General features: G+C 33.2%; 6 protein-coding genes and 1 pseudogene across 6 annotated transcripts in view; 3 read left to right on the forward strand and 4 right to left on the reverse strand.

The window, feature by feature from the left end:
- Window positions 1-1839, reverse strand: part of LOC110621818 (lysosomal Pro-X carboxypeptidase) — a 3774-nt gene extending 1935 nt beyond the window's left edge. The window contains exons 1-6 of the mRNA XM_021766125.2: window positions 1363-1839; window positions 1071-1260; window positions 823-956; window positions 546-658; window positions 336-459; window positions 24-179 (exon numbers count right to left, since the gene is read on the reverse strand). Of these exons, the coding sequence (XP_021621817.1) occupies window positions 24-179; window positions 336-459; window positions 546-658; window positions 823-956; window positions 1071-1260; window positions 1363-1752 (1107 nt within the window). The 5' untranslated portion in view covers window positions 1753-1839. The remainder of the gene's footprint in view (window positions 1-23; window positions 180-335; window positions 460-545; window positions 659-822; window positions 957-1070; window positions 1261-1362) is intronic.
- Window positions 1840-4758: 2919 nt separating this feature from the next.
- LOC110621816 (uncharacterized protein At5g41620) lies at window positions 4759-8322 on the forward strand. Its single transcript, XM_021766124.2, has 4 exons — window positions 4759-5077; window positions 5225-5759; window positions 6380-6502; window positions 6673-8322. Exons 2-4 carry the CDS (start codon window positions 5274-5276, stop codon window positions 8068-8070), a joined length of 2007 nt encoding a protein of 668 aa, XP_021621816.1. The 5' UTR covers window positions 4759-5077; window positions 5225-5273; the 3' UTR covers window positions 8071-8322.
- Window positions 8323-8537: 215 nt separating this feature from the next.
- Window positions 8538-11057, reverse strand: LOC110620907 (IAA-amino acid hydrolase ILR1-like 3). Its single transcript, XM_021764856.2, has 4 exons — window positions 10662-11057; window positions 9593-9934; window positions 9288-9416; window positions 8538-8996 (listed from the first exon to the last, which is right to left on the reverse strand). The coding sequence occupies exons 1-4, from the start codon at window positions 11019-11021 to the stop codon at window positions 8619-8621; spliced, it is 1209 nt and encodes a 402-aa protein (XP_021620548.1). The 5' UTR covers window positions 11022-11057; the 3' UTR covers window positions 8538-8618.
- Window positions 11058-16820: 5763 nt separating this feature from the next.
- LOC110620115 (tropinone reductase-like 1) lies at window positions 16821-18098 on the reverse strand. The gene is made up of 2 exons (XM_021763699.2): window positions 17937-18098; window positions 16821-17782 (listed from the first exon to the last, which is right to left on the reverse strand). The coding sequence occupies exons 1-2, from the start codon at window positions 17984-17986 to the stop codon at window positions 16918-16920; spliced, it is 915 nt and encodes a 304-aa protein (XP_021619391.1). The 5' UTR covers window positions 17987-18098; the 3' UTR covers window positions 16821-16917.
- Window positions 18099-25755: 7657 nt separating this feature from the next.
- LOC110620908 lies at window positions 25756-26485 on the reverse strand (annotated as a pseudogene).
- Window positions 26486-34071: 7586 nt separating this feature from the next.
- On the forward strand, window positions 34072-35428 carry LOC110620730 (secoisolariciresinol dehydrogenase). Its single transcript, XM_021764559.2, has 2 exons — window positions 34072-34323; window positions 34421-35428. Exons 1-2 carry the CDS (start codon window positions 34286-34288, stop codon window positions 35205-35207), a joined length of 825 nt encoding a protein of 274 aa, XP_021620251.1. The 5' UTR covers window positions 34072-34285; the 3' UTR covers window positions 35208-35428.
- Window positions 35429-55701: 20273 nt separating this feature from the next.
- LOC110621716 (secoisolariciresinol dehydrogenase) lies at window positions 55702-57265 on the forward strand. The gene is made up of 2 exons (XM_021766003.2): window positions 55702-56171; window positions 56282-57265. Exons 1-2 carry the CDS (start codon window positions 56131-56133, stop codon window positions 57078-57080), a joined length of 840 nt encoding a protein of 279 aa, XP_021621695.1. The 5' UTR covers window positions 55702-56130; the 3' UTR covers window positions 57081-57265.
- Window positions 57266-60948: the final 3683 nt, after the last annotated feature.

The following is a 60948-nucleotide window of genomic DNA, read 5'->3' on the forward strand; positions in this document are numbered from 1 at the left end:
GATTTATTTAATTTAGCAAGTACCTGCCAAGACCATCCACCAAGGCCATGGGGATCGGAATCATCGTCAAGATCAAAACACGTGGCCGTTCCAGTGTAGTTATAGTACACACTAGCCGCACCATACAACTTCGCTAATGTATCATTTCCAGTCGTTGGATCATCGATCGCCTTGCACATCTATTTTGCAGAGCCAAGCCGAAGCAAAATCCAAAACGATGAGTTTCTCAATACTTTGCTTAATGACCATTCTACCCTCCAGTCACAAACTCCCCCACCCCCCCCAAAAAAAAAAACTTCATTAAACTAATAGTTAATTAATTAATTAATTAAAACCTGTTTCACTGGATAAGCTGGCATGGGATTTAAAAAATTGGAAGGGGTTGGATAATCTGTCATGGCTGTGTAGACCCACGCAGTTGATAGCCAACCCACCAATGCTCCTCCACTAATATAATTCCTGTAATAAAATAAACCAATTAATTAATTAATTAATTATTGTATTGGAAATATCAAAATTATTTAAAATTAATCACATGCTCTTACTTGCATATTTTAAAAGACTTTCTTAGTCTTTTAAGTCCTCCCTTTTGACTTGCTACATCTTCAATTTGTTGCCATGATCCTTTTATCACTTTGTAGCAATTCTCACTCTCGCTCTATTCTCCATTTTTACATGCAAAATAATTAATAAATTACTCAAATTCTTAGGCAAAGTGTGACTTGTCATGGCTAATATCTTTTAGCATGGACAAAAGTTGTAAATACGAAATTCATATGTCAACTTCATAGAGAGAGAAAGACAGAGAGAGTGAGAGAGTACTCTAAAATCTTGAGTGATAATTCTGCTGAAGCTATATGGAGAAGTCAAGTTCACAAAGCCAAGAATTGGCGCAGAAGATGCCAAGGCTCCTATGGTAACATGAGGATATTTCAGCCTGAACCAAGCAGCCAGCACTGCAAAACCAATAAAATATCTCATAATTTTTTTAAAAAATGATTAATTCCATAAACTTCCCATCTCAAGAATCATCAAGTTCAATAGCATTAGAAAAAAGAAAGAAGCCATACTTCCTCCATAGGAGCCTCCAAAAACCACCACAGGAGACTCAGTTGCAGACAAATTGTTCTTAAGATCAGTGATGAGAGTTGCATAATCTGCCAGGGCCTGAGTTGAACTCAGGTAGCCAAGAGTACTTCCATTGCTATAAGCAACATCTTTATTACCTCCAAAAGGTACAGATTTTCCATAAAACCTATGCTAAAAATTCACATTAATCAACTAATCAGCAGCCAACATGGATAAGAAATCAAGAACTAATCAAACCATGGAGAGATTCTGAATTCAAGATTTGATACATACCTCTATAAAAACAATAAGGGCTTTGAAGAGAGGAGCATTGTCATACATGAATCCTGTGTTTTGAGCAAACCATTCAATGTCTCCTTCATTTCCTGTGTACAAGAAGATTGGAGAATTCTTCTCTGGGCCTCCCCAGAATGTGTCATTGATCAAATATCTCTGCTGAAATGTCTGGTAACTCTGAGGATTGAAATTGAAGTGGTCAAGTATTTGAGTGAAGAACTTTTCTTCGTAAAACCCTTTTGGGGAAGAAACAGAGACCTGATTCTCTGCCTGAAACTGAACGATTGGACTTGGGAATCTTGCTGGGAAGAAATGGGCAGAAGAGATACAAAAAAATAGTGCAGAGCATAGAGGAAGTAGCCAGAGAGATAAAGACACAGTGCCCATTTTATGTGAGAGAAAGAGAGAAGAATGAGATTCTTAAAAAGAAAATCAATAGCTTGTATGAATCGCAAATAACCGTAGAGTTTCGGCAATTGGTCAGAATACAGACAAGTTGTTTTGACCATTGACTTCTCTTCTTCCTCAATTAGTTCATCGTCTTTTACATGATGTCTACTCAAGCATGATATTGATTGATTTTACTCTCTTTTTAAAATATCTTTTAGAGCAAATTATTCTCTACATTCGATATATTCGATATATGTATTTTTTTATTCACAAGAGATAGACTTACACGAATTTGAGACCTAATATATAGTTTTATAGAGATGTATAATTTTCTCAATTTAAATTTAATTTAGATACACATATATAAGATATATTTGGTGCTTATATATATGGAAATGTTTATTTACTATAATTTATATTATATTTATTGATAAAAAAATATTTAAAATAGCACCGATAAATTTGGAGGAATTTAAAATTTTTTAATCATGATCATTTAAAATTATATTAAAATATTAATATAGGATGTTAATTAGTATACTTACATGGTAGAGGTGTTAACTTTAATAAAATAATTTAATGGTAGGGAATAAATAAATTTATGTTTATAATTTATTAATTATAAATTTTTATTAAAAGTAAAATTGTTAGAATGCGAAATGTTTATTCATTTATCTGAAATATGATAAAATAGAAGAAAAATTATACTATAAATTTAGAGTGCCACATGGTATGATAAACAAATACTTCTAACTATTGAAATTACAACATGTCAATAAAGATAACCCAGTGAATTATTAGGTATTTTTTTAATTGATTAATTCAATGTACTTTTTTAATAGTAATAATAATAATAATAATAATAATAATAATAATAATAATAATAATTATTATTATTATTATTATTATTATTATTATTATGTGTTTTTTATTTTATGGTTAGCAATATCACGTTATTTATATTTTATGGGAGCACTGAATAATTTTTAATGAAAAATAATTAAAAAATAGTAAACATATATATATATTTTATTTTATTAGATATTTTCACATCAATTTAAAAATAAAATAAGGTAAAAATGTGTGGAAACTATACTTTTATTTAAAAATTATATGTATTACTATACAAATAATAAAAAAAGAAAAAAATTACTAAGTTCATGTTTATGTCAAAATTATTTAATTAAAATATTTTTATATTTTATAAAATTAAGTTTTTTTTAAATTGTTACTAAATTAATAAATTTAAGAGTTATTGATAAAAAAAGTTATTTCTTTTTTATTTTTACAATTTTACTCTATTTTTTTATGATTTACTAATTAAATTCTATATTTTTATACTTATCTCAATTACATTCTACTGTTAAATTTTTTATTAGAAATTAATAGAATTATCATGTAATCTGACAAGTTATTACCATATCACTTTGTTACGTCAATTGATTATAATTTAAAAGGTAAAGGTTTAATTGATAAATTTTTAAAATTTAGGACATAATTGTAAATTTTTTAAAGATTAAATTTTTTAGTTATTTCTTTTAATATTAAAATTCATAATATTAAAAAAATAATTTGCATTATTATTATTATTATAAATTTCTTAATTTTATCAATCAATTTATTTTAATTTAATTTAAATTAATTTATATTTTAATATTTTTTAAATTTATACCAATTATTATAATAATTAAAAAAAATATATATAATCAATAATATATATTAATTATATTTTATAAATATGATATAACCGAAAAATAAAAATGTATTGTAAATAGTCAACCGATGTTCAGATTAGTATATTAAAAGATAGGGAATATAATGAATTGTTTAAAATTTAATGTTAAATATAAAATTAATTTAAAATTATATTTTGTATAATTTATTTTTAAAATATAAAATAATTATAATTATTTTTAATATATTTTTTAAAATAATACTTTCTTTACTTTTAACTATATCGTTAATTATATATTTTTTAAATTATAATAATAATTAATATGGCTTAATTTAAAATTAAATTAAAATAAAATTAATATATTAAATCATCAATAGAATTAATAAATTTATAATAATATTAAAAATTATCAAAAATAATAAAAAATTTAACCTTATAAAATTTATAATTTCACTTTAAATTTTAAAAATTTATCAATTAAATTTTAACTTTTTACGTTGTAATTAATTTATTCTGAATTTCATTCATATAGTAGAATAATGTTAATTTTTTTAAGTTGTAATTCTGAATTTTGTTAGTAGAATAATACGGTAATAACGTAATAATTTCATTAATTTTTAATGTAAAATTTAATGATAAAATATAATTAAAATAAATATATAAATGTAAAATTTAATTGGTGAATTATAAAAGAGTATGGTAAAATTATAAAAATAAAAAAATAAAAAAATAAAAAATTTTCATTAAGTCTGGCTTTAATTATCAACTAAATAATATAAATATAATTAAAATTAAAGAATTAAATAATATATAAATTTAAAGCGACTAATGATTTCAATTTATTTTTACAAAATGCATGCAATTTTTAATGAAATAATTTTAAAATAAAATAAATTAATAAATTTCCTAAAAATCTAGAAATTTGGTGATAATTCTCCAAATACACAATGCTAATTTTATGAAAAAGTATATTATTTGTTTTCCACTTTAACCAAATATATTTTCTTTTTACACTTTTTTTTATCTATTTAAACAAATAAATAATAATAATAATAAATCTTTATCACCTTTTATTTCCTTTCTCTCTAAAATATTTCCAAGTACAGCGTAAAAGAAAATCCTCAAAATATTCTAATTTCTTTTCGCTGGATTTTCTTATTTAACGTTTGTCCTAATGGGAATCAATGGGCCCATGCATCCAAATCAGATTTCGTACACTAACAAGCAGCCCACCGATATCAACCCACAGTACACGATTGGCTTACAAAGAGACCACTGCGAACAGATATTAACCACGTTTGAAGGCATATGTAGATTTGTTTGCACCAGATAATTACTCTCCTCCCCCGCACTTTTACAACACAGGGTGCTAGCCTACAGTCTGTACTCTGTACCCATCAAAATCGGAAGCTGAAGCTAGCAGTAGAAGGGTCGCAGCAGTAGTGCAGCCATCGAAATCCTAGAAAAAGAAGAGAAAAAGCTCACAAATCTCTTTAGGGTTCTCTTCGAAATCTATCTCTCATTATCATTCTCTCTGCCTTTCACATTTCCCAATTCTACTCTCTCAAAACCACTCCTACCCCATCTCCCCTCAGTTTCAATTTTTTTTTCTCGTTGTTAAATCCATGGAGCCATGAATCATTAACAGTAAGCTATTGCTTGTTTTCTGTTTTAGTTCCTTGGAAATTTTTGTGGGTTTTCTTTGAAGTCAATAATCTGCTTTAAAAATTTGAGCTTTAGTTTATTTACCAAGTGGAAGTGTGAGTTTTGATTGATTGATTTTTTCTTTGACAGCTTGGTGAGATCTAACGTGGGAAGCTTGACGGGTAATAGAAATTTTATAATGCCAAGGCAAAGTCGGGCCGCCATGGAAGAATTGCTTCCTGGAAAAATCAGAAAACGTGGGTGTTCCTCTTCAGCGTCTTCGTCGTCTTCGATTATTCAGAATTACAGATTTAAGAGAGCGATTTTGGTAGGGAAGAGAGGCGGATCCAGTACGCCCGTGCCCACGTGGAAGCTGATGGGGACGGCGAGGACCCCATCGTCAGCATTGCGGGCAATGGACTCTCCTAAGTGCGTTCTCTCGCAAAACGGCGTTGTCAAGGGGAAGCTGCAGCATCAGCAGGCAGCGGTAGTTTCGGCCAGGAAGTTGGCGGCGACGCTGTGGGAGATGAATGAGATGCCGTCTCCTAAAATGAAGGAGACGATGGGGTCGGAGGAGAGGAGGTTAAGGAAGGAAGCAAGAGCCAGAGAGAGGGCGACCAGGTCTGTCCGTTCGGGTTCTTTGCCTCCTCATTTGTCTGATCCATCTCATAGTCCTATCTCCGAGGTGGGGCTTATTATTTTTCGTGGATTTTGTTTTGTTATTCTTTGGTATGAGTTTTGGAATCTTATGCCATTTGTTAGTTTGGTTCTATGAGATGAGTAGCAGCAGTTGTGTTTGATTTGTTATGATGGGTTACTTGAGAAGCTTTAAGTTTTTCTCAGAAAGAAAAATGAAGAAATGGAGAAAATGAAGAAAAGTTTAAAGATCATGTTAATAGTTTCTTTATTGATCGATGTTCCTTTAGCAACAGGACAATGATTGAAGCTCTTTAAACTCTTCAACTTGAACAAATGAATTGTTATTTTGATTGGGGATCAATATTTTAAAGGCCAAATATGGATATGCAATATATGATTTGCTGTTGAATACCAACTCTGCAATTTGAAAACCTTCTACTTTGGAGTTTTGTTCATGGATTGAGCTTTGATACGTTTCACATATGATTCATTACTGTCGTAATGTAGCGCAACCACAGTGAAGAATTAATCTTGGATATGGAGGTGCCAAGTTGACGATATTGTATCTAAGCTTAGACCAAATTGGTTATCATTTTTTCTTTGGGAGAAATTCATGAATCTAAATTGGTTGTTTTCTGTTTGTTAATTGATATAATTATTTTGTAGAGGATGGAGCGATCAGGAACTGGCAGTCGCCATGGAAGAGCATCGTCAATTTCTCAAAGGCTTAGGCTTACAGACCACAATGTTGCAGCATTTGATTCTATTAGCAATGCCAGTTTAATGGAGGTACGTGAGACTGATAATGCGAGTTTTGTGGAGGTTTTAAAATGGCTCTTTGATATGAAATTTTCCCAGTTTTTGCTTGTGGCACATCATTTTCCTTTTAATCTCATGTTCATTTTGCATTTGAAAGCACAATATGCGTGATATCTGTTTTGTTTTCTTTCATGATACAGGTTGAGATGAGATCTCGAGCCCAAACTCCTGCTGGATCTACTGCTGGAGCTAAGAATCGTTTGAAGGATGTCAGTAATGCCTTGATCACTTCTAAAGAACTCTTAAAGATTATCAATCGTGTGTGGGGTAATGAAGATCGGACTTCCTCAAGCATGTCTCTTATCTCAGCCCTACATGCTGAGCTTGAGAGGGCTCGCCTGCAGGTTAATCTTCTTATCCAAGAACAGCGCTCAGACCAGAGTGATATAAACTATTTAATGAAGCGCTTTGCTGAAGAAAAGGAAGCATGGAAAAACAAGGAGCAGAAGGTGGTTGAAGCTGCTATTGAGTCCATTGCTGGAGAACTTGATGTAGAGAAAAAGTTGAGGAGACGGCTGGAGAGCTTGAACAAGAAGCTTGGTAAGGAACTAGCTGAGATGAAGTCTTCTCTGTTGAAGGCAATGAAAGAACTTGAGAACGAGAAGAGAGCAAGAGTTGTAATGGAGCAAGTATGTGATGAATTAGCCAGGGATATTGGTGAAGATAAAGCAGAAGTTGAAGAACTGAAGAAAGAATCAGCAAAACTTTGCGCAGAGGTTGAGAAGGAAAGGGAGATGATGCAGTTGGCTGATGTGTTGCGTGAGGAGAGAGTCCAAATGAAACTTTCAGAAGCTAAATATCAACTTGAAGAGAAGAATGCAGCTGTAGACAAACTGAGGAGTCAACTTGAAGCCTTCTTAGGACCAAAAAGAATCAAAGAAAAACATCGCGGTGCTTATCACGCGAATGATGAAGAGATTGCAGCTTACTTGAACAAAGCTCGTTCTGTTTCCCATCAGAATGAAGTGAATGAGGATGATGGTGAAGTAGATGATGGGATAGAATGTGAAGAAGACTCGGGTGATAGCGATCTTCACTCGATAGAACTGAACATGGACAACAGTAATGAAAAATACAAATGGACACATCCTTCTGGAATTCCTTGTGATTTGAGAAATGCAATCAAAGGGGAAGAATCCAAAGGGAGGAAGTCTACCTCCAGCAAAGTACCTAGGAGAAGTACTTTGGAAAGAAGCTTATCGGATGGAGTTGAATGGAGCACACAAAATGATAGGCTTTCAATTACAGGGGATGGAAGAGACTTGGAGGAATTCTCTGAACTTGAGAGGCATCTCGAAGGGAAAAGCTGCGCACAAGAAACGCATGGCTATCAAACGGTGAAGGGGTTCAGGGACTACAAGTTATCAAGTTCTAGAATAGATTCTGCTAGAGGTTATGCGAATCCTACGCCGAAAATAGGGCAGCGGACTCTTCGAGATCCTGGCAGCGCAGCACAAGAGAGACCTCCTACAGCTCCAGGACATGCTTCAAAATCAAGACATAGTGAGGACCTTATTGGAAGAAAATCAAAATGGTGAGCATAGCAAGAGGCTTAGTGCAAGAAAAACCAAGCAGTGTGAAGTAGTGATTTTGTTAATCAATGCTCTGCTTGCCATTTGAGAGCTACTCAAGCCGCAGCAATCGCTGCATGATCGTTTGTGTTATAGGGTAAATCGAAAAGAAGAAAAAAAAAGTAGTGATTATTCAGCCAAGTTTCTCATGTACAAAAACATTCTGGCACAATTGAGCTTTTAACATGCTGGAAGCATTTAATATATATGCTTGTGATATGTGGTCTTCTTCTTAAACTCTTCACTTTATTTGATTTGATTAATTGCAACCAGGAATTCCATTGCCATTATCTTGTGTCCAGAATTTCCCGTAGCCATAAAAGCTGATCCAAGTTGCAAAACACGTTCTGTGCATCAAAATTGCCTAAATATGACCAGGCATGTTTCGTCGTCTGGTGATTGTATCACTAGGGGCGACAATTTTAGACAAGATGTGAAAATAAACGACAATAGAAATGCATTGGATTTTTATTTTTCTAGTCACACAAGGGGTGAGTGAACATAAGAAGCAGGTCCTAGTGTGTCTCAACAGCACTGTTATCCAAGTAAGAAATGGCAACTGCAGCATGGAGAGCAGCTCCAATAGGAAGGACTTCCTCATCGAGAAAAAAAAATGGTGTATGCAGTCTCTTAAATGATTTTTCATTTTTATTTTGTACGCCGATTTGAAAAAATGCAGCTTTCATCTTCTGTGCATAAAAGCTGAAATCCTCTGCCGCCATAATGGGGGCTGCAACTTGCACGTTGGATTCACCAAGCAAAGCTTCCCCAACTTGCTTGGCATGTTCATACATAGCTTCATCATTTACTGTGGCTGGATATGGCCTCATTGTTTCTTCCATGAAGTCTACTGAAGCACTGCATTGATGAACAGCTGCTTGATTCTCCACAACCTGTTATTAGTAAATAAAACATGAAAATTTTAATTTATTACTCAAGAATTTACAAGGCTTCTGTCATCAACAATCATGAATTTCTATAGACTTCGCAGGCTCTCACGGAATAGTTTAATGGGAGAAATTTATGTTCAATGCAGGTGATTTTATGTTAACCTTTCAATCTTCAAGTTGCATACTGACACCAACTTGAGCATCATCTAAATCACATTTTCATATTCAACAAGCATTACGTTCATGCTATAGATTAGATAATTTCTTCGTCTATAATCCTTATATCGTAGTTACCTCCTTTATTCTTTGTTGAAGATAGGATAGACCTTCAGTTGTTATGCTCCGAATTGTACCTCCAAATCTCACTTTCTCTGGGATTACATTCCCAGCTTGGCCTGCCTCAATAAATCCCAGTGAGAGTACCTACATGAACATTAGAAATTGTAAAGTTTACTTTTAGGCATATATCTACTGCACTGAGTTTCAACACCACAAGCTGGTCCAATTTTTGCTTATTCTTAGCAAAAAATGCATCTCTAAAACCAGTTGCAGCAAAGTCATATGTTCTTCTTGCGTTAGAGATGGGAAATGGAAATCACCCTGGCCTCAAGAGGATCTGTCTCTCGAGAAATTAATTGTTGAAGTGCGAGGATGGCGAAGGATGTAGCAAGAACAGGATCTCTCGTATCTTGAGGTAGTGCAGCATGTCCTCCCTTCCCTTTAATAACAGCTAAGAATCTTGCAGAACCAGCAGCCAATGTACCAGGTCTAGAAGCAATTGAACCAACAGGCAATTCTGGTTCAACATGGAGTCCAAAAATGGCTTGGAACTTATCAAGAGCTCCTTCTTTCAACATATGGTAAGCGCCACCACCACCTTCTTCCGCAGGTTGGAAGACAAGCTTGACAGACCCTTCAGAATTGATATCAGAAAATGCAATCAATCAGGAGACGCAAGAAAAAAAATATAAATCCACTCCCAAGACGTGAGATGGGATGACATAGATATTTTCTCTCTTAGCTAGCAGTCTCGTTTTTTAGTCCTGAATATGTAGGGCCTTGAAAACTTCAGAGCGAGCGCTTTGCCCCTTTAATGAATATGCTCAGCGTGAATCTGGATTAGTCGAACAATCCAGATTAGTAGAGCCAATTAGCTTCGAATATGCTATATACCACACACACACAAAAAAAAAAAGAATATAAATCCTTAATTCAGGGATGCTTGTGTAATTGTGCATATGTAAACCTTTAAATTATCCTTCCTGCTTTGAAGTAACTTTGCTGCTCCAAGCAGCATTGCTCCCATCAAAATTCAAATAAAATTAGTTAAAACAGGGTGTTCAAAGATTTCAGACATCTAAAGTTCTATACTTTTCTTTTTTTATTTTTTTTACAACTCCTATACCTATGAATTAAAATTCATTGCCCCAATATTGTTAGTTAACCTCACATCAAATATTTGAATTTCTCTTCCATACCCACAGGAATCTAGCAACATTTGAACTCTAGTTAGAATAACGGTAACTTTTAATTTAAAACGCTAATTATCTCATCTTACATAGCAGAGTTACAAAATTTAAAAACAAAAAATGGAAGCAAATCACATGCCTCTCGTGATAAACTATTTGACTTGCACAGAAAATAATAGAGAGTAACAAAACAACCAACCTGAATAGGAAGGGCGTCCATGTCTGCTCTAAGACCGAACCATGTCTCCAACCCTGACCCAACTGAACCCACCCCTCCAGTCTTCGCTATAGGCCAAATGTACTTAATTCCAAGTGAGTCAAGCTCCGATCTTATGACTTCACTCGTGTTGTATTCTTCAAAAGCCAGCTCTGGGTACTCATGAATTCTCCTCCTAACCCTTTTTAGCCAATTGAAAAACTCGGGCTCTCTCGCCGACTCCAGCAGCTCTCGAGTTACATAACTCAGCTTCGTTTCCGAACCACTCGCCAGGGCTGATAGGAGGATAAAGTAGGAAAGGCATGTGAATGGAATGACAAAGGGAAATAGAGTTTTTTCCATTTTGATTGCTCTTTTGGGTCTGTATCAAGTGTGAACTAAGAATGTGCAAGTCAATAATTGTAGGTGGGGAATTTTACTATTTAATTTTTATATTAAAAAATAATTTATTATTTAATTTTTTTATTTTAAAAAATTTATTAGAATATTTATAATATTTTAAAAAAATTTATTAATTTAATAATTAAATATTATAAAAAATTTTAAAATATTTTAAATATAAAAAGATTAATTAATAAATTTTTATAAATTTGAAAAATGAACTAATATATTTTTTTAATTATAAAAATTAAATAGTTAAAATTAATAAAATAATTAATTAATAATTTTTTAAAGTTTAAGACTTGTAATATATTTTTTAAAATTAAAAAATTATAAAAATTTAATGATAACGTTTCTTTTAAAATAAGATCGAAAAAGTATAATATATCTGTCGGATTGACTTATTAAAAATAAGTTGATAAAAATTATAATACGGAAAAAATAATAAATTTTAAATTATTAATTAGGCGCAATTTAAATATTGTAAAACAACATTAATTTTATCATTCTCGTGAACATAAACAATCGGGTGTTTTAGAGACGGGTCCAGCGGTTCAGCCCGTTTGGGCCTTAGAAAAATACAGATCCAGCTGATTTTGTTAAAAATAATAAAAATTAAATTTATTTAATATAAAAAAATTTAATTAAATTCTATTATATTTAAATTAATTTCAAATAGATAAATTTTTATTTTAAAAGAATTTATTCTAAACAAGGGCTCAGCCTTCCAGATTTAGAAAACGAATCCCTGAACTAATACCTTGTAAGCCTAAAATTATGTATGATTTTTAAAAATTCTGAATTAAAATGAAGAGTTATACTAAATCATACTAAAACTAAAAAAAAATCGATATTATAGAAATTAATCATAATAAATTTATTTAATTATTTAATTTTAATTTTTTATAAAAAATTATATTATAAAATCGATTTTATAAAATAACCACATGTTTTAATTTAATTATTAAAAATTTCTAATAATGTAATTCAAATAATTTAATTAGTTAACTATAATTTACTATATCTAAATATGTTATATATATTTATTTCAGTAATAAATGTATTAATTTTTAACTTATAGCATCTTTTAATTAAAATTATGTAATTAATAATTATATATAAAATGAGATAATATTCTTACCATTCAATGATATATTTTAATATTAATATTATTATTATTTCGATTTTAGTTTTTTTGAAATGGTATTTCGATTTTAATTATTTAGTATTTTAAAATAAATATTAAAATATTGTAATTTTATTTATAAAAAAGATTTAATTGAAATTAAAGTTAAAATTAAATTAAAAAAACTAAAATAAAAATTAAAATTCTATTAAAATTTAATTTCAAATATAATTCTTAAAAATTAAATAACTGAATATTTAATTTTAATTTTAATTTTAATTTTTAATAAAAAATCGTATCATAATTAAAATCAAACAATTTTAATATATGATAATATAATTATAATTATAATAACTTTATTTAAATTTCAACATAATAAATATATAATTATTATACATGTAATGATTGTGTGAAATAATTTGTCGGTAGCCACGTGTCTGTCATTGCAATCAAGGCAAAGGGGCCTGTTTCAGGGAAGTTTTGTGATCTTGGTGGCCTCGTATGTGAAATGTGGCTTAACTTGAAGAAAATGGACCAGAACGTGTCCTCCTTCGTGTCTCTGAATTTATTTTTTCTTTAGTCCATGGCCCATTGGTTAATTCATTCTATATAGAAAAGATGGCCCAAGGCACCAATGATAAAATGGACCATGTAAATTTATTATTTTTCCGTTTCCAAATATTTAATTTAATATATTTATTTTTAATATTTTTATTTAAATGAACATTTTTTTTAACTTAAAAATATCAATTTTTTTTATAAAAGTATTTTTTTAACTTAAAATTATTTATTTATTTAAATTATTATTTTAAAAATCATATGAAAGGCATATGCGAGAAAAATTAATAAAACATGGATAAAGGCAAAACAAAAGGGAGAAGAAAGATTATAAAGTATAAAAACTTATTAAAATTAATAAAATAAGTAATAACATAAAAAGACTACAAAATTTATTAAAAAACATCTATAATCAATATAATAAGGATAATTTTGATACGGATTAATAAAATATAAAGTTAGTTGTCAATGATATATTTGTTTTTGATGAGGGTCGGGTTTCAGAAACTCGGACCTTGACAAAATTTATACTAAAAATATTGGGTCTAAATTCAATTAGGGTTTAATGTGCGGTTCTAAGTGTTGTATAAGATTAGGGTCAATTTGGACAAATCGGACTGGACGTGTATCTGCCTTTAAGACCTTTACCCCGGATACTCATTACTTCTCATAGTTAAACAGACTCCATAATATTCGAGATCGTGTTTAGGTGGTGCAGGGAGAATTAATAGCTGCCTGATGAGAGAGCAAAGGATGTCGTACGTCTGTGCGTACTATCAGCGTAATTGTGGCAGAAAATGAGCTCGCAGATCAACTAACGAAGCACAAAGGGCATCATGAGCAACTTGAAGGCCTTGGTGGAAGCCTGAAGCGAACATGCGGAGGCCTTCCTATATATCCTCTCCCTTAGCTCTTTGGAGTCCTATTACTCTTACGGCCGCACTTCATAAGCCTATTGAACCCTGTCTTCTGCAGCCCTAGCATCCCTCAGCAAGGAAGCACATCTCTTCTCCAGGGCATAAATTTTTTGGTGGAGTTGTTGCTGCTGAAGTCAAGACTCCTCCGACGCTGAATTCATGCCTTTCAGGTCGTCGATATACTTTTGAGCTTCTACTGAAGGACAGTAGCACGGGCCAGGGCCTTGTCGCATTGAGCCCAGGCCTCATCACGCTGACAGCAAGTCTCCTCTAGAGCAGACAACTGCATGAGGGCTTCATCTAGTTGAGATTCCATCACAGAAACCTACTGGGACGATCTAGCAATCGCCTCTTGTAGCTCCCCGAACTGCTTAGTGAGGTCTTCAATTTGTCCCTTGAACTTGATAATGTGCCCACATGTCTCACCTATAGCAATCAGATTTTCATCTAGGTGTACCTCCTCAATACGCCGATACATTAAGCTCTGGAGATATCAATTTCAGGCATCAATCTCCATGAACATGCCAAAGAACTGCCACCAAAAAGAAAAAATAAAGTTGAAAAAACTAGAAACTCAAAAACACTATTAAGAAGGACAAACAACTTACCATGAGGAACATCTCCCTCAGGCTATCCCTAAGAGCCTCTAGGGAACGCAAGCTGAAGATCGCCTGTTGTTTGGTGGCGCAGGCCAGATAGTTGACAAGGGCTAGAAAGCGGGGGTCAGAAGCATCTGGGACCCCTCAAACATCCTACCACACAGCATCTCGGCCATGGAGGGTGGCATCAACTTAGCAGTTATCTCGGCAGCGTTCAGTAGCTCATTGTCCGAGGTAAAAGACAAGTTCTCCACCACCTTTTCCTCCTTATCAATGGGAGGAGAAGGGGTTGTTCCTAACAGTTCTGAAGTCCTGGCACGTTTAGCAGCTATGCCCTTGATAGTAATGGCACCCACAGCTCTGATAGAAGGGACGTCTAAGGGTGCAAACCTGGTACCCTCCTCTGAGCTACTATTTGTCGACTCGCTAACCACGATGAGCTCCTTGGGGACCAACATCCTGGAGGCTGCAAAACGAAAATCCCCCAACACTGGCACCAAAGCCAAAGAAGGTGCGAGGGTATGAATAGAGCAGCAAGCTGATCATGCGGGAGTTGCAGCCTAAAAAACCTTTCGATTCACATTAGCGACAGACTTGTTGGCCTTGAAAGCGGCCAAAGTCTCCTTCATGCTCGCCCTAGATAAAGTAAAATTCTTAGGGAGTTTGATGGTATCTATTGGCACGCCGGAAGGTAAATTTGGTCTACTAGGGTTAACCTAAAAAAGTCATTACAGTCCTGAGGGATCTCCCTCCAGAAGAGGTCAATGTCCCAGTTGATTCTCGAACTTTCCTTCAGCTCGATGGCAACAAATTGTTTTGCCCAATCCTTGATATAATCTTTATACCCCCTAAATATTGACAACCCAGCTTGGAGGCCAAAATAATAGAACCCGTAATTAGATTTGACCAAATGGAAGAAGGTATAGAATAACTCGAGGGAAGGGGCAAAACTCTAGCACAAGCAAATAGATTCAAAACAACACATAAACAAGATGGAGTTAGGAGATAACATTGGAGGGGTCACTTTAAAGTGACTGAAGACCTTGATGAAAAAAGGGGTAAACAGAAAGGTAATGCCAAACTCGTGTTGTTTTACAAAAAAGACCAAATTACGCTTTTGTTGAGCATCTAGCCTACAAGCGGTGGGTTAAGGAGAACTATTCATTCATTAAGCAAGAAAGCCCTAATTTTGAAGATTGTGGTATCAGCAGAGTCGCGGAAAAAATAGTGAGAGAAAGAAGAAGTGACAGAAGACACCAAACCAATCACCTCAGGAATCCTAGTAGAAGTCATAAGAGGAGCAAGATGTACCTCAGATTGGGAAATCAGGGATTACAGAGAAGAGAAAAGGCAATACAACAAAAGTAGCATAAGAGAAAAGGCAATACAACAAAAGGCAAAGAAGAGACATTTTGACAAAACTCTCCTAGAGCCGCGTGATAATAATTGGGATCTCGAAATTTACCACTCATAAATAATGAAATAATTAATGAGTAGGTAAAAGTACATTTGATGACGGTTGGGCTCCAAATGCCCGAGCCTTAGCAAAGCCTATGCTAGAAAGACTAGGTCTAAGTTCAATTAGAGCCTAATGCGTGGGTCTAAGCCTCGTATAGGATTAGGGCTAGTTTGGACAAATCGGGTTGGACATGGATCTGTCTTTAGGATTCTTTTCCGAATACCCATTACTCCTCATGGTTAAATAAACTATGTAACGCCCAGGATCGTGTTTAGGTGGCACAGAGAGAATTAAATAGTCGTCTGACGAAAAAGAAAAGAATATTGGACGTCCGTACGTACTATCAACTTGATTATGGCAGAAGAATATGAGTACGAGACGATGATTATATATTACTAAAGAATAATAAAAAAAAAGAATAAAAGAATATGTGAGGAATTTAGAAATCAAGCTCGTAAAAGTATACTCTAAGCTCAAATCTATTTTTGGATCTCAGGCAGCAGAAATAATAAATTAATTTTTAAAAAAATTGCATGATGTTTTATAAATATAAACTTTTTTATTTACCTCAAGTTATATATATATATATATATTTCGACAAACAGTTAGATGGCGTTTTCGTCCCATCCCACTGATGTTAAATTTGGGGCTAAGCCCACCTGCCAGCCTGGAGGACCGTTGTCGTTGTACTTCGGGCACTCGAGATATTGCATATAAATGTTTGAAAAGAAGTCCAAATGTTTAAATAGATTCTCATCAAATAAAATATTTTTTTAAAGAGTTATTGTAATTTTATTTTTTTAATTTTTATCTTAATTCAAATATTAAATTTTTAATATTTTAAATTAAAAATAATATTATATTATATAACTTAATTTAACAAAAATATTGAATTAGTCATTTAGTCCTTAACCAAAATATAGAATTCAACCGTACTTATTTTTATAATTATTTCAACAATTTTTTTTTAAAATAGATATTTGAAATATGAAAATAAAATATTACATCTCTCAAATTTACTTAAATTAGGAGAGTTTATTTTAACAAACTTTTATCATTTTTATTTAATTGTTTTTGACAGAATAGAAAACAGGCAGAAAATTGCATTAAGAATTAGAAAATTAAAGCTTATTGAATCTCCAGCAAAGCAACAGAAACATTTTTGAACAGTTGAATTTAAAAAAAAAAAAATTACATATCACAAATTGGATCGGAGCATAACTTTCGGTTCACTTTCAGTTTCAGTTTCAGTTTCAGTTTCAATTTCAGTTTCTTCTTCGGGGTTGAAAAACTTCATCATGGTAGGATTCACAGAACTGAACCCTCCATCAACCAAAAGATTAAGTCCACTCACATAATTAGCTTCATCACTGGCCAGATACAGCGCAGCCTTCGCCACTCCATCTGCCCTGAGAATCTGCCCTTTGAGATTCCCAATTTCACTCAGTGCTTGCTCTGCAACAGCTAGTTCATCTTCTCCCAAAACTGTTCCTCCAATGGCGGTCACCACTCCAAAAGGTGAAACACAGTTCACTCTTATCCCATGTTTCCCTAATTCAGCAGCCAGATTCTTCACCAGCCCCCATATCCCATGTTTTGTTACGGCATAAGCATGAGTTGAAAGCCCTCCAATTGCTGTACAAGCACTTGATGTGAACAATATGCAGCCATGGCGCTGAGGAACCATCACTCTCGCTGCATGTTTAGCTCCGAGGAAAGCACCGACCAAGTTGACGCTGATTAGCCGATCCAGCTCTGGTTTTGTTGTGTCCAAAATGCTCCCAAAAGGGCGATCTATGATTCCGGCGTTGTTGAACATTACATCGAGCTTACCATATTTGGCGACAGTGGTGTCCACAAGCTTGCTGATTTCATCTTCGTTTCTAACATCGCAGTGGAAGTAGAAAACGTTTTTACCACCAAGCTTATTGACGATGTCTCGGCCTAGGTTGTCTTGGATGTCTGCAATCACAACCTTGGCTCCATTTTCATGAAAAAGTTGAACTGTAGTTGCTCCGATGCCGCTTGCTCCACCGGTTATAATTGCCACTTTCCCTGCTAACCTGAAATTGGGACGCCAAAACAAAAAGTGAAACAAGTAGAGAAAAAGTTTCACCACCAGTGAATCCTTGTAATTATTACTCATACGGATACAACTTTATCAAAACTCTGTGATAAAAGAACAAACAAGAGAATGGAAAAAAACATTTTGGTTACCTTTGATAAGGATAGGGGGCTACTTGGGATTTCACATTCATCTTTTCCATGAAAATATATCAGAAATTTCTAAGAAGCAAAGAGAAATTGGAGGTTTCGCCTCCTCCTTTTGTGCTTCCTTCTTAGTCTTGTGTTCTGGGATTTATAGAAGAGCAGAAGTAAAAGAAGTTAATGTAGGTAGTTGATATGCAAAATTCTTACCTGTATCTATAAATATTCAACTAATTGTAAGCCGTCAGTATAACGAGTCTTACCATGATTTTAACATGTAGACATGAAATGTTTTAATTGATTGAATATGTACAGATGTGAAATTTTTTTTTTTTTTATCTTCTCTCTCCTCCCTCTCCCTTTCTAGTTTTCTATATTAGTAAACTTGTCAAACTATGAAGCCAAGCAGGATACTGTTAAAGGGTAGTTAGTTAGATTTACTGAACTGTCCATTTGACGATTTTTTTTTCTCAATTTAAGTGTCTATTTATAAGAATATAAAAAAATATTAATGTAATTTTATCAATTTTTATTTTAAAATACGCATATATTAAAATAATATTTATAATATTGTGTTGTTAATAAATAACAGTAATTTTTAGACTATAATATTAATATAAAAATTATATCATAATATATTAATAAATTGATATTTAAATTTTAAAATAAAAATAAATAAACTTATAAAATATTTTTTAATTAATAATTATATTTTATTTATTACATAAATATTTTTTTCGACATTTACTTAAATTGAATTATAAATTTTAAAATAAAAATAAATAAAATCACATACTATTTTTTTATAAAATTAAAATATTTTTATAAAAATAATTTTAAATGTCAATACAATTAATAAATTGTATAATTTTCAACCTTTCATATACGGATATCTTAGAAAATATTAGCCCAATTAATTTATTCTAATCATTACTTAATTCTAATAAATTTAGTAAAAGGGACACTTATTAAAAAATAGAGGGTGTAATTAGTTAGATGTGTATCATGAGTAATTTAAGCTCTGTTTCTTTCAAAAAATTATTTTCTAATATTTTTAGATATTCAAAAAATTTAGTTGATTAAAAATATTTTTTATCAAATAAAAAATTAAATCACTTTTAAAAAAAGTCAATTTTTGAAGAAAAAAATTATTTTTCATATTTTAAAATCTTATTAAAATTTATATATATAAATTTGTGTATATATTATATTTTTTAAATTAAAATTTAATAATAAAAAATTATTTTTTAAAAAATATTGTTTAAATATAAATTATTTTTACAAATAAACGAGGTTTAGTGTACTTATATAAAAATGTTAGCCTCGTTTGTCAACGAGAATTGCATTTTCTCTAAGTTCATGCACTTCTTGTGACACAAATTATCAATATTATTGTTACAGGCAACATTAAATTTCACTATGGTAAACAGATCAGAACGGTGATATAGAGTTTTAATTCTTCCAATCTCGAACTAAATCTCTTTATTTTAACTAGAAGTAATTAGAATCAAAATTAATTTATTTTTTTAATAAAAAAAAATTATTTATATGAAAAATATAAAATTTTATACTATTTTATAATTAAATTTAAAATTTTAAAATATAAACAAAGCTTAATTTTTTAAAAAGACTTTAAATAAGTTAAAATGATCATGGCTAAGAACTTATTTAGCCTTCAAAATTTAATAATAATAATTTTATATAAAGAAAACCTTTATCTAACTAAAATAAAGGAAATCTTTATTGTATATATATAATAATGTTTTACTAAGATAAAATATTACAATTTTCAACAAAACCAAATTTATTTCCTTAAATTTCTAGATAAGCTCGGGTGGACTGATCATGAAATAAATTTTTAATAAATACAATATTCATTTTTTATTAATAAATTAATATAGAGAGAATTGTAGAAATAGGAGATTTAGCCAAATTAAGAGTTATTTTATTATAATTTAATATAATTAATTGTTTTTTAATTATAAAAACTTCAAATGATAAATAAAAGTGGACGGAAAAAATAAAATTTTTAATATGTGAAAAAAGAAGGTTGAAATTATAAGCATAAAGGAAGATGACATTAAAGTTTTTTTCCCTCTATTATCCCATAGAACTGAAAAATACAAATGGAATTAAATAGAAGAAAAAAAAAATCAATTTGGTTATTTCGAATTTGAATATGGATTGTGTATGGTTTAATTTGATTATTTTAGTTAAATTAATTTTTATTAAAATAAATTTTTTATAAATAATTCATAAAAGTTAATTTTTGAAATAAGTTTAAATCTGCTGATATTTTTATAAATTCCACGTAACCATGAAAAAAAAATCATATTTAATCATGTTCTATGATCAATAACTCATTTGCACACTAAATATATGGGTATTGTATCATTACCCAATAGCATTTAATGTGGGTGCCAACAAGGCTGGTGATAGTTGGAGAATAAAGGAGCGAAAATGACTTGCTTTATCCTATTTGACCCGAACAATTTGATCCGATTTGCTACTATTATTTGTAATTTAATTATATAATTTTAAAATAAACACAGATTAAGAAAAATTTCAACAACTTAAGTAATTTTTAAAAAAAAAAAAAAAAAAAAAAAACTCTGATTTCGACTGGACAAGTTTCCGAATCTTGACAAAATCCAATACAATTAATACCATGAGGCCGCTAGATCTACATTTATTAAATCCAAATTATGACTATATAAAGAATTTTTAAAAAAATGCTTAATATTATATGATGTCACTAATAATTTGTACTCTCATTTGCTAATTTTAATTGATTTTCAATACAATGTGACTAAATTGATTAAAATGAATTTAAATGTATAATTTCTTCAATTGGATTAATAATTCAATGATTAAAAGTTTAAAACTAAATATTAAATATTAAACTTTAAAAGAATTTTATTGAAACACATTGTTTCTGCTTTTCTAAATGAAATTTAAATTTCCTTTGTGTAAAGTTATCAATGAATTTTCTTTTATTTTAGAAGACAAATGTATTTTTAAATTAATAGCTGAGAGCACTAATTTAAAATTGTTAAAAAAAGTAAATAATTAATAAGAAATAAAATAATAATTAATATAATAAATTTTTTTAATTAGTAGAATAAAGAGTGTAAAATATTTTTTTTTGAAATGGGTTAAAATAATTATTTAAAAAATAGTGATTACAACTGCCAACTCAAATAATAAATGCACAAGTATTTTTCAAATATGTTGAGAAATTATTCATATAAAATAAATAAATATTAATTATAATTATAATAAATACTCATAATAAATTTCTATAATAAATAGATTCTACACACATATATATATTTCTGCTGTTGACTCTTCTTCTATGAGAATCTAACATCTTCTTTGGGGACGACGTTAACAACTAGCAGTTTCTGTCATGTCTATTATTTAATAAGACATAAATTTATTTTATAATTAATAATTATTATTTTTATCCAATTAATTATTTTTTATTTTTTTAAAAAAATTATTATTTAATTTCTAAAAATTAATATTATTATTAATAAATCAATTTTAATATTTTTAAAAATTTATTAAAATATTTTTTAATCCATCAACAAAATAATTATTTCATCTATTTCGCTATTTAGAAATATAATAAAAGATCAAATTATCTTATTTTTATCTTATTTTTCATTTTTTTTTCTAGACGATGTCTTCTCTTTTTTTTTTAAATATTTTTTTTAAGAGAAAAAATTATTTCGTTGATAAAAAAAACATATTAATAAATTTGAAAAAGATAAAAATATTTTAATAAATTTTTAAAAATATAAAAACCGACTTATTAATAATAATAATATTTAGAGACTAAATAAAAAATTTTATTTGAAAATAAAATAAAATTTTAAAAATTTATCTCATTTTTTATTAAATTTCTCATATTTCTCATTAAATTTATCATATTTTTTATTTAATTTTAATAGAAAAAAAGATAAAATAATTATTTTATTGGTAAATAAAAAAAATAAAAAAATTTTAATAAATTTCTGAAAATATAAAAATTAATTTATTAATAATGATAATATTTAAAAATTAAATAGTAAATTTTCTGTTAAATATCATTATTATTGTCATACTAATTTAATTTTTATAAAGTAATAGTTATTTAACACTTTACATACTATTAATTGAACAGTATAATTAATTAAATATAAAAAATAATATTAATATAATAAATAATAGGGTGTTAATTAACAAAATTAATTATTATAAGATATTAGATTTATTTATTTTATATACATATAATTTTATATATTATTATATACATATAATTTTATTTTGTTTTCCGGTGTATTTGTGCTTTTCAGATTAGTAATATTATTTTTATAATATTAGATTAATTAATATTACTAAAATATTTAAATAATATTTGAATATAGTACATTTCTTTAATATATTATTAAGAGCATATAATATTTTTTATTTTTAAATGAAAAAACAATCATATAATTTAACTAAAACTCATGGTATTATATATATATATATATATTTATCTTAATATTTCTATTATATTGATTCCTATTATTTTTTATTATGAAATCTACATAAAAAAATACGAGAGACAAAAAGTTTAATTTATATGTAAAAAAGCAAAAAGATAGGTTAGTTTTTTTTCCCTATATATTCCAAATTATAAATTCATTTTTTCAATATAATGATTTATTTATTATATTTTTAATACACTTTTATTTAATATTTAATAGAATATATAATATAAGTGAATCACATTATTATACTATAAAATATTCGGTAAATTATCATTGCAAAATAGATTCACTGATAAAATTTTAGTAAATAAAAAATACGGTCTACTCTATCCAGATATCATAATATCTTGTTTATTATTAAAATTCACTCTTTTCTCAATAAAATGAGTTTTAATATGAAATTAGTGTTAACAAATATGGTTTAACTTATTCATTACACTTACTTATTAATCGGCGATATTCTTTATTAAATAAAAATCACATCATTGTTGGATAATTAAAAAATATTATATTTATCTCAACTTTTTTATCGTATAAAAGGAAAAAAATTACAAACACTACTCAAATTTTAAATCATGAAGTATATTCTCTTTAATTTTTAATATATTGATTTAATTGTCAGAGATGATTATGAATATCCACCGCTACGTAACTTTCTTGTATATCTGCGCAATCAAAGCATATTTTGATTTTGAATATATCATTAATTTGATCAACGCAATATAAGATATATTATAAAAAGACAATTTAACTTTATTATTTTAACTATATTAGTAATATTTTTAATTTATTTAAAAAAATAGTCGATTTATTTTTATGGCCGGGAGAGATTAATGAATTTAAAGAACTACTTATTGCTTTATTTTAAACTTTTAAAGCATTAAATAGCTATTTGTGAAAGGGCAACTCTCCAGCTAAAAGCCAAGATAGAGAAATTGAGCAATGAATGGCAGGAATTTAAGAGTGGGATCCAAATTTATGGCTGACAACAATCCAAGTAGTTAGGAGTTAGGGTAAAGGTCTTCAATTGAGAGAGATACAATAAATCGTCGATTGTTTCTAGCATTTTTTTTTTATAAATTATACATTTAAAAAAGAAAAATTAATAATCAGCAGTTGGCATTAATTTCTTGCTTTAATGAAGTTTTGTTGTCAGGATAGACTACACTTATGATGCGAAATTATTTTAGAAACTACCCAGGATATTAGACATTAATAAGACCAAGTCTACTATATACTTCATATGAAAAATGAATTTAATAATAGTTAATTCCATGGAAATTCACATCTTGTCTCGTATACAAAGATTGAATCTTTAGTCAGATTATGAACATGTTGATTAGTTAAGCTACGAAAGCAGTATGGGAAATGTAAACTTTAAAGTCCATTACTCACTGGAAGAAGTTACACATATTTAACAAAAAAATAAACTCAAATGTCATATGCGGTGTCAAATTTTGCGGGTATGCTTAGTTTTACAAGCGAGAAACAAACTACTTGAGTTTCAACTCTTGTTGCTTTCTGCGTGGAAACTGGAAACCATATGAATCTGTATACGATTGACCTTGTACAATTTTCTTTTAACAAGCAAATGACAGCCATGATGATGATGAACTTCCATTCATGTATTTTCCTTTATAAATCATATAATCTATTTATTATGTTGTATATAAATTATTTTACAAAATATTTTGGTATATAAATAAATAAAAATCAAAATCTATGTTTAATTGGTTAGAAAATTTTTCCCTATCAAACGAGGGTTCTACGTCATTCAATCTCAATCACACAATTCTTCAATACCTATCAAATTAACTCATCATCTAGATGTTTAGCTAGATATCAATATACAAATATATTCGCTCTATCTCATGGGAGATTTTTGAAAGATCTGTTTCTGGTACATTTCCAATTGCTGGATTATGTCACACCTGTTACCAGCATTCCCTTCACATCATCTGCTAACATTTCCTTAGGAACATTTGCCAACATTCTCAACTCTTCAACACATGTCCTCTCCATATTCATCCATTGACTTGGAATAATGCCTTGCCCCACAGATCCACCTATTAGGTATTATCAAAATATTTATTATTATTAATAAAATTGATATTAAATAAATATTTGTTAGAAGTAGTCTACATCTTAATAAATTAATTCGATACAAATAAAATAACAGCAGTAATTATGTCAAAACAATGTTTGCATTTATCAACTATCAATTATAAATTCCCTACTCTTTCTCCTACACAACTTGGCCTCTTTTTTCATTCGTTGTTAGGTTGGCTTTGTGTGTGGGAATGCCTCAACCAACCAGATTTTTCAGATTATAGGTCTGGTTGTTTTTTAGTATTAGATTCTAACTTAATAAAAGTTCAATTTATTTATTGTTGAAACTTAATTTTTAAATTTATTTAATAAAAGCTAGATATGAAAGGATTAAAATATAATTAAAAAAATTATTAAATAATTTGAATTAAAATTTTTTTTTTCTAAATGGTAAATGAATCTAAGAATAATTTTACTAGACTTTTATAATTCGATTTATTAAAAATCAAGAGTTTATTTATTTATAGATTTGCGATTGAATTATATATATATTTCATCGATTAAAATCATTTAATTATAAGAATAATAGTATTAAAAGTAAGGAGAGCTCGGAAAACTTTGGTAAAAAAACAGGATCAAAATCCAACCAAAACAACAAAACAAAACTTGTAACAAACACTGGAACACAGTCCCACAAACTAGGAGCATAATCAACAACATAATAATATCCAGGGCAATGAAATCTTCATTCTTGAAAGATCTTAATTATTTGGCTAAAGTTCAGGATTTCTTCTTGCTTATCACGAATTCCATGTAAATAGTCTGTCTTCACTGGAATTGGAAGGTTTCAATTCCGTATTGTAGCCACAATTACCTTGATTGGAGCTTGTCCAGTCAAGAAATATGACCCCAATTATAGCTCTAGCAATGAGGCTACATAAGAACCTGTTGAAAAAACTAGGCAAATGGACTGCTTCTTTAGGATCATTTTCATTGAATTGGTCAGCTCCTAAGCTACCATTTGCAGCTTCACACTGTTTTTTCTTATCTGGTGCAACACCTTTGCATGATGGCCTCAGTCCAACAAAATCTCAGTAAATAAAAATGATGGCATGATGAAGATAGAGAGCAGGAACAAACAAAAGAAACCAAATTCACATGAAGTTTTATAAATCTAGATTGGGTTTCAAGGGGAGACCCGCCGGCTTTGAGTTAGTTAAATGTCGCATGGTCAATTTTTCTGACAATTATTAATAAAATTTTGCTCATTAAAGTGAAAATGATGATTTATATGAAAAAAAAAAAAAGACTTGCCAAAGTTTGCTGGGACAATGTAAGTGTGAAACGAAAAACAAAAAGAAACTAGAAGTTTATTTGGGATCTCAACCATATATAAAAGCGTCTGTAATTGGAGTTATCCCTGTAACCAAACCATAAGGTGAAACACAGTTCACTCTTATACTGTATTGGCCGAGCTCTGATGCTAAGTTCCTCGCCAGACCCCAAATTCCACACTTGGCAGCTGCGTAAGAATGAGTAGAAAGTCCACCAAGTGCTGTGCATGCACTAGCAGTAAACAGTATGCAGCCATTTCGCGGTGGAACCATGACTCTAGCTGCATGCTTGGCTCCAAAAAAAGCACCCCCCAAGTTAACTTTAAGCATCCAATCTAGGTCTGATTTTTTGGTGTCTAAAATACTTCCCAGTGAACGATCCATGACTCCTGCATTATTGTACATAATGTCTAGCTTCCCATGTTTTGCTATGGTGCTGTCGATGAGATTGATCACTTCATCTTCTTCTAATACATCACAGTGGACGTAGGTGACGTGTTCTCCAAGCCTGTCTGCTATAGCTTGCCCTTGTTTATATATCTTTGATATCTACAAGGACGAGTTTGGCTCCATGTTCATTGAAAAGCTGCACCGTGGCTGCTCCGATTCCACTAGCACCACCAGTGATAATTGCCACCTTGCCTTTTAATCTGAAAATAGATCACCATATCTATATATAAACTCCCATGAAAAAATTTGAAATAATCTCATTAATAGTATTAGGTCGATTCTCTAAACCGCGAAGTCTCGAGTTTGAATTGTTCACAAGTATTAAAAAACCATCATCACTAACAGATTACGCAATCATTAATGGGTAATTAGTTACTTTTATGAGGCACAGCCTCAGGAGCCTCACCCATCTTATCGTTGTGACGCTGATTCTATACAAGGTAAAGGAATAAAACTGAGAACTTTTTTTCAAATCATGAACAAAACCAAAAATAAAAATAAAAAATTATATTTTTTCAAAAATATTTTCAGAATCAAAATATTTTAAATTTTTACTATAAGGTTGGACAATAAAACTGTCGAGCAATACATGTTAAATATCAAATATATGCCAACTTAAAAAAAAAAAAATTAGACCATATTCATTACTTTTTAAAAAAATTTTGACACTCATTTAAAATTGTGTTCACTTGATCTAAACGAATTTGACTAAAATTAGCTTTATAATATTTTGTGAATATGAATAACTTAATTATCAGACAATATTTATTCAAAAGGCTCACAAGATATTATTTATAAAAAAATTAAAAATAATTTTTTTTAAGAATATATAAAAATAATTAATAATTAAAATTATTATTAAAAATTGATAAATATTTTATTTTAAGATTATTTTTACTTTTAAATGAATATAAATATGAAAAAAAAATTTAAATAAATAATTATTTAAAAAAAATTACATAAAATTGTTATAATTAAATTGTGAGTTAAAAAAAATTAGAATTTTAATGATAGTAGAACATCGTATTCATGAGAATTTTAAAAGGTAAATCTATTGAAAAATATAAAAAAAATGTATAAAAATTATATATTTTAGATTTTATTTGTTTCATAGAAAATATTTTTAGTTAAATATTTTCTGTATTCTTTTAGCATCCGAAACATTTAAAAAAATTAGTTAACGAATATTTTAACTATTTTAAAAAATTTTTAAGAGAATTTATTCTTTTCATATTTGTATTCATTTAATTTAAAAAATAAATAATTTTAATTATACTATTCTCTTTAAAAAATATATCTAGCTGATTTCTGTAATTTTTTTTAATCAGGAATTAGAAATTGATTGGGGGAGTAAAACTTGAAACTTCTCAGATTTACTCAAATACACTTACCATCAGACTAAATCTGTGAGTACAACTAATTTTTATAATTAAATGATTACGTTCAACATTTTAAATATCAAAATTATGGACTATATTATTCAACACGTGAATTTTCATGATTTTACTAATTCAAAATATCTGAATTTGAAAATATTTTTAAGGTAAACATAATTTTTAATTCTTTTATTTTGTGCATAATTTGGAAAAACAGCTGGAAAACTAGAGGCTTGACTTAGTAGAATTGTGCTTTTCTCGTCAATGGCATTGGAATTTATAGGATTCAGATTGCACCATTTGCAAATATTTTCTTTTAATTAATTTGTTGGCCAATGGTGACAAATGAAAAGGAAAGAATGACATTTTCCTGGACCTGATAAAAAAAAAAAAAAAAAACATTGTCGTTTCACACCGGCCATTGTAGGCTTTTGCCAGGTTGTGCACCGAGTCAAGGTGTGTATACATTACTTAGAATTTAAAGACCTAAGTACTATGTCAAAAAAGTCAGAAAAAAGCATTTTTGAAACTCCCATTTTCATCATTTAACACGAAAGTCCAAGATTTAGCGTAAGAAAGTTGGACAAAACCACGTCGGTTAATGTAATTACGTACCAGCAAGTTTTAACTTCCTTAATTGGTAGCATTTCATCGAATATAAAAGAAAAAAAGTTTGCATAAGATAGATTTACAAGAAAACTATGTTAACCAGAAGATCAGCAAATTGAATATTTCTTTATAAATCTTTTGCTTGAGCAAGATAATTTAGCATCCCTGACTTACAACATCTGAAAAAAAGAGTAATTTTGTCGTCGTTTCATGCTTCTCATAAGGGTCCGTAATATTTTTTTTATTATAATACTTATTTAAATAGAATATTTTCAAACAACTAAAAAAGCTCTATACCAAACAAGAGTGTTGGAGATGTAGAGGAAATATACTGATAATTTGATTCTTGGTCACAGTAGCAGTAGATAGGAGGATTGAAATAGGCAACATTAGGGTGAGCGTATTCGGTTCAAACTGAAAAAATCGATCGAACTGAATCGATTTAAAATTTTAGTTCGGTTTTTTATACATTTCGATTCGATTTAGTTTTTAATTTCAGAAATTTCTGTTATTTTAGTTCGGTTCGGTTTTAATCAGAAAAAAACCGAAAAAACCGAACCGAACCGATTAGTGATAATAATATGTTTTTTCAATAATATAGAGAAATTAAATCATATTAAGATTAAAATATTTTAATTAAATTTTAAAATATTAAAAATAAAGGGTAAAAAATAAAAAAATTATTAAAAATCGAAACCGATCAAACCGAACCGAATCGAACCGAATCAGATCGGTTCGGTTCGATTCGGTTTCTGACCAAAATCGATTCGGTTCGGTTTTTATAAATACTAAAATTTCGGTTTTCGGTTTAATTGGTTCGGTTCGATTCAAAACCGAACCGACCAAATGCTCACCCCTGCTCATGTGGACCTGATTTGGGCAAAAGTAATAAGCCCAAACATTTGAGGTGGACCAAATATAAGCTTAGGCAATAAAATCCGAGCCCCCGTCCATGTATGTAAACGAGTCTACCTTTTTAAATCAAGAGTTGAAAGTTTGTTTCCCACGACATAGAGTAGAGTATGATTTTTTTTTTAATAAAATTTTTATAAAATAAAATCTTTTATGACTTTTAAATTTTTAAAATAAACAGAAGTTTAAGAGATAGTATCACTTAGTGCTGTTTAGTCAAATAAAAATTTGAGTATTTTTAAAATTTCAACCGAATTGATTTTGATTAAAAATCAAATCGAATCGAATCGATCTAATTCGGTTTAATTCAATTCGGTTTGATCGGTTTTGATTTTTAATAAATTTTTTATTTTTTACACTTTATTTTTAATATTTTTAAATTTAATTAAAATATTTTAATTTTAATATGATCTAATCTCTTTATATTATTGAAAATAATATATTATTACCACTAATCGATTCGCTTTAATTTTTTTTTATCAAAATCGAATCAAATCAAAATAAATAAAATTTTTAAAATTAAAAACTGAATCGAATCGAATTAAAATAAATAAAAAATCGAATCAAATTTTTAAATAAATTTAGTTTGATCAGTTTTTTCGATTTGAACTGAATATTGCTCGCTTTATATACTAAGACATTGGTTAGAATACATCCAAATTTTGGATTTTACTCTGAACTCCACACTTTTATCCATTACCTTCTCATATATATAAAAAAAGAAAATAGACACTAATGGGATATACATAAAAATCATTTTAACTTAAAAACTTGGCTAATACTTGAATACTTAATTCATTTTAATTCAATTTAATTTATTTTAAAAATCCTTAAATTCATTCAAAACTCACTTCAAAGTAAATTCTCTGCTCTAATCTCCACTAAAAAAAAATATTTCATTGAAAATAAACGAGGCTAAAATTTAAAAGCTTGAAAATAAACGAGGCTAAAATAAACGAGGCTAAAGAAGTTTTCAATTTTTTAAAACAATTCATTTAAAAGATTAAATAAATTTTTATCACATTGTTTTTACCTTTAAAAATAAAATTTTATAAATTAATTTTTCTATACTGCAGAATTTAAATTAAAAACTACTATAATTTTAATAATACTCTTTATTAAAATATAAATATATACCTTCGCACCCATTAACCACTGATATAAAAGTTCGAAAAATCAGTCTACGAAATAGGCTCTCAAAGGAATCTCAATTCAAAACCTATACTAACAATAAGAATACATGTCAACTCATCTTTCAACATCAATTTTTTTAAAAAAATTAATATATATTTTGAATTTAAATCATTAAATTTATCTCAAAATTACAATAACTTTAATAAAGTTTTTGGTGGTATAAAAGTTCACACCGCAACCATCTAAGAAATTTCGAATCAACATAAACTAAAAAGTCAAATTTGTTACATTTTAAATAAAAAATTGAATTTTTTTTTTTAATTGTTGGTGGTGGAAGGCTCAAAGTCAAGATGAAAGGAAATGCATTAAATTGGATAGGTACGGGTACCCGCTTGATGACTTGCCGGGTATGAGTAAATTCCCGGCCCTTGACAGGCAATTGCAACACGATACGTGTGAGTATTATATATATATATATATTTTTTTAAAATTTATCTTAAATTTGTTTGAAATTCAAATATAATCGAAATTTATATATTTTAATTAACTATCTTGCACAAAATATATCACATACAAAAATATCATATTATAAATTAAATATTAAATTGAAATTGGCTAATCAAAAAAATTTTAAAAAAGAAAAAAAGTAGGATCGAAGCTTAAATTAGAAAAGTAATAATTTTAAAAATAATTTCAGTATTAATATATAATTAAATTGGTCAATCAAAATATATTTTTGAATATTTTGAGTGATTAAAGACTTGTGTTTTTTTTGTTATCATATTAAAATAGCATTTAAAATTTATATAAAGCATATTACAGAATACTGAGAGGATGAGAGATTTCAACTTGAAATGGTCAAAATTAAATATGATACTTTTAGTCACCAAATTACGAAACAGCCGGCAAGACTTTTGCATCCGAACAGCAAACAAGTGCCAAAACTGGGAACAGAAATGCTGTTATTGGATGTTAGTTGGAGGATTTGCAGAGTCAAACTCCTCTTCAGTCTGCTGCAGATTATTGGCTTCTATACTTACTTTCCTTCAAAATAGAAATGTGTGTCCTTTATTTAAATTTCTTTTAAAAATAATTCAAAAACACATTAATACATTCATATATTTTAAAATCTTTTATAAATTAGCCTTTCTTTACGGAAATAAGGAATAATTGTAATTTTAAAATCTTCCAAACTAACTAATTCTAATTTTAGAATTATATAGTATATAATATTAGTTTTAAAATTATAATATTGGATTGAGCGAATCTCTTTTTCGTCACCTAAAAATTTTGAATTCAAATTTTGAATATAAATCACCTTTTAAAATTTAAGAAAGAGTGATTCCTAATTTTAGATTAATCAAAATAGTAAATTTTAAATATCGAATAATTTATAAAAAAAATAATTATATATTATCATTATAAATAATAATTAAATTTACTATTTATTTAAAAGTAAATTTCACTAACTTAATGAATTAAATGATAATCTTTCCTTGCCGATAAAAAACATATTTAGTAATTTTCTAAATATATCTTAATTGGTTTACATGAATTTAATATATATATATGTTAATATTGAATTAATATTAATTTACATCGATCAAGTGTTCATATACACTTTTAAATTTTAAAAATATTTTATATTCATAATTTAAATTTAAGACTATTGATTAATAAAAAAAAAATTATATTATCCCATTCCTCCGATTAATTGTTGATTAATTTTTAAAGTAATAATGAAAAAGAAAGCATAAAGTATATTGCATTATGTAATATTAAATATAATAATTTTTATAAATCACATCAGAAAACGGTTGGAGTTGATGCAGAAGAAGGAGTCTGCTTTTATTTCCCACTGACAAAGATTAGAAATCCTTCACCAAGACAGAACATTACAACAGTTCAAGAGATAATGGTACTGTGTCAGATCTTTGAGAGTCAAATCAATTATCAATATATAGAGTTGATGATTAATATTGTTGAACCACAATATTTATACTCTATCCAACCGTGAAGGTGGCTTTAATGTGATATCTTATTAAAAATAATTCATTAAATAATTATTTCTTATGTGTTAAAATTTTTTAAAAAATATTATTTAATTTTATAATATGAAAAAATTTACTAAAATTTTTTAGTTAATTTTTTAATTTTTATATTAATTTTAATTGTTAAATATTGTAAAAAAATTTAAAATATTTTTAATATGAAAAAACTAATTAATAGATTTTTAAAAAAATTTAAAAAATCAATTAATAAATTCAAAGCTCTCAAAACTACATAATAAAATAATTAATAAATATATTTTTTAAAATTAAAAAATTAATTAGTTAATTTTTTTAAGTAGTAATTTTCTTTAAAATTTATATAAACCCTACCTACAATAAGATACAAAGCATATAATTTCTCCAAATTCAGAACTTGGCATGCTTAATTAATTTTCTACTATATGTTTAAACTTCTTTATGAATTGGAATTTTTCTAAATAATTTTAATAATATATTGTAATTAAATATAATATGCACTTTGCAGTAACTCGAATATTAATGTCAGATAATATTATTGTTAAATAATTAAAAAAAAATCTTTTAACATATATTTAATAGAGATTATTTTTAAGTATGCTAAAATATTTTTGATATATTTTAAGAAGCAGATTCTTAATATTATTGAATTATAAATCAAAGATGCCTTATATCAGTGTTTTTTTAAAAATAAAAATTTAAGATTGAAAGAATAAAATATGAAATCTCTCAAATATATTAAGATATATTTATTATCAAATTAAATCTATAATTAAAACTGTGAATACGTTTATGTCGGTATTATGTAAAACTAAATTAAAAATTAAATTTAAATTTAACTCCTTATTACAAATCCAACTCAATCAAATTTTTATTATATTGAATTTTAAATAACTCATGATTTAGTTCGATTCACTTACTCCGTCCGCAAATAATCCACATTAATTTAGCTTTCCCAGTTGGAAATAACAGTAAACTGCCATAAAGCAAAACAGTAAGTTCAAATCAATATTTTGAAGCTTTCTTTTCTCATATTCTCTTTTCTCTTTACTTTTTTTTTTTTCAAAGGTAAGATATGTCAGGAACGATTTCTATTTGTAATGCAAACTAATTAAAAATTACATTCCAATACTAAAGTGCATGCATATAGTTTGACAAGCCATATATAGAGATTAATATGCAACTAAGAAATGCTAATAATAATTTGGAAATTGAAAAATAAATTACAATTTCAAAAAGAAAATGACTTATAATTTGATACAAATTAAAAATAAAATCTATTCTTTGTAGAATGAAGGATGTACTTTATAGTATGAAATATTGTAACTTTTAATATACTTTATTTTACAATTTTGTAAAATATATCTTATTTTTAATTCCACTCTTAATTACTATATAAACTTTTTAGTGGTAGATAATTAATATGAAGAGGTTACTAAAATTGGAGTAATTATGAGAGATAAAGCGTAATTTAGTCAAACTAAACAGTAATTTATCATAATTTAATTAAATAATTTAATTATTTCTTAATTATTGCGTAAAAACCTTAAATAATCAATAATAGCGTAGGCTGGGTATACCATTTATGGGGCTAGCAAAGAATGTCTTTAAATTTCCCATCAACACTCAATATTAGCAAATCAACTTATCTTGTGGCTATTTCATTAATAATAATATGGATCAAAAGTAGATTTCAAATCGGTGGATAGAAGAAAATCAATCCTATATTTACAATTAAATAATTAAAGGCCGGCTTTAAAAAAAATATTGAAATTTTTGTCAAAATTTCACGTGCAGTTAAAGGCTCTTTGAACACGAAAACTTCTTATCCCAGAGACAATTCTGATACCAATAAATGAGTTAGACTCATTGCAGTTTGCCGCACCATATATATTTACTTATATATGTTAGCTAGATATATCAAACCTCATCACAACTCTAAAAAAAATGAAATGTTTTTCTTCACTAGCCCCCATTGCCAAGAGGTAATAAATTGCAAATTAGCTCAAGTTATATATAATCCAAATTTACTTACAAAATTACTCTTAGCATCACATTTTCTTCACAACAATTATTTTGCAGGTTGCAAGGCAAGGTAGCCCTGATCACAGGCGCAGCGAGTGGGATCGGAGAGAGCACAGCAAGACTCTTCGCTCATCATGGTGCTAACGTTGTTATTGCCGACATCCAAGATAAATTAGGACACTCTGTATGTAATGAAATCGGCTCCGATTATGTTCATTGTGATGTTACCAGTGAAACTGATGTCAAAAATGCCATAAACACGACCATTTCAAAGTATGGTAAGCTCGACATAATGTTCAACAATGCAGGAACTTCAGATATCGCAGGTCCAAGCATCTTGGAAGCTGAGTACAAAAGTTACAAGCAAGTTTTTGACGTTAATGTGTATGGATCATTCCTGGGAGCCAAACACGCTGCAAGTGTTATGATCCCAGCAAGAAAAGGAAGCATTATCTTAATGTCCAGTGTTGCTTCTGTGAGCCATGGCGATGTTTCTCACTTCTACGCTGTGTCGAAACATGCGTTGGTTGGACTTACGAAGAACTTGTGTGTAGAATTGGGGAAATATGGGATTAGAGTTAACTGTATTTCGCCGTATGGGGTGGCGACGCCGTTGCTGAGAGAAGCAATGGGAGGGATTAACGGGAAGATGGTGGAGGAGATTATTGGTGCAGCAGCTAATCTGAAGGAGACTGTTTTGGAAGCAAAGGATGTGGCTGAGGCTGCTTTGTTCTTGGGGAGTGATGAGTCCAAGTATGTTAGTGGGTTGAATTTAGTTGTTGATGGTGGTTATAGCACCACCAATGTGGCCCTTGGAGAGGCACTCAAAGAATTCTTGCCTTAAGAGAAACCCATCTAGATTTCAATTCCCGTGTTGATTTATCATGTTTATGTCATGTTCAACTGTGTTACTTTTTATCTTTACATATATATAGGCCTATTATAAAAACTCAGTGTATTACAGTGTATTACGATGACTCGTATACCGAAATCTAAAAAATAGAGTTTTATAATGTGTGTGTAAGCCTGCTAGCGATGTATAACCATCTTTCTACTATAGTGCCACATGTCTCTGTCACTTAGACCGTATGTACGGACGAGTCAAAGCACATCTCCATGTCAAGTGACCGACCATTTAATTCCTCCGGCGCGCATGCTGATAGAACTGCGAGGTGATTGGGTCGGCTATTTTACCCCATGTCATATCACAGGGTTAGGTTATCTCCTGATGGACCCGCGCTCATGTCTGATTCGGCCTGCTCCACGTCGCCAGGCTAGGGCTTATGATGTTGGGCCTGTCTCCTTGAGAATGGCCTGATGGGTTTTGGACCTGTATTCTTATTCAGGACCCGGCCTCACCACCAGGTGTAAGAGGCCCGGCGCTCATCAGTAACCACTGAAACAACCCGATCCAAACTGAACCAAATAATTTTTGAATCCACTTTCCACTTGACCCAAAATGGCTAATTCAAAATATTTAGTAATTTCGTGTTAGTTGTTCCCACGTTAAGCAAGCAACTGACTACGTCTCACATTAAGCAACTAAGCCAGAACTGAACTCTCGGATATTGTGGTTCGCTAGTAAATCAGGTGGCTCCACCTCGTTACACACGAATAGTCCTTTCCTCACAATCCCACTAATTCTACACAATTTTTTTGATACAAGATGAGTCTAATATTAATTGAAATAGCCCGGTGATAAGCGGTTGTCGAAGCTGTCAAAAATAATCCTATTTAACAATCAACAATAAACTTGTAGATAGTGGCAATAGGGTCGAACCACAGGAAATTGACACCAATGATTTTCCTAATAATGACTAGGTCAAGTAAATAACAAGTAAATAAAAGAGGGGGGTTTGATTTGATGAGTTAAAACTAAATAGCAAAAGAAAGCAATAATTTAAAGATGAGTAAATCAATAAGAGAAAAGCTTCTAGTTGAAGTATGGATCTATTTCAGATTGTTTAGAATTGATCATTGATTATTTAGGACTCCTATTTTATTTCAATAAATTGGTTTTGGTTATGGAAGACGCTTCTCACAACCAAATTCCCCCTTAGTTCTAGTTTGATTAGGAAACGTTCGCTAATCAAACACTAATCAACAAGTTGCCAAGGAACGTCCTTGGGGCATTGTAGCATCGAACAACTGTTGACTGCATTAAGACTTAGAGAAACCCAATTCTATCCTTGCCAACCGCGTGGTCAAATTTAGATTATGCAATTTGATTAAATGTGTATTTGAACAACCTAAGTAATTACGGACCTAAATCATTCAAACAATATTATTTAAGCAATTTAAAAGCAATGGGCCCTTATTGATTCTAAAAGCAAAGTAATAATTATGGAAAGCTCAAATTGCATAAATATTGATAATAAATAGAAGTTTAACAATGGAGATTTAAATCTCCCAATTCATCACAAAATCTGAAATTCACCAACTTCAACTAGAAAGGAAAGTGTTTAGCCACTCATGGTGGACAAAATCACAAAAGAAAAAAAAAAGAAAGAAGAGATTGCTGCGTTTCTAGAGAGTTTCTGAAGCTGAGAGATGATCAGACGATCCCCTTGCTGGTTTGGAGGCTCTCCTTTTATAGCTGAAGAATTCCATCCATCTAGGGTTTCAAAATCCCTTTTTGATTTGGTGTTTGACTCTTCTTTTGATGTTGAATTTAATTGCAATTGGAATTTCTTGGATGAAAAGTTCTTTCGTGGCTCTTGGTTTTATGTTGGTAGTGATTGGGTTGGAATTGGACTTATGAAAATTCGGATTTCTGTTTTCTGCCCAATTTCCCGCTCTTCTGTCAGTTTCTGCTGTCAAAGTGATTTGCCCGGTGATTTGAGTGTTTTGGGCAAATCACGGATCCAATCACTTTTCTGTGAGTCAGTCCAGTTTTTTGCTCTCTGTCTTCTGCGAGTGATTTGGCCAGTGTCTTCGAGTGTCTTGGGCAAATCACTTGCCCATATCACTTCTGCCTGTTGCCTCCAGGTTTCTGCTGTCAAAGTGATTTGCCCGGTGATTTGAGTGTTTTGGGCAAATCACTGACCCAATCACTTTTCTGTCAATTTTCTGCACTTTTTCTCCAATTTTTCAATTTCTTCCTTTTCTGTAAAAACAAGATAAAAATCATAAATTAAACTAAAAAATGTGTAAATAAACAATAATAATTATGATAAAAATGTGGCTAAATTATGCTTGATCAAATACCCCCACACCTAGCTTTTTGCTTGTCCTCAAGTAACAAATAACTTAGTCAATCAAGCTCCTTTTTCCTTAGAGCCTAAGTACCACTTAATCAGCCCCCCTAGACTCCTAATCTGAATTATCACAGTATAGAGTACATGCACTAAGGTCATCCTCTCCTTTCCTTGTTTCCTTTCACCTACCATGGTCAAGAGAAAGGTTTTTGACTCAGTCATGCTTATTCCTTTATGTTAGGTTTAATGCAACCCCTAGGAGTGACTTGCCACCTTCTCTCTTTCTCCTTTTAATTTTTATTTTTATTTTCAGCAGCACTTATTCTTATCCTTGCCTGAAAAAGTCACTAACCTTTTTACGCGATTGTGTACATGGGTGATACACCCCCGGTTACTCAGTTAGTCACTTGTTCAAGTGGCTACTAGCTCTGTTCATAGTCTAGACCATCGAAACTTATTTGCTTGAAAAAGTCACTGACCTTTTTACGCGATTGTGTACATGGGTGATACACCCCCGGTTACTCAGTCAGTCACTTCTCCAAGTGGCTATTAGGCTTAGTTCATAGTCTTAGACCATTGGAACATGTTTATGATTTGTGCTTTATGCTGGTTTTTTATGATAGTTTGGGCAAATCAGCTCTTAGGGAGTTACACTAACTTTGTGTTTGCATGTATTTGTATTTTTATTTCCCTTGACTTTAGCAAATTTGAGGATTCAATTCAAGAGAAAAACTCCCTAAGTGAAGGTAACATACTGTGAATGATTCAATTTAAGCTTAAAGGGGTGGCAAATCAATGGGGTCATGAGATAAGGAAACTCTTTTAACCTTGTTATCTATATTGAGTAGAACAAAAGCCAAGACAAAATTCTGTGTGTGTGTGCAAAAAGTGAAAAAAATTCTGGTGTGTGCAAAAAGGGGTAAGAATAATGCAAAAAGAAACAAATTTTGGTGAAATGTGTGAAAAAATTTTGGTGTGTGTTTATGGGGCAAAAAGATGCAAAAAGAAATAAAAAGAAAGCAAAAAGATAATGTAAACGGAAAAAATATAACCTAAACCTAACAGCAAATACCCCCACACCTATCCCAAACATTGTCCTCAATGTTTAAACATAAATATGAAAAAATTAATAAGGAGAAGGAAAGGGACTGCCTGGGATGTGGGTGATTTGAGCAGGTGATTTGGGCAAATCACTGGTCAAATCACTGTCGTGGCTGGTCTGTGGGCAGAAAATGTTGAACCAGCAGCTGCAACATGCTTTCCATGTGCTGCATCCTGTCTTGAGCCTCCACCGAATGGTCTTGAGGTGCCTTTTATGTCCTCCAAGGTCCACCCAATTGCTTTCTTGTGCTTCCTCAACAGATCAAGGAGCTTTTCCTCTTCTTCTTGGCTGAGCTGGTTAGAAATAATTGCTGGAAGTGAATTTCCAGCTCCCAAATAGGCATATTTGAGGTGGCTGGGCAATGGTTTCAGTTCTGGTGCAGTTGCTGTTTGTGCTGATTTCTGCTGTTTGCTGTTTGATTTAGGCTGTGATTTGGGCAGATTATCTGGTGATCTGGGCAAATCATTGTCTGTCAAGTCTGTCCGCTCCAGTGATTTGATCTGTGATTTGAGCAGATTATCTGGTGATCTGGGCAAATCACTGGGCAAATCACCCACATCCAGCAAGTTACAGCAGTCTGCTGTTTTTTCTGCTTCAGTGATGTTGCTGTCCACTTCTCCTTTCCTGCAATGACCATCATAAAGTAAATTTTCTTGATCAAAATAAAAAATTTCTTGACTTAAATCATCAATAACATCAAGGCCATAAACATGAGAAACATCATTGGGGAATTTCATGGCATCATAAACATTAAATTTGATAACTTCCCCTTCAAACTCCATAGTCAATGTGCCATCATGCACATCAATTTTAGTTCTTGCTGTACTTAAGAATGGTCTTCCAAGTAGGATATCAGAGGTGATTTTACCCTTGTCTTCCTCCATGTCAATAACATAAAAATCTACTGGAAAGACTAATTGGTCCACTTGCACCAACACATCTTCTAGCACTCCCTTGGGGTAGACAACAGATCGATCAGCCAATTGGATCATAATGCTGGTGCCCTTGAGTGTACCTGCATTCAACAAGTTAAAAATAGAAAGAGGCATGACATTTATTGAAGCTCCAAGGTCACACATGGCCTTCTTTATTCCTATGTTGCCTATTTTGCATGAAATGGCAAACATTCCTCTATCCTTGCATTTGGTGGGAAGTTTCCTTTGAATGACAGCTGAGACACACTCCCCCACACTTACCTTTTTATTTTCAGCAAGTTTCCTCCTATTGGTGCATAGCTCTTTGAGAAATTTAGCATACCTTGGTATTTGTTTGATAGCATCAAGTAGGGGTATGTTGATTTCCACTTTGCGAAGTGTCTCCAATATCTCTTTTTCCTCTTTCTCCTTTTGGGATCTTGCAAATCTCTTTGGGAAGGGAGGAGGTACCTTGAATTTCTCCATAAGTTGCTGTTTCTGCCTTTGACTGGATTCTGCCTGGTCTGTTGATTTGGGCAGATCACTCTCTGCCTTCTCTGGTGATTTGGGCAAATCACTGCTGGACAGCTAAGTTTGCCCAGCGATCGGGTCAGTTTCTACTAGTGAATTGGGCAAATCACTGCCCTGATCACTTTCTGGCAGAATTTCTTCTATGGCCTGTTTTTGCAATTTTTTAGCCTTGCTGTCTTGTAGCTCTTTTCCACTCCTCAATGTGATGGCACTAGCATTTTGTCTTGGATTTATCTCAGTTTGGGAGGGTAGCTTCCCTTGAGACTCAAATTTGCTCATTGAAGTGGCCATTTGGCTCACTTGTTGCTCAAGATTTTGGACAACAGCAGGGGATGCAATAGTGGCTGATTCAGTGGTGTATGTTGCTGGTTCAGTAAGTGCAACATCTTCTGGTTCAGTTGTGTCAATTTTTGAGGTTGCTGGTGTTTGGACAGCAACAAGGGATGCAATGGTGGCAGATTCAGCACTTGCTGATTTTTGGACAACAGGTTCAGCAATTGCCGGTGCAATTTCAGCAGTGGCAGGTGTGGTAGTGGGTGAATTTGCTAGTGCAGAAAATTTTGCAGTAACCTGGAATCGGGTATCTGGTTCAGCTTCAAGTGTAGTGGTGATTTGTGCAGCAGACTCAGCAGCTTGGTCTATTTCTTCGTCATCGTCCCATAGATCTTGAAGCTCTTCCTCTCTTCTTAATATGTGCGCGTTCATTGAATTAACCGCTTGATCCACTTGCTGTTGGAGAATTTTCCCAGAAATTTTCAATTTCCTTACCATCTCTTCAAGTTCCATATTGGAGTTTTGAGGTGTTGCTTGGGCTTGATAGTTTTGGTAGTAGTCAGCCCTTGCATAGCCATAATTCGGATTGTCCCCCCAACATGGATTGTATTGCAGATCTCTTTGGTAGTCATGGTAGTGGTCTGCCCTTGTATAGCCATAGCTCATATTGTCTCCCCAACCTGAATTGTATGTGTCAAGGTAGGGATTATGTCTTGGCTGTCCATAGAATCCTGCATGTGCTTGTTGAAGTTCTTGGACTTGACCTATACCATAATTTCTCACCATAGAGGTTAGTTCAGAAATTTGAGAAGAGAGAAAAGACATACTTACCGTAGCCATGCTTGTAAGGTCTTGGCAGTGCGTTCAATTTCAGGATCGTAAAGAAGAGCTTCTTTACGATCAGCCCTGGTCACAAAAGGAAAATACGTTAGTTAGATCAATTCCCCGGCAACGGCGCCAATTTTTGATAAGCGGTTGTCGAAGCCGTCAAAAATAATCCTATTTAACAATCAACAATAAACTTGTAGATAGTGGCAATAGGGTCGAACCACAGGGAATTGACACCAATGATTTTCCTAATAATGACTAGGTCAAGTAAATAACAAGTAAATAAAAGAGGGGGGTTTGATTTGATGAGTTAAAACTAAATAGCAAAAGAAAGCAATAATTTAAAGATGAGTAAATCAATAAGAGAAAAGCTTCTAGTTGAAGTATGGATCTATTTCAGATTGTTTAGAATTGATCATTGATTATTTAGGACTCCTATTTTATTTTAATAAATTGGTTTTGGTTATGGAAGACGCTTCTCACAACCAAATTCCCCCTTAGTTCTAGTTTGATTAGGAAACGTTCGCTAATCAAACACTAATCAACAAGTTGCCAAGGAACGTCAGTAACGACCCGGAAACCGGACCGCTACCGGCGCTAGGATTCAGGTCGGCTTAAGGCCGCCAGAACCCGTAGCAAGCCAAACATACATCCTGTGAACCTGTTTAATCCCATACATGGTCAACAACATACATAAAAATTTAAAACTTTTCTTTCATTCATACATTTCATTGCCAAGCCTAGCCTGTGCATGCACAAACATAGCATAAACCTCTCATTGGAGTCCTCGTCAAATACTCCAATGGGGTAACATAACATAACATAGGCTTGGGTTACATAGGCATCATAAAAACATTATATCTCATACAAGACCATGTGTACAGGGAATACAAAAGACTCTAGTCAAGCACACTATTAAACTTTCATTACATTACATATCATACTTTTACATTACAAACAAACCATGTCCACAGCTAAGCTATTACATAAACTTCTCTTACTCTGCTGACTTCTCTATCTACTCTGCACCTGCAAGACTGGGGTTAGGGGAGAGGGGGTGAGCTATAAAGCCCAATGAGTAGAAACTAAAAACATTGATTTTATTATTTCCTTTATTCTTATTCATTATTTATTATTCATTTTATTTTATTATTCTTTTTATTATCATTATTATTATTATTTATTTTATTTTATTTCCACATATTATTTAACTTTTTTTTTTATTTTTATTTATGCTTTCATGAAATGCAACACATCACAGCTAATCACATAAAGGATGGTATTGTCACCATTAGTCCTCTTCCTTTCCAAAGTGCCGGGACGTAGAATGGGTCAACCGGTCTTTCTCTTACATAACACATCATAACATAACATTCTAATATGCCGGGACGTAGAATGGGTCAACCGGTCTTTCTCTTTCTTTGTGCCAGGGACGTAGAATGGGTACAACCTGGACTTTCATACATAACATGCCATATCTCATCATAACATATCGAGGACTATGGATCATCCAATCAACCATCCACATCAACATCAATTTATGCAATGCAGCATATTCGTGAATTCTAATGCAAACATCCTGAAATATTGCATGGCATTAGTGATGCATGGGCAATGCTTTATGATTCATTCATTTATTTATTTACTTTACTTTACTTTAAAACTTAAGGGGTTGTTCCACTCACCTGACGACTGAAGCTTTAACAACTCAAAGGTAGCTATCTCACTGCCGGGGGTCTCGGTTCCTCGGGTCCGAACCTACACAGGTGGACTTAAATGAGGTACCAAACAAACATAAACAAGACTCTAAACATACCCCCAAAAACCTCCTAAAAACACCTCAAAACACCCCTAGAAAACATGCAAGAAAAGGCTGGACAGGGCACTTTCGGCGGCACCTTCGGCGGCCGGAAGTCCCTCCAGAGCCGAAAGTCAGGCAGGTTCGGCGGCACCTTCGGCGGCCGAAACTCCCAGACAGAGACGAAACTCATGCATGTTCGGCGGCCGAAAGTCTCAGACAGAGCCGAAACTCCAACTTTCGGGGGCAAGCTTCGGCAGCCTAAAGCTGCCTCTCAAGCCATGTTCGGCGGCCGAAACTCCCTTCGGCTGCCGAACCTGGTTTCTGCCAAAGGGCAGAAACTTGGCTCCTCTTGCCTCCAAGTTTCCCAAACTTCCTAATCATGCATAAAACTCTTCTACAACACTCATACACAAGCATACAAGCTCCTAGGGGCCTCAAACTAACTTAAACCCCAACTACAACACACAAGCAAGCCACATTGCTCAAGAACATACATCAAACCCATAAACTCAACTTAAAGCCTATCATGCATTTCTACCCCTTAGATCTACTTAAAACTTACTTAAAACATGCTAAAGGCTTAAGATCGACTTTTACCTCTTGAAGATCGAGAGAGAGACGACCTAGACTTGGAGATCCACGAAAATGAGCTCCTGAGTTCCCAAAGCTCCAAAACTTGTTTCAAAAGTTTAAAACCTTCAATGCAAGCTTAAAACTCAAGAAAAAAGGTGGGGATTTGAAGGAAGAACACTGGATTGGGAAGAGGGAGGTCGGAAGCTAGCTGTGGCCGAAAATGGGAGAAAGCTCGCCCATTTCGGCTAAGTGCCCCTTTTATAGTGGCTGGCCAGACCACGTTCGGGGGCCGAAAGTGCCTCCGCACGCATGCCATATTCGGCGACCGAACTTGAATTTCGGCGGCCGAACCTGAACTTCCCTCACTCATGCTTTCGGGGGCCTAACGTGCCTCCAAAAACGCATGCATGTTCGGCGGCCGAACTTGACTTTCGGCGGCCGAACCTGGGTTTTCCTCCAAAGACTTTTCATGCAAAAACTCATTTAATTTTCATACTTAAAACCATGAAATGCTTTAAAACATTTTATGAAAACATGTTTCTACCCTACTAGAGGCTTCCGACATCCGAGATTCCACCGGACGGTAGGAATTCCGATACCAGAGTCTAGCCGGGTATTACATTCTTCCCCCCTTAAGAACATTCGTCCCCGAATGTTCACCAAACAACACATAACATGGCAAACATATAACATACATATATAGCACATCAACACATAGGGATCTAACCTTAAAAGAGATGAGGGTACTGCTGGAGCATAGACTCCCGTGTCTCCCAAGTGCACTCTTCCAAGTTGTGGTGGTTCCACAGGACTTTCACCATCGGGATTTCCTTATTTCTTAACTTTCTGATCTGGGTGTCTATGATCCGTACTGGCTGTTCAACATAGGTGAGATCCTCTTAGACCTCCACATCAGGCTCACTAAGAACCTTGCTCGGATCTGACACAAACTTTCTCAACATCGAAACATGGAAAACCGGATGGATTCTTGCCATTGAAGCGGGTAAATCCAGCTTGTACGACACATTCCCAATCTTTTGCAAGATTTCAAAGGGTCCGATGTATCGTGGGGCTAGTTTACCTTTCTTCCTGAAGCGAACCACTCCCTTCATTGGAGACACCTTGAGCAATACCAGATCCCCCTCCTGAAACTCTAACTGTCTCCTGCGGACGTCTGCATAACTCTTCTGTCTGCTTGCAGCAGTCTTGATTCTCTCTCTGATTATGGGTACCACCCTGCTGGTAATTTCTACTAGCTCAGGCCCTGCCAAGACCTTCTCTCCAACTTCCTCCCAGCAAACAGGTGATCTGCACTTCCTTCCGTACAAAGCTTCATATGGAGCCATCCCGATGCTAGCATGATGGCTGTTGTTGTAGGCAAACTCCACCAAAGGTAGATGCTGCCTCCAAGAACCGCCAAAGTCCAGCACACACATCCTGAGCATATCCTCTATAGTCTGGATGGTCCTTTCTGACTGTCCATCAGTCTGGGGGTGGAAGGCAGTACTGAAATCCAACCTAGTACCCATGGCATTCTGCAGACTCCGTCAAAACCTGGAGGTGAACTGGAGCCCTCTATCTGACACTATCGAAACAGGAACCCCATGCAGCCTGACGATCTCATCCACATACACCTGCGCCAACTTGTCCACAGAATAGCCACTCCTGACAGGAATGAAGTGAGCAGATTTGGTGAGTCTGTCCACAATCACCCATATGGAGTCCACTCTGTTGGACGCCGCCGGTAACCCTACTACGAAGTCCATAGTTATATTTTCCCATTTCCATTCTGGAATCGGTAGCGGGTTAAGCATTCCAGCCGGCTTCTGATGTTCCAGCTTCACCCTCTGACACACTTCGCAGGCTGACACGAACTGTGCCACTTCTTTCTTCATTGCTGGCCACCAATAAACTTTCTTCAAATCTTGATACATCTTGGTGGCTCCGGGGTGAATGCTGTATCTTGCATTATGAGCCTCTCTCATAATGTCTCCTTTTAGCCCTATGTCATCTGGTACACATAATCGACTCCCATAGCGGAGGATCCCCTTACTGTCGAATCTGAACTCACTACCACTGCCTGACTGAACAGTCCTGGCAATCTTCACTAACTCCGGGTCCTCATGCTGTTTCTGAGCCACCTGCTCCAGAAACACGGGTGATACTCTCATCTGGGCCACCAAGGCACCTGTACCAGACAACTCCATCTGTAGACCTTCCTCAATAAGCTTGTAGAATTCCTTCACCACTGGCCTCCTCTCTGTCGATATGTGGAATAAGCTACCGAGTGATTTCCGGCTTAGGGCGTCTGCCACGACATTTGCCTTACCCGGATGATACTGAATCTTGCAATCATAGTCACTCAGCAGCTCTACCCATCTCCTCTGTCTCAAGTTCAAATCTCTTTGACTCAGGATGTACTGCAGGCTCTTATGATCTGTAAAGATCTCACATTTTACCCCATAGAGGTAGTGCCTCCACATCTTGAGTGCAAAGATTACTGCTGCCATCTCCAGGTCGTGTGTGGGGTAATTCAACTCATGCTTCTTCAGCTGCCTAGAAGCATAAGCAATCACCCTCTCATTCTGCATCAGTACACAACCCAGTCCCACACGGGACGCATCACAAAAGACTGTAAGGTCCTCATCACTAGATGGCAGAGCTAAAACTGGTGCTGAAGTCAACCTCTTCTTAAGCTCTTCAAAACTCTCTTCGCACTGGTCGGTCCACAGAAACTTCTGATTCTTCCTGGTTAACCTGGTCAGAGGAGCTGCTATCTTTGAGAAGTCCTGAACGAACCTCCTGTAGTAACCTGCCAAACCCAAGAAACTTCTAATCTCTGTCACTGAAGTGGGTCTAGGCCAGTTAGCCACAGTTTCTGTCTTCTTGGGGTCCACCTCAATACCATTCTCTGACACTACATGCCCCAAGAACGAAATGCTCCTCAGCCAGAACTCACATTTAGAGAACTTGGCATACAAGCCATGTTCCCTCAAAGTCTGCAAGACCAACCGCAGATGATGGGCATGCTCTTCTGCATTCCTGGAATACACTAAGATATCATCTATGAAGACAATAACGAAGTGATCCAGGTATTGGCTAAATACTCTGTTCATGAGATCCATGAATGCTGCAGGGGCGTTTGTTAACCCGAACGGCATCACTAGGAACTCATAGTGCCCATATCTGGTCCTGAAAGCTGTCTTTGGGACGTCTTCATCTCTGATCCTCAGCTGATAATACCCAGATCTCAGATCTATCTTGGAGAAACAACCTGCTCCTGCTAGCTGGTCGAATAGATCATCGATCCTAGGCAACGGGTACTTGTTCTTGGTAGTGACCTTGTTCAACTGTCTGTAGTCGATACAAAGTCTGAGGGATCCATCCTTCTTTTTCACGAACAACACTGGAGCACCCCAAGGTGAGGTACTCGGTCGGATGAAACCCTTATCTACCAGCTCTTGTAACTGTTCCTTAAGCTCCTCCAGCTCTGCTGGCGCCATCCTGTAGGGAGGGATAGAGATCGGTCTGGTTCCTGGCATCAATTCTATCTCGAACTCTATCTCCCTAGGAGGCGGTAAACCTGGCAGCTCGTCTGGGAAAACATCTAAGAACTCTCTAACCACAGGCACCGAGGCGGGCTCTCTGACATCTCTGTCTAGCTCTCTCACATGAGCTAGATAACCCTGACAACCCCTCCTGAGCAGCCTACGAGCCTGTAGGGCTGATATCAAACCTCTAGGTGTACTCCCCCTGTCTCCTCTAAAGACAACCTCTGACCCATCCTGACATCTGAACTTAACTACCTTGTCTCTGCAATCCAAGGTAGCACCATGGGTAGATAGCCAATCCATCCCTAGAATGACGTCAAAATCTGTCAAGTCTAGAACCACTAGGTTGGCGGATAGGCATCTTCCCTCTATGAAAACTGGACTGTACTGGCAGACTGACTCTGCCACTGACGGGTCACACTTGGGTCCACTGACCCATAGGGGACACTCTAACCCAGAGACCATCAAACCCAACCTCTCGACCGCTCTCGGAGAAACAAAAGAATGGGATGCACCCGGGTCCATTAAGGCATAAACATCTGAACAACCAATGATGATATTACCTGACACCACGGTGTTGGATGCATTCGCCTCTTGCTGCATCATCGTGAAGATCCGTGCTGGAGCTGACGGACCTTCCCCTCTGTAACCTGTTGAAGAAGAGGCTGACCCTCTCCCTCGGCCTCTGCCACTGGCCTGTGTCGCGACTGAAGCTGCTGGCTGTGCCACACTACCTGAAGCTGTCTGCTGGGGCTGTGCCGTAGGAACTGCTCTCGGACACTCCCAAGACATGTGTCCCTCTTGCCCACACCTGTAGCAGGCTGTCGTCCCAAACCGGCATACCCCCCGGTGTAGCTTACCACACCTCGTACAAACTGCGTTATCAGCACCAGAGCTTGAGCCACCTCCTAATCCCAGACCTGATTTGATCTTGCTCCAGAACTTATTCTTCTTTGTCTTCCTGGTGGTATTATTCCACCTCTTACTGCCTGAACTCAAGGATGAAGGGTCAATCCTTCCCCCACCTGGGGTCTTGGAACCAGAAGGTTGTGCCACTGACTGCTTGACTTTTCCCTCTATTACGGCACTAGCCTCCATTCTTCTGGCCATGTCTATAATGGCATGGAAACTTTCTCTATCAGCTGACTGAATCAAAGAGGAATACCTGGAATTGAGCCTCATGATATACCTCCTCGACTTCTTCGGATCCGTGTCCAGATGTTGCCCAGCAAACGGCAACAACTCTAAGAATCTATCGGTGTACTCATCGACACCCATCTCATCTGTCTGCTTCAGCTGTTCAAACTCAATCATCTTCAGCTCCCTGGAACTGTCAGGGAAAGCCCATTCTGCGAACTCATTTGCAAACTCCTCCCATGACAGACTGTCCACCCTTGGTTTCACATAGTTCTTGAACCACTCTCGTGCCTTCTTGCATTTCAGAGTGAAACCAGCCATCTGAATGGCTCTACTGTCATCCGCCCCTATCTCATCTGTAATTGTTTTGAACTTCTCCAGGTACACAAACGGATCATCACCTGTATCAAACTGGGGAGCACCCAACTTTATGTAGTCAGTCATCTTGACTTTGCTCCCTCCAGATGAGCTAGGCTGAGGTCTTAGGGTTTCTGGAACTGTGGGTTCTGCTGGTGGTGGTGGTGCAACATCCCCTGGGATAGGGTTTGTTGTGCCTGGATAGGAGGGTTGAGGTGGGTACATAGGGTATTGTGGATACTGTGGGTGGAAAGGTGGGTATGGCATGTGAGAAGGGTAAGGATTAAAACTGGGGTAATCCGATGTACCTCCCATCGAATACCCGGGGTATGGTGAAAAAGGTGGGTACTGGGGTGGTGGAACAAACCCCGAGGCCTGAGTGCCTCCCTGAGACTCACCCATGCCTTCTTCTGGCATGCTCACACCAAGATTACCATCCCTCCTCTGATCCACATCCATCTCTTCTCCCACATCCACTGACTTGCCTCCTTGAACCGTTCCTCTTACTGATCTGTTTCTACCCAGATCCAGAGACCTTCTAGGGTCTCCCACTGCTCTGTCCCTGTTGGACCTACTTGACATTGCCCTTGGCAATGCTGGAGGACGGGCGCTCGTGCCCTCATCCTCCGGTGGTACTCTAGTCAATCTAGCCGATCGACGAGTTCCGCGCATTCTGTTTACTGAAAAACAGCACAGATAACAAAACATTAGCATCAAATGGTTCATGTGGAAACACATGAACCCACATCATATACACATTATATTCATAGCATATCTCATGGCATACATACTTTCATTCTAGACAGGACTCTACATCCTATCCTAGTGGACATGATTTCCTATTGTGCTTGACTTTCTATAACATCTATGAGCCCGACACTCTAGGTCCGACCATATGAACCTAGGGCTCTGATACCACTCAGTAACGACCCGGAAACCGGACCGCTACCGGCGCTAGGATTCAGGTCGGCTTAAGGCCGCCAGAACCCGTAGCAAGCCAAACATACATCCTGTGAACCTGTTTAATCCCATACATGGTCAACAACATACATAAAAATTTAAAACTTTTCTTTCATTCATACATTTCATTGCCAAGCCTAGCCTGTGCATGCACAAACATAACATAAACCTCTCATTGGAGTCCTCGTCAAATACTCCAATGTGGTAACATAACATAACATAGGCTTGGGTTACATAGGCATCATAAAAACATTATATCTCATACAAGACCATGTGTACAGGGAATACAAAAGACTCTAGTCAAGCACACTATTAAACTTTCATTACATTACATATCATACTTTTACATTACAAACAAACCATGTCCACAGCTAAGCTATTACATAAACTTCTCTTACTCTGCTGACTTCTCTATCTACTCTGCACCTGCAAGACTGGGGTTAGGGGAGAGGGGGTGAGCTATAAAGCCCAATGAGCAGAAACTAAAAACATTGATTTTATTATTTCCTTTATTCTTATTCATTATTTATTATTCATTTTATTTTATTATTCTTTTTATTATCATTATTATTATTATTTATTTTATTTTATTTCCACATATTATTTAACTTTTTTTGTTTTTATGCTTTCATGAAATGCAACACATCACAGCTAATCACATAAAGGATGGTATTGTCACCATTAGTCCTCTTCCTTTCCAAAGTGCCGGGACGTAGAATGGGTCAACCGGTCTTTCTCTTACATAATACATCATAACATAACATTCTAATATGCCGGGACGTAGAATGGGTCAACCGGTCTTTCTCTTTCTTTGTGCCAGGGACGTAGAATGGGTACAACCTGGACTTTCATACATAACATGCCATATCTCATCATAACATATCGAGGACTATGGATCATCCAATCAACCATCCACATCAACATCAATTTATGCAATGCAGCATATTCGTGAATTCTAATGCAAACATCCTGAAATATTGCATGGCATTAGTGATGCATGGGCAATGCTTTATGATTCATTCATTTATTTATTTACTTTACTTTACTTTAAAACTTAAGGGGTTGTTCCACTCACCTGACGACTGAAGCTTTAACAACTCAAAGGTAGCTATCTCACTGCCGGGGGTCTCGGTTCCTCGGGTCCGAACCTACACAGGTGGACTTAAATGAGGTACCAAACAAACATAAACAAGACTCTAAACATACCCCCAAAAACCTCCTAAAAACACCTCAAAACACCCCTAGAAAACATGCAAGAAAAGGCTGGACAGGGCACTTTCGGCGGCACCTTCGGCGGCCGGAAGTCCCTCCAGAGCCGAAAGTCAGGCAGGTTCGGCGGCACCTTCGGCGGCCGAAACTCCCAGACAGAGACGAAACTCATGCATGTTCGCCGGCATCTTCGGCGGTCGAAAGTCTCGGACAGAGCCGAAACTCCAACTTTCGGGGGCAAGCTTCGGCAGCCTAAAGCTGCCTCTCAAGCCATGTTCGGCGGCCGAAACTCCCTTCGGCTGCCGAACCTGGTTTCTGCCAAAGGGCAGAAACTTGGCTCCTCTTGCCTCCAAGTTTCCCAAACTTCCTAATCATGCATAAAACTCTTCTACAACACTCATACACAAGCATACAAGCTCCTAGGGGCCTCAAACTAACTTAAACCCCAACTACAACACACAAGCAAGCCACATTGCTCAAGAACATACATCAAACCCATAAACTCAACTTAAAGCCTATCATGCATTTCTACCCCTTAGATCTACTTAAAACTTACTTAAAATATGCTAAAGGCTTAAGATCGACTCTTACCTCTTGAAGATCGAGAGAGAGACGACCTAGACTTGGAGATCCACGAAAATGAGCTCTTGAGTTCCCAAAGCTCCAAAACTTGTTTCAAAAGTTCAAAACCTTCAATGCAAGCTTAAAACTCAAGAAAAAAGGTGGGGATTTGAAGGAAGAACACTGGATTGGGAAGAGGGAGGTCGGAAGCTAGCTGTGGCCGAAAATGGGAGAAAGCTCGCCCATTTCAGCTAAGTGCCCCTTTTATAGTGGCTGGCCAGACCACGTTCGGGGGCCGAAAGTGCCTCCGCACGCATGCCATGTTCGGCGGCCGAACTTGACTTTCGGCGGCCGAACCTGAACTTCCCTCACTCATGCTTTCGGGGGCCTAACGTGCCTCCAAAAACGCATGCATGTTCGGCGGCCAAACTTGACTTTCGGCGGCCGAACCTGGGTTTTCCTCCAAAGACTTTTCATGCAAAAACTCATTTAATTTTCATACTTAAAACCATGAAATGCTTTAAAACATTTTATGAAAACATGTTTCTACCCTACTAGAGGCTTCCGACATCCGAGATTCCACCGGACGGTAGGAATTCCGATACCAGAGTCTAGCCGGGTATTACAACGTCCTTGGCAACTTGTAGCATCGAACAACTGTTGACTGCATTAAGACTTAGAGAAACCCAATTTTATCCTTGCCAACCGCGTGGTCAAGTTTAGATTATGCAATTTGATTAAATGTGTATTTGAACAACCTAAGCAATTACGGACCTAAATCATTCAAACAATATTACTTAAGCAATTTAAAAGCAATGGGCCCTTATTGATTCTAAAAGCAAAGTAATAATTATGGAAAGCTCAAATTGCATAAATATTGATAATAAATAGAAGTTTAACAATGGAGATTTAAATCTCCCAATTCATCACAAAATCTGAAATTCACCAACTTCAACTAGAAAGGAAAGTGTTTAGCCACTCATGGTGGATAAAATCACAAAAGAAAAAAAAAGAAAGAAGAGATTGCTGCGTTTCTGGAGAGTTTCTGAAGCTGAGAGATGATCAGAAGATCCCCCTGCTGGTTTAGAGACTCTCCTTTTATAGTTGAAGAATTCCATCCATCTAGGGTTTCAAAATCCCTTTTTGATTTGGTGTTTGACTCTTCTTTTGATGTTGAATTTAATTGCAATTGGAATTTCTTGGATGAGAAGCTCTTTCGTGGCTCTTGGTTTTATGTTGGTAGTGATTGGGTTGGAATTGGACTTCTGAAAATTCAGATTTCTGTTTTCTGCCCAATTTCCCACTCTTCTGTCAGTTTCTGCTGTCAAAGTGATTTGCCCGGTGATTTGAGTGTTTTGGGCAAATCACTGATCCAATCACTTTTCTGTGAGTCAGTCCAGTTTTTTGCTCTCTGTCTTCTGCGAGTGATTTGGCCAGTGTCTTCGAGTGTCTTGGGCAAATCACTTGCCCATATCACTTCTGCCTGTTGCCTCCAGGTTTCTGCTGTCAAAGTGATTTGCCCGGTGATTTGAGTGTTTTGGGCAAATCACTGACCCAATCACTTTTCTGTCAATTTTCTGCACTTTTTCTCCAATTTTCCAATTTCTTCCTTTTCTGTAAAAACAAGATAAAAATCATAAATTAAACTAAAAAATGTGTAAATAAACAATAATAATTATGATAAAAATGTGGCTAAATTATGCTTGATCACCCGGTCTAAACTAACTCGATCCAAAATGGTTAACCCAAATTATTTAGTAATTTCATACTAATTATTATATACAATTCGAATTTTCAGTACTTCGCCGATGTGGGATGTATTCCCACGTTAAGCAAGCAGCCGACTATTACAATCATAATATAGGATTCACTTCGTAAGAACTGCACATACACTAGGCATACTTAATAATTTGCCATAAATGGAAGTGAGTGCTCTGAAAAGATTTTAGTCTAGATAGGATAATGCTTGATTTCACGGACGAGTAGAATTTGTAATTTTTTTTTTTAAAGCAAAACTACTGATTGTATTAATAAAATTCTATCAAATAAAGAGAGATATCATTCCAAATAGAGAGACGATTATGCCTGATAGATTCTCTAGGCAAAATATGAGCAGTTAGAGTAGCATTACGATGAACTCATCTAACAGAAATATCAGTTTTAGAGCCTAACAAAAATTTACAATCATTCAAAATCAAATCACTGCATAAGATAATTTGGCAAAAATGCTCATCAAGTGCCTGTCTCCTGAACAAAGTCACGGAAGAGAGTTTCTATGAGATAAAACTCGAATAAGGTTTCAAGACTGACGTCATCGTTGTGATTCCGGAAACCCATAACAACTAGTAAACTTCCATTGAACATTACCTTCCGAAACAACTGAATCAATAAAATTTGAAGAAAAGCCAACTACAAAAACAGACCCATGACTCTTTCACATTAACGAAAGATTTCCTCCCAATCCTTGTCTATTAACCGAGAAACAACCATCAAAATGTAAAAAATTACGAAAAAATTCCATACGAGAACTAAGAGCTTTTGTTTCCATCAAAAATAAAATATTCGACTTGTAACTAGGAACAAAATCCTTCAATACAATAATTGTCCGAGGATTACCACCATAAATCTATCAAAGAGGTCTGCATATTCTAAAAATTGATTGGATTGTATGTGAGAAACATCCCCACCATACAGAAATCACAAGTGATGATCGGAATATCTCTGAAACTTTTAATAGAGACAACAACATCTTCTTCTTCTTCGTCGATAGTCAATTAACGCAGATCGTCTTTCATGGGGAAGGGAAAGAAGAAGTTAGGTTTAAGGAAGAGGAAAAGGCGAGACTATCGAGTCATAAAAGGACACCGGAGGAAAACTTGAGTAGAAAGTTTAATGCATAGTGAATAAACTATTATAATTGAGCAGAATTTGTAATTTTGAAGTAGTTATACGTGGGAATTTATCTTCTATTTTTGGAATGAATGATTTTGTAATAAAAATAATTTAAATGAATTTTTTATAAAATTACACATAAATTTGTTTTCATGCATTCCCAATCCCCATTTAAAAAAAAATAATAATAATTTTCAGTTCAAAAATTTTTTAGGTTGAAAAAAAATTGATTTCCTTTATTCTAAAACAAGAGAATTATAAAAAAAAATAATTAAATTGAATTATTGTAAAACTTTTTTATTTTAAATAGAGGATTAATGATTATACTCGTAAAAAGCTGAAATGCAAGTACAATATATTTATAATCCGATCATGCTTAAATCATATTAAAAGAATGGAGGATAGTCATATGAATAAAATTGGATTACTCAGTTGAGTTGGTCCAAGGCATCAGTTTTCAATTCTGATTTTTCAAAACTGAATTTTCTTTTTTTTTGTTTTTTTTTCATATTACAATTTCACATTTGGTATGAATAATTTTAACAAAAAAAATTTTAATAAATTTTAATAAAATTATTTATAATTTTATGTTTATAAATAACAAAAAATTTTCGAGTTAAAAAATTTAAATTTTTTATTTTTAATAAAAATTTATAAAAAAAAGTAAATCAAATAAATTTTTATGAAATTTGTGATTTCAAATGGAAGGTAAAATACTCTCTTATGATTTTAAATGCTAAAATTTAATAGTAAAATGAATAAATAAATAAAATCAGATGGAAGGGCTAAAAAGAAAGAAATAAAAATCAAAATCGGCGGCTAACTGCATAAGAAAAAGACTCAATAATTTCCTCATTCATAATAAGCAAATTCATATATTATTTTTACGTATTTATACTTGAAAGTAAGGATTTAAATTTAGTTTTAGCATAAATTATTAATGAATTAAAAACTTTAAACTGCACAATTTTATTTATTAAGAGTTGTAGTAAATTTGAAACACTATTTTATAAATTATTTCAAATTCAATTTTAGGTATGATACATTCTATATTTAATTATAAATTTTAAGATATACTTTAATTAGTGGAATAAAATATATATTTTATCAAATTTAAATTTCATATTTCAAAATTTTCTATCCAAATTAACACGGATTGCTACATCATGAAAAGACATTCACCCAATTCAATTTCAGGCATTTGAATAAAGTTAGAAAGAAAAAAAAAAAACTTCAATTTCATATAATTTTTCCGAAATGAAATTGCAATTTTTTACAAGGCCTTTACCAGGAAATTATTGACATGACCATGTTTTCAATTTTATCCAAATGGAAATAAAAAGAATTTGATGCGTGCAAAAATGACCAACTCGCCAAATAGTTTATTTGGACAATTTCTAGAGCTGAAGAACACCTGAACAACAACAACCCAATTGCAAAATTGATCACAGCCACCACGTCTCCATTAACACATACCAGAATTCTTCGATTAGGCTATTTGAATTGGCGAACAATGTCATCATCCATCGGCAGCCTGCATTTTCTGATTTTAAAGCAGCCGCCACAGTTTTCCAGCTCACGATGTGATATGTCAACGTAGAAATATTACCATTCATGGATCTTCAAACCACACTTGCCTGAAGGATATAAACTCTGTTCCATAGTAAGTTTAAAAAGTACGTAGTGTTTAGGGTAAATAACTATTTATTGGTAAAATCGCCATTACAGATAGTATTACCCAACGGAGTCATAGAGAATAAGTTGTTCATTACCCTATAAAAGGTCTCGTCTACAATCAAGAAAGACATAATCGATTCACAAGCATAATACAATCTCTTCTTTTACGTAAAATAACATCGATCAACTTTGCAAAAAGAAAAGATGAGTTCAAGCCATTCATCATCAACCTCCACCTCTAGAAGGTAAAAAAACATTATTAATTCTTATTTCTCAATATCCTTTTATCCATCACTTACCTCGTACTTTTCACGTTTTCCTAAAGAAATCTTTGCAATAAACTGCCTTTTTGCAGGTTAGAAGGCAAGGTAGCACTGATAACTGGTGCAGCTAGTGGAATAGGTGAGAGCATCTCCAGAGTATTTGTCCAACAAGGAGCTAAAGTACTCATTGCAGATGTCCAAGACGAGCTTGGGCACGCCATCTGCCAAGAATTCAGCTCCGAAGAAACCATCTCTTATGTCCACTGCGATGTAACTTCTGAGTCTGACGTTAAAAATGCTGTGGATACAGCAGTCTCCAGGTATGGGAAGCTCGATATCATGTTCAACAATGCTGGAATTGGAGGTGGCCCAGAATCAGGAATATCTACTTCGAACAGTGAAAATTTTAAGTGGGTGTTTGATGTGAATGTGTTTGGTAGCTTCTTCGGAGCCAAACATGCCGCAAGAGTGATGATCCCAGCTAAGAAAGGTTGCATACTCTTCACTTCAAGTCTAGTTTCTGTATGTTTCACAGATACTGCATCAAATGCATATACAGCTTCGAAACATGCAGTGGTAGGGCTTGCCAAGAACTTAGCTGTGGAGTTGGGGCAATATGGAATAAGGGTTAACAGTATTTCACCTGCTGGCGTTGTAACTCCATCGCTCACAAAACATTTGAATTTGGGGAAGAAAGAGGCTGAAGATTTATTTTCTTCAGCAGGAAATTTGAAAGGAGTGGTTTTGGAACCGGAAGATGTAGCAAATGCAGCCTTGTATCTAGCAAGTGACGAATCCAAGTACGTGAGTGGAATCAACTTGGTGGTTGACGGAGGCTACAGTCTCACCAATCCCTCTCTTCCCAATGCTCTCAAAAGCCTATCTTCTTAAGATTGCAGCTTTTGCATCTTTGCCATTATAATATGATAACGGTGATCGAGATTACAAGCTTTTTCTTTCTTTCAATGGCCACTTAGTAAATAAATTCTTGTAGTTTTAATGGGCATTTACATTCTCTGTTTAAACGTATTGTTTAGTAATTTATTATTTGCGAGTATTGGTGTGTACTGTAATAAAAAAAAATCCAATAAAAGAAAATTTCCTATTGTTAATTACATGCTTCCCTATAGTTGAGCTTTTTTTCATATCATACATAATTTAAAAACTTATTATCACATCATGTAAGTTCCGAAAATATTTTTGAATTCTGCCGAACAAGTATGTTCGACATTCATAGTGCCGAACAAAGCGTAGTTCGACACTATGAATGTCGAACTGCATATTTTGGTGCAAGCTGGACATCCAAACATGGTCAGCTTGCATGCATAACCACATGCATGAGTCTCATGCATAATAATCAAGCCTTCATATAGAAAAATTAGAGATTAAGATCACACCTAGTAAACATGCATAATTAAAAGCGTAAGCAGATTTAATGGTGAACCTCCCAGAGCTAGAGACCTTCCAATACAACTTATCTCGGTCACCACTGTTGAGTGCAAAACTAATAGTGGACAGGTGTAATAGCAACACAGCTAGAAGGAACTGCTCCATTTGGCTCCATCGCCATCCTGTATCAACACTACAGTATTGAGCAAGCGAGTCTGACAGCAAACATGGTTGGACTTGAACTCTAGTACAATCAATGAGTTTACTGCCATTCAGTAACCAGTTGTCATTCCAAAAATTGATGGACTCTCCATTCCCAACCGACCAGCCCAAGCAATCTCTAAGGTCAGCCCAAACTGCATTTACCTCGTCCACACGTTAGAGCACCGCACTTTCCTTGCCTGTGTCGAAATGAAATTTCCCACAATGTTATATTTGGATCACAGAACTTGTGCCCAAAGGTCTTAATTATTATTAACAATTCCCAAGCAACTTTCAATATAAAAGACTTATTCACAAGGTATGCACCATGGAATCCAAGACCTCCCATATCCTTAGGAAGAGTAATCCTAAGCCGATTCCAGAGAACAAGAGCGACCTTTCTTTTGCGCTTCTCCAGATAAAGCTTCTTCACATCTTGTCAATCTCATCACAAATAGCAGAAGGCATATAGGTAACTTCCATGGCATACATGGATATGGTCGAAAGAAACGATTGAGCATACGTAATACGCCTTGCAAGAGAAATTTCCTAGAACCTCAACTCAAGAGCTTTTAATGAATTTTGTCTTAGTGAAAGCACTTCTTCGTGATTCAGTCATGGATGAAGATGATTGTACCCTACGGTCAATCTAATATTGATTGTATTTTGATATTATTTTTCATATATTTTAAATATTTAAATATATTATATAAATATCGTTATTTATTTTTAATATTAATTTAATTAAATTTTGAATAAAAATAAAGTCCGTTATTTATTTTTAGTGTTAATTTAATTAAATTTCGAATAAAAATAAAGTTTACGAGACTATATTATTGTGGAGATAAAATTATAATGTGGTTATAATTATAAAATTCTTATTACATTTAAGTAATGTCTCTAAATATTTCTTATCGATATTCTTATCATAATTGCACAATTATTAAACCTGTTGAGACTGATACATATTATATTCTTTCCTTTTAGAGAAAACAACTGATTTCATAGGTGGAGATATGTTAAATATCTATAACTAGTATATAAATGTTTATTTTATGAATAAGTGCACTAAAATCCGCCTCAGAAATTTATATGAAAAATATTATATGTCTGTTGATTACTTAAATAAAAGTTGTGTAAATGATTCTTTAATTTGAAATTAATAAATAATCTGTCGTCTCTTGAAGCAACTCAAAAAGGGGTGAATTGAGTTTATAAAAAAATTAAAGGCTAAAATCATAAATTAAAAAAGAATAAGGAAGGAAGAGTGATAATGAACACAAAGATTTACATAGGTTCAACTATCCCAAGTCTACATCCTCTCATCAAGACTCTACTTGACAGTTTAATTTCACTATCAAATTTTTTTTAGATGAAGATTAAAACTCCTTACAATTCTAAAGTAAAATCCTTACTCTATATAAATTCTCTTTTTCTCACAAGAGCAATCATTTATTCAAAATCACACCCATTATAATAAATTCACTCAACAACCATCACTCAATTTCAAAACACAAACCAATTATAACTCAAAGCAACCTTTCAATAAATTAATGATATGGCTCAAAGTTTAGAGAGAAAAAGAGTGTCAAAAGCTTGAATCTCAATAAATATGAGCTTAGATGGTTGTTGTAAATTTTTTCATATAAAAAAACACATTATATTTATAGTTCTAACATAAATAGATCGTTGGAGATGTATTAAATGCAAATAGAGTCATTTGTGAATTGAAATACATGTTATTTTGTGTTCAAAAAAACTCAAGTTCAACGATCTAAGGTTAAAGTTCCGTGGCGAACCTTTGGAGGTGAAAATACAACTTTTTGAAAATAAACTTTCGGCGGCTTAAAGTCTAATGTTTGGCGGCTGAAAATTTGGGACTTTTACCTCTGCTTCTGCACTTTCAGAAGCCTAACATTGATTTAGGAGCACAAAATATTTCATTAAATCTTTAAAAAATTCATAACTTAGGTTACAAAACTCCGACTTTCAATTTGTTTGAATCCTTGTAACCTATATTTTAAAATTTTTTAGTTTAATAAAAAATAATTTCAAAGGTCCCTCAAAGAATTATGGAGCAAAACCCTAAGTTACAAGTTTTCAATTTTTATTCTATTTGAATTTTTGTAACCTATAATTTGAAATATCTTATTTGGTAGAAAAATATCTTCAAAAAGGCTCCATACGTCAAATTTTATTTTGATCCAAAAAATAATTACTTAAAGAACAATACAATTAATTAATTGAAATTTATAATGCATAAACTAAAAATTACATTTTTGTCCTTTTTTTGTAGTATGCTTCCAATCTTGGCACTTTTTATTCTTGAAAATGCAGCAATTCTATTTATTTAAATCAGGGACCTACAAGTTTATACAAATACTTCTAAAGATAATTAGTAGCACTTCAATTGTTTATTAGTCATCAAAATAAGGATTAGAACACTTAGGTCCAACATAATCTTATATAGAAACTTTTATATTTTGATTTATCTTATACGTGACTTGGTTCATAAATAACAAATGGAAATGAATTGGATATATTAGGAACTGTATGAATGTGTTTATATGATTGAGATATGATTTATCACCCTAGGTTAAATTAGGGAATATACTATTTGTTTTCTGATAGCATTGATAATGAAATCCTTGCGCAAGGTTGAATAAAATTAGTAAATGAGATTTAAATTTAATTCAATATGTCAATAGCTAATAAATTAGAACTAATATAATTTAGCATTGCAGCAGATATGTTTAATGCATCAAATGTTAAGTTGGGACATTTATGATGAAAAGATATTAATTTCATTAACAAACCATGCACTGAAAAGTTAAGTCAAACCACTTTTGACATTTCGATTATTTGGATAGTTTTGACACGTTGCTAGACAATGTTCTTGACTTTCAAATTAATTAATTAGTTAATTATATTTATTGTCAATATACTTGAAATCTAATGGGTCACACACATAAAGAAATTTTGTGATAAAATAAAACGAGAAGTTAAATCAAGTAAAACTTCTATTTCAAAAAAAAAAAAATCAAATAAGACTTGATTGCATATAAATTGGTATTGGGATTTGAAAAAAATTACGATTTTGAACTAATTAATTAAGGACTTAATTAAAATTATGTAAAATTTACATGGTCTGTTAATTAAAGTTTTAGAA

The sequence above is a fragment of the Manihot esculenta genome, chromosome 8, assembly GCF_001659605.2.
Source record: "Manihot esculenta cultivar AM560-2 chromosome 8, M.esculenta_v8, whole genome shotgun sequence".
Lineage (NCBI taxonomy): Eukaryota > Viridiplantae > Streptophyta > Magnoliopsida > Malpighiales > Euphorbiaceae > Manihot > Manihot esculenta.

Bases quoted from the DNA above. Each gene is read 5' to 3' on its own strand.
- LOC110621816 (XM_021766124.2), top strand. From the start codon at position 5,274: ATGCCAAGGCAAAGTCGGGCCGCCATGGAAGAATTGCTTCCTGGAAAA. The intron at 5,760-6,379 runs GTGGGGCTTATT...ATTATTTTGTAG, and splicing joins CTCATAGTCCTATCTCCGAG to AGGATGGAGCGATCAGGAAC. The intron at 6,503-6,672 runs GTACGTGAGACT...TTCATGATACAG, and splicing joins GCAATGCCAGTTTAATGGAG to GTTGAGATGAGATCTCGAGC.
- LOC110620907 (XM_021764856.2), bottom strand. From the start codon at position 11,021: ATGGAAAAAACTCTATTTCCCTTTGTCATTCCATTCACATGCCTTTCC. The intron at 9,935-10,661 runs GTTGGTTGTTTT...GTCTCCTGATTG, and splicing joins TGGACGCCCTTCCTATTCAG to ATTGCATTTTCTGATATCAA. The intron at 9,417-9,592 runs GTGATTTCCATT...ATGTTCATGTAG, and splicing joins CAGATCCTCTTGAGGCCAGG to GTACTCTCACTGGGATTTAT.
- LOC110620115 (XM_021763699.2), bottom strand. From the start codon at position 17,986: ATGGAAAAGATGAATGTGAAATCCCAAGTAGCCCCCTATCCTTATCAA. The intron at 17,783-17,936 runs GTAACCAAAATG...TCCCAATTTCAG, and splicing joins GCCCCCTATCCTTATCAAAG to GTTAGCAGGGAAAGTGGCAA.
- LOC110620730 (XM_021764559.2), top strand. From the start codon at position 34,286: ATGAAATGTTTTTCTTCACTAGCCCCCATTGCCAAGAG. The intron at 34,324-34,420 runs GTAATAAATTGC...ATTATTTTGCAG, and splicing joins CTAGCCCCCATTGCCAAGAG to GTTGCAAGGCAAGGTAGCCC.
- LOC110621716 (XM_021766003.2), top strand. From the start codon at position 56,131: ATGAGTTCAAGCCATTCATCATCAACCTCCACCTCTAGAAG. The intron at 56,172-56,281 runs GTAAAAAAACAT...GCCTTTTTGCAG, and splicing joins TCAACCTCCACCTCTAGAAG to GTTAGAAGGCAAGGTAGCAC.